The 72,089-nt window shown below is 34.7% G+C and overlaps 1 protein-coding gene across 1 annotated transcript; it reads left to right on the forward strand.

Annotated features, from left to right (window-relative positions):
* Positions 1–11,080: 11,080 nt before the first annotated feature.
* Positions 11,081–39,292, forward strand: RYBP (ring and YY1 binding protein). The gene is made up of 3 exons (XM_089646559.1): positions 11,081–11,375; positions 32,195–32,578; positions 33,253–39,292. Exons 1-2 carry the CDS (start codon positions 11,240–11,242, stop codon positions 32,560–32,562), a joined length of 504 nt encoding a protein of 167 aa, XP_089502685.1. The 5' UTR covers positions 11,081–11,239; the 3' UTR covers positions 32,563–32,578; positions 33,253–39,292.
* The last annotated feature ends 32,797 nt before the right edge of the window (positions 39,293–72,089 follow it).

Here is a 72,089-nt window from a genome sequence, read left to right on the forward strand (position 1 = left end):
AAACATGATAACAAGTACCACAGGAGAACCATTACTAAAGAACATATTGTTTTGCTCTCCGAGCCAGATTCTCAGTACATTGGCCACGTCGCGCCTCCTTCTGGAACCGCTAATTCTATTAAGTATTCAATTGTAGAATTTTTAAATTTGCACTTCGGAAATTTATCAACCATTGTAGCCATTGGATGCGATGGAACGGCTGTAAACACGGGCTTCAAGAATGGAGCAATCGCATTGATTGGAAGACATTTAAATAGACCATTACACTGGTTTATATGTTTGTTGCATGCGAACGAATTACCACTGCATCATCTTTTTAATACTTTGAATGGCAGTACTTCAGGTCCCAATACGTTCGCAGGAGTCATTGGCAAGATGTTACAGCACTGTGAAGACCTCCCTGTGGTGAAATTTGATAAAATTACGACAGTCTTACCCGATATCGACGTGAAAATTCTAAGCAATGATCAAAAATATCTGTATGAAATTTTTCAAGCTGTAACACAAGGCAGCGTAAAAACTGATTTGGCTAATAAGCAACCAGGAAAGCTGGCACACTCTCGTTGGCTAACCTGTGCAAATAGAATTTTGAGACTATATGTAGCAACAAAGTTTCCAACTCATAGTCTGGTTGAGATTGCTACGTTTGTGATAAAAGTGTATGCGCCAATATGGTTCACCATAAAAACAAAAACTTCATGTAAAGATGGTCCGAAACATGTCCTTAGTATGATGAAAAGATGCTCCTATTTAAAATATGAGCTGAAAACAATTGTTTTTCGAATAATCGAGCGGAACTCTTTCTTCGCTCATTCTGAAAATATTTTACTAGCGATGCTACAAGACGAAAGACAGCATATAAAAGAATTAGCAGTTAGAAGAATTCGTAAAGCCCGACAAAATGCAAAGGAGAAAAAAGTAAGGACATTCTTGACTCCAAAACTAAACTTCGAAGCCAACGATTATTATGATTTGATAAACTGGAAGACAGAAAAAATATTCGAGCCACAATTCACAAAAAAATACGGTGACAGTGAATTATGGGACAAAATTATGAGCGAAGATAAAAATATCCGGATTGAAAATTTTCCCTGTCACACACAGGTTGTGGAGAGAGGTGTGAAGCTGGTCACTGAAGCTAGCTTGGCTGTTTGCGGAAGTACAGCACGCGATGGATATATTTGAGCAAGAATAAAATCGAGAAAAGAAATGCCGAAATTCGAAACAAAATTACACATTTCCTCTAGAATTCAGGGAGCTACCCCATACGCATATGACACGACTGAAGGCTGAAATGATTAAAAAATATATATATTCTTAATGTTCCTTATATTTTAATGCAAATAATAAAGTTAAATATGATAATAATTTTGTTTTAAATTTTTAAAAAATTTCTAGAATCGATCATTTTTTCAAAATTTCAGGTCCTCTGCGCCACCTGAAGATCATATGTCAAAAAAAAATAAAAAATATTTTTCAATAGCTATTTACCTACAGCAACATTAAATGATATAGGGTTTTTGAAATTCGAAGAAAATTTTTTTTCGACCTCTTTCACTCCGGGCTTATGCAATCCTGAATGTCATCTATCAGAATAAGGAATAACATGGGACCGAGATTCGATCCTTGAGGAATTCCTGACAGAGCTGCGAACTTATGGGAGTCGTATCCATTTATATTTACATACTGACTTTTATCTTTTAAATATGACGCAAAAAATGTCAGTAAGGGTTGATTAAAACCTATTTTATGCCTATTTTTATTTCTTTTTTATTAGAATATCGTGATCTACTCGGTCAAATGCCTTTGCAAAGTCCGTGTAGATTACGCCCGTCTGATGCCAGCTTAACAATTCAACCGCCAATATGTATGAATATAACAATAAACCAACTACGAGTAATTTGACACTGACTTTCGAATCGTCATTATATCCACGTTGTCCAAAAATAAATCATTAAAAATAAGCCATTATAGTGATTTGTTTTTGGTGTATTATGACGTGTTGCGCTACCTACTTCTTTAGCCAACGTTTCGGACAGCATTGCAGTTTCCATCATCAGGGCAGATGTGTAATTTCAAATCCAAAAATAAGCCAGTCGTTTCTGATTGGTAGCGAGAATTATGCAGCTGTATCCGCAATGATAAAGTCACCCCGATTCAAAAGTTGGTCCATATTACGATACCTAGGAAGCTAGTTGAGTTCAGACTCGCACCACGGCCAGCTTTCCCGTGCAATGAGCACTGAGCACCATCTTCAGGCCTCCAATAGGTTCCTACTCCCAGCTCCTCTGGCACCCTCTGTACCCTCACGATGCATGACAGCTGAAGAGGCTAGAGTGCCATTTCTCACTGGAGAGTAGAGAGTCCTTAACGGAGAGGGGCGGAAAGGAGATTGGGCTGAAGCCTATGCGCAGAGGCGTGCCGTCTATATGGGCACATAAGCAATGCCTCTACGCCTACCCTACTCGCATAAAAATATAAATAATATTAAAATGTTTGAAATTATTGCACTTTCAAAAATACACGAGAAGTTTGTCGCCCCACGCGCGTTACCCCGACCGCACCACTATAACACGTCAAAGGCAGAAACAAGTATGCTATTTTTAATTTCTTAGTTTCTGATTTTTGGGAAATCAACAGTTTATAATGTGGTTGGTTTATAGATGCCTAATTTACTTAACTGAAAAAAAACAATTATTTTAGTTTTCCTCATTATACTTCATAAACAACCTTTTATATTTGTTTAGAGATAAATTGAAGATGTCCACTGACTTGGTATAATTGTTTCCCTCCATTAGTATTCTGGACAAATAGGAATACATATGGTAGTTAGTCCCAGAATTCCTGCACTAAAATAAATCCTGACTTCTATTATTACGTTGTAGAATCCGGAAGCTTATCAATTGTAGCAATACCTGACTATCTATCAACTAAGTCATTTAGAATTTTAAATAGAAATACCAAGTCAGTGAAAATTCTTCTGTCTGACAATTTGAACATATTCATGTAATTTAACAGAGTGTTGTAGTTCAACATAATTGCTGGAAAAACCATTTTAAAATTTATAAAATATAAGAATATAATGTTTGTCATTAAAAACAATTGCACAAGTGCGTTTACCGCATTATGATCAATTTAAAGTTATGCACTGGCTCTAAATTACTTGTCGCTTGACGTAGACGTTATATTCAAATGATGACTCTATCCATGTGTTAGTGTCCATAAAGGCAATGCCTTTCGGAAATACCAGCAAACGTATCAATCAGTGCCATCTATCGGTACATCTATTCATTAGCTCAACTTTACTTATGAAATAATAATAATAATAAAAGATACTTATATTTATTTTGGCTTTCTTTCCAAATATTGTCTGCGTTTATTTGGCTGAAAAATATGGAAAACTGTTTTCATAAATTCAATTACATACCTATATCATTATTAAATATATTATAAAAGTGCGCTAACTTCGGAAGGTAATTCTACATGATGGTAGAAGTAAAAAAGATTAGGTACCTATAACTTTTTTGAAATTCCAATTTTTTGTTTCCTATACAAACAATTCAACCTTTTTAACAAAAATTCTACGTTAAAACATTAGAATTTCAATAAAGTTATTTTCCTTTTTTACTTCTAAAATCATTTAGAATCACCTTCCGATGTAAGGGCATTTTTCCCCAGATGTCTTGTTTATATAGGTACCTACTTAAATATGGTGATTTGATATATCCAGTAATTGGCTGGTAATATGCATTAATAAAGTGGTTATTTGAATATTTGATTTGCTTTAGGTAATTCAAATTCGATACAGATTCGATACTTGTATGTTAAAGGTTGAAGTGTTGTTGGTTTGTGGGCCGTGGTAAGTTTTGAAAATCTCAATTTATTCGATGTTTTTCCTAGTACCTACCCTGATTACAAACTGTGTGTACGCCACTGCCAATATCTATAGATGTACAGACACAGGGGCTGTGTTAAGTACCCACCTACTATTACCTACAGTGGGAGGGAGGGGTAGCAACAAGTGTAAAGAATAGAAAATATGAAAACGATATGAAAAAAGATTCTCTGTCTGCTACGAATGGGAACTACAAATTATAATAATAGTGGGAAGTGAGTTCCCGTTGGTTTCAGATGGACGTGGAATGTGGGGATGATGAAAGGGTTGGGGCTGTTTTGTTTATTGGGTTGTGCTCTGTTTGAAGTCACGTGGTGCTGCGGTTTTATCAATCCCGTGGTTTTATTTCTCGATTGTAAAAGATAACGACAAATAAACGTAGCCTAAAATTATGTGGATATTATTGAACACCCTTGAATACCTATGAACTTTATTCGAGAGGCGGGTATGGGTACCGCCGCTCCAGGAAATATTTATTGAATAACCAACACCTTGACGGCAGGGTTGCCCGGGTTCATGGGGTGAGATTTGTCCTGGTCATCGGAAGATACTGGTTGAGGGAAACCTTTTGACCTCCAAATCAGGACTCTTTCGAAACATCGAAGGATATATTCATACTCAGTCACTCTTGCCTTTTTCCTTCCCAGAAAATCCTTTCTTTCTTAACCTTTTAAAAATCTTCCACATAGCATCAGCACAAAGGTGACAAAGGCCCTGAGGGGAATTATATTAATTATGTAATAATAAATGGCCATGTCAAGAGTCAGAATAATAGAAGAGTATGTATGAACGATATATGAATGTGAATGAGGCAAGGAGTGTTTGAACCTACTAAATAAGTAGATACACAAGCATTACATTATGAAACTACGTTGCATTGTAGGCGATATATAAGTACGGACACAGGTTGATATTGCATTAATTTTCCAGTTGCAGTTTCAAAACTATTGTTTCCTATTGAAGGGCGTCCGATGCGAAATTAATTCAGACAGGTTGAATGTTTTAATATCAACTTCGTTTTAATCAGCATTAAATTAATACTATAAACTACAAATCAATTGTCCAGAAATGACTACTGAATATAGTGCATTGTATAACTTAAACCACCCAGTCCTGCTGAAATAAAAACTAAAATGGAAATTTCTACACAGCCGCTGAGAGCTCCATTGTAAGCTGTGAAGAGGAAAAATTCACGAAGAGGCGGCACGCCTCTAAACGTATACAAGTATTTCTAAGGGTGCAATTTTTTACGAATATTCACGAATTAAAGCTTAAAATGAAAAATACCTAAAAGTGCCTTGTCCATATTTGTTATTATTTAAAAAAATCTTCTAAATCTTCTAAATCGATATCTATATTATTTATTTTCTTATTATTATTTACAATATTTTATTATTTAAGCTCTTTCCTCGCCAAACACCAAGAGACTTGTCTCGTTATGATGAGGAAAGATTTTAAATAGTTTTTTCACTATCACAGTGTAAAATATAATAATTTGTGCATTTATTGTAAAAAAAAAAATAGACGAGGAAAGAGATCCCTCAGGCGTATGTGTGGTAAAACCATGTATGATAGCGAGAGAAATGTGGAGATCCGTAAAGAATGCAAAGCTGATGTAAGCGTAGTGAGTAACATTAAGAAAGGGACGCTTAGATGGTTTGAGCATGCGGAGCGTATGAACGAAGAAAGAAGTGTAATGAGAATATATTAGGCTAATGTAAATGGTAGAAGAATTCGATGACGCCCTCGGAAGACATGGGACGGACAAACCTAGGTAGGTGATTACTGTGGTCAATAATATTCGGATGATTTGTATTTTTATGTAGCGCCCCTGGTGCAGAGTTTACACATACAAAATCTACTTTTCGATAGCCTGAGAACAGATAAATCTATAAACGTATTTTAGGAAAAAAAAAGTTAAGTCAAGATAAGTTAGCAAAATAAAAATGTCAAAATAAAATTCATGTAGGTGACCTAGTAAAACAGCTCGGGATAAAATATTATATTTAGGGTTTCTACTGCGTACAAATACTAGTGGTTAAAATAATTAATTTATTCAGTGTTGAAAAACTTCTATTGCGAATGAGGCTCAATGAACAGATGAAGTGAAGAAATGCGCTAGAAATCAAAAGTAAACAACAATGGAGAACTAGCAACGAAGATTAAAGATAATTGTATGCAGTTCAAGATGTTGCCGTAGTGGGCGCTTCTGGCGTGCTACCAGGGGCGTCCCACCCTCAAGAGCAATGAGTGCAACGCACACGGGCGGCCAAATCAAGTGGCAAATTTTTATCTTTTTTTTCTCTCCGCACCAGACGAGAGAATATTTTTTTTACGAATTCATTCGTTATCAATTTTGTCATTAATTTCTGATAGATTCTATGGTAATATTGTGCATACCAAAGTGATTAATTTGTTTAATCCTTCAAGCTAATTTGTTCACTTTTGGGAACAACTCTCATGGTCTCACAGTAATCGTTGTAACTTCCTTATTGTTATGGTGAGAAATGTGACCTAAAAAGTATTAGAAAGAAATAAAACAACTCAATATTCAAATCTAGACGTTAACCACAGAAGAATTAAAGTATGAGCGTTTATGAAACCAAAGGTACCGACCGCAATTTGAAAAAAAAAACTTATTTTTATAAGAAATGACAAAAAAGTGATGTGACCATAACGTTGCTTACAAATTTGTCCCATAAAAGAAGTGTGTGTTTTTTTAAAATATTTTTTTCGATATCGGTAATTTCAGTTACAAAAACGTAAAGTGAGCCAATTGAATTTTTTTTACGTTTGCATTCAAAATTTGAATGATAAAAATATATTCATATATTTCTTTCAAACAATACATATGAGAGTGTATTTCATAACCTTTCAAAAACAGTTTTTAGTTTTTCGATATGTTCAGAAATATTCCTTCTATTTGGATTTTATTGCAAAGCGGAAATACTCCGACCTTCCAACAGAAAATTGCTAGATGGAGGCCGAAGGAGTTATGACAACTCTTGACCAGGCCCTACTCAAGTATTTGATTCACTTGATCGTGCCATGTCTTTCTCAGGCGTCGCCAACTTCTGCTACCATTCGCATTTGCGTCATATATTCTCCTTACACTCCTTTCTTCGCTCATTTGCTCTAAATGCACAATCCATCTACGCGTTCCTTTCTTAATCTTACTCATTAGGCTAACATCAGCCTCGCACTCTTTGCGAATCTCCAAAGTCTTTGCAGTACTTTCCAAATATTTTTTTTTATTTTTTTATAGTGAATACCTCACAAGAGTCCCAACTGCTCCCGTCTGGAGCCAGTGAGACTATGGCATCCCCAATTGGGGGATGTTGTGAGGCTGAAGGTAAGTGGGGAAGGGAAAGAGGAAGGTGGGGAAGTACCTGGCTATTCAGATCTAGTCACTAAACACGGCTAAAGCCATTTGGAGCAACGTTTCAATTCTGAATGGTGGTCTTACACCAGGGCGATACTGGTAGTATCTTCCACTCTGGAACGTGCCGCAAATATACTATATATTATTTTAATTAATTAATTGTGAAATAACACAAATTAATCAAATAAAATTTATTTGCGCACGCCGGGTTCGAACCCGCGACCTTCGAAATGGCAGTCCAATGCGTTACCACTGGACTATTCCGGCCGTCAATATATATAAAGCGCCGTTGAGATAATTTTGTCAAGAAAACAGTGGCGCTATACAAATCATTTTATTTATTATTGTGTATTTGATACAGAAAAATTATAAATTACATATTAGGCCAAATAATCTATTCAAAAATTTTGGATATGTGCACAATGATATGTAATAATATGACAACTAGAATGTACGTCGAGGATTACCTGCAATACAGGCGTGAATACATTTATGGCCTAGTCACCGTTAGTTTTATTAACTAGGCTGTGTCTGTTCCAATAAACTAACCATGCATTTTTATTAAAAATTACAATTTATAAAATAAAAATAAATATATATTTATATATAAATAAAAAAATATAAAAATATATGTTATTTTAAATTTTCCATAGGGCCCAAACTCGCAAACGCATATTTTCATACCACAATTCATAGTAATAATAGCGGTATTTTGATTTTTTTTTAAATTTTAAACTCCTTTATTGTTTTCATGGCTTTCAAAATATGCTTCCGATCTCAATCTGGGAGGAGTCTTATTTGAATATTTTGGTCTCAAATCGAAAATTAAGTTGTGAGTTAAGTGCGAAATCAACACTAATGCATTTGGGCTAACTGGATAACTTTGATTTAGCACACAATCTTTTTTATTTTTTAGTTAGACTGTCAGTAACTTAGTGCGGCCCTGTGTGTGTAGGTACTGTGAGTAGGTAGGTACAGTGCAATAGACAATCACTGCTATAATAGACAATGTTGCACTCACCGTTGACCTTGTGTAATATTTAACAGCATAACCTGTTCCCAGTCCCGTGCAGCTGACCTGTGACCTATACACATTATTCCTGGAGAAAACTGAATATAGCTAATTTATTAAGAATCTCTTCAAATTATTGGTAATTCGGTTAAAAATGGGATTGAAGGCCGTTTTATGATAATCTTTTAGTAAATTCCTATTATATCAGAACACGTGTTCATGCAACTGCAATTGCCTTGATAATGACGAAATGCTAAAATATTCAGATTTTTATGAAGGTGTGTTCCGACCTATTACCTTTTACTTTCATTCGTTAAGGGCCTGAAATCCCGTTTTTATTTCAGTCACAAAATAAAACAAAAAATTCCTACTTCTTATTAGGTAGACACTTATTATTTTTGGAAAATTGATTGGGTCTTAAACATCTATAGGTATTGAATGCGAAAATGAATCTTAAATTATTTTCTTCAATTTGAGATACCTACTTTTTAAATGGAGGGAATAAAATTATTGTGTTCTTTTTCAGAGATTGATGAAATTTTGCACACTTTATCTTCAAAACAAGAGTAGGGTACTAGTAGTACTCCACCAAAATTAATATTTTCTCCCTCTCTTTTATTTCTTGACATTTTAAAATTAATTTTAATTTGATAATATATATATTTTTTAATTAAATTCATATATCTATAATAACGTCTAACCAGGGTGAGTGCTGCCTTTGAAATTTAACTATCCCCTAAAGCCTCTGACATCTTGCAAGGCTCTTATGTCATTGACCTTGCACTTTGACGAAATTAACGAGACAAAATTGATACAGATTGTACTTTCCTTATTTATATTGACATAAATGTTTATGCTAATACCAATATTCAAAGTAATCATAACAACACAGACTTTATTTGCAGTCTGTAGTTCTCAATCTAAACTAAATAATATAAGTCATTATCTGTTATTAAAAATACAACTTTTAACTTATTATTCAACACGTCTATAGAGAGTGTTACACATCAAGTAATACAGAACATCTTCTGAAAAACAGTATCAAGTCTAATTCAGTTCGGTTCAGTCGTAATAACAGTTATTATAAATATATTAAAATTAATTACGATCAAATGTAAAATTAAGTGATTATAAATTTTAACCTATCAATAAAGCAACTTAACAGTAAACGTGTTTTTACTTCGAACAGGCCATAAACACTTATGAGAACTGTCAAAATGCAGATTAAGCGGAAAATATTTTCAGGTTACATTCGATTTCAGATAAATTCGCTGTTCCTCAGATTTTAATATATTATATAATAAATACATAAATTATAGTATAATCATTTTTATTCCAGGATGTGGAGAGGTTAGTGCAATCACACACATCCTATATTCATAGATATCTACATTGATTGTACAATACAAATGTGAATATAACGCTGTCAAATATCGGTAATCGGTAAGTTATCAAAATGAAAATTCAACACACCCACAAAAATTGGTATAAAGTCATGAAAAGTGATGAACAAAAACTAGGTTAAATAGGTTATACATATAGGTAACTATGAAACCTAGTTTTTGTTTCATCATTTTTAATGACTCTATATCACTTTTTAAAGGTGTGTTGAATTTTCATTTTGATGAAATATAATGGAACCATTTTTTTTCAAATACTATGTTGTTTCGTAGAATTATTTTTAATTTTTCAGGGGCGTTAATGGTATTTTTTTTTGTGCAAACTGAAAGCGCGGTATTCTCTCTTTCTAACATTAATTAATGTTTTTCACCGTAATAAAAAAATGAGATAGTATAACTTTTTTGAGACCGTCTCAGACTGGGAGGGTTACATAATAACTCCTCAAAGTCATTAAAAGATATGAAAAGATTTGTTTCATAACTTTTCATAAATTTATAACACTTTTTATAGGTGTGTTGAATTGTCATTTTGATGAGTTATCCGGTCACCGGCTGGGAGATATATCTCTACGGTTGTTTGTTGTCTTTGAAGAATATCTCCCAAAATTGCACAGGTCTACCAACGAAAACTTCACACGAAGTAAGAATTCAACCTCAGAATACCGGTTTAGGTATTCTACACCTTGTTCTTCTTAAGTGTCAGCTACACTACTCGCTTCGACGCTTCGACGAAGTCCTCGACGAAGTTAGCCGATGTTCGAAGTGCGTGCCCACACACTCGTGCAACTTCGCGAGTAAAGTGTCAGCTACACTACTCGCTTCGACGCTTCGACGAAGTCCTCGACGAAGTTAGCCGAAGTTCGAAGTGCGTGCCCACACACTCGTGCTACTTCGCGAGTAACTCAGTCCAACTCAGTCTCTCGGACTCGAGTCCTTTGACTCGGGCGCATTTACCGACAACAATCGGAAGTCGGGCGAAGCGAAGCGAAGTTGCCCGAAGCGAAGTGAAGTTCGTGCCCACACTATCGTATTCGGTCAACTTCGCGAGTAGTGTAGCTGGGCTTTTAGCCCTCTCGTATCGGAGGTTCACTATCGTCATTGTCATCGTTAGAAGGGATGTAGCGCGGAATTCTGCAACAATATTAATGTAAAATATTCTCAAATACTTATTGTTAAAATTCTTTCGAATTTTTTTTAGGGATGATATTCTACATAAGAATAAAGATAAAATAATTTGAAACTCTTTTCGATTCGAATTACACAGTATTGGATAGGTACCTAGGTACCTATCAGACCTACTGAAGAATAAAATTTGTATGCAGCGCTTGGGTCGGTAACGTCGGTAAGGCAGATTCCTACTATTCCCTCTGACATATCAACTGTCATGGCGCTGTCGTTTCTCTCAGTTCTGTGCCGGAGTTGATTTTACATTTCTACGTAATGTAAAGTGAAAATCTACATATCACGATGACATAAACTCGACGGTTAAATGTGCGCTTTCGAGTTATCACTGTGCGTTCAGTAAGTGGCCAAACGGCGATATCGACAAAATGGACAAGAAAAATGCCATCCGTCGTGCGAAACGACAATCCAAAGTTTTAGAGGATAATTTTTGGGATTGCAGTGTTTGTACTTATAGGAATACAGCAGAAGCTTTTAAATGTCTCATGTGTGATGTCAGAAAAGGTAAATTATCATTCATTTTAGTCCCATAATCCAAAACGTTCCCCAATAATTTTAGGTTAGGTTTGTTGTCAAAACACATAGCCTGAATGTTTTCACAAGAACCTCTGAATTTATGACTTAAAACTATTGTTATTAATCAACGACCTCTAAAATGTATTACAATCCTTCGCGTATATATGTAATAAAGGTGTAAAGTCTTATAATCGCATGCATTATGTATGATAGCGACCATTTATTAGGTTAGTGACCTTTTGGGAGAAATTTATATTGTGCAAATTTTCAAGCAGTGCATATTGTATGTAAAACCGATATTTTGTTTGTATTTGTGATATTGTATTATTGGAATATTGCTTCTCCCAACGCCACATATTATTAGGTCTTATCGGATTTCGAGAAAGTGAAAATTCCACAAATATTTTAATCGATTTAGGTTATAGATAGGTAGTATTCATTTTGTATTTCTGATGTAAATGACTCCCTTACAAACACCATCTATCGTTATGTGAAGTTGACAATGAAATGTGTAAATATTAATGACAATAATATATACTAATATGATTTAGGTAATAATAATATCAATACGAATTCAAATAAGATTCTTTAATAAAACCCACTACTTCGTACAAAATATTTTACGACTGTTCATTCAAACAACATTGTATGCAATTGTATAACTGTGTGTTATTGCACGTACACCGTTTGTTGACGGAGGTTTATATCAAAACCTCGGTTAGCGGTTACGATAATAAACTCTGACGGGAGGTTAGAGGTTACCAGACGTTGAACTTAAGGGTGATCTTTCCTCGTATATTCACCCTGACGTCTGTATATAACTTATCACACAGTAGATAATTATTTGTTTACGTGTTTTATTATATATTTCATTCGATGCATGCATGAAAGATAAAGTGATATTGATTTTGTTACTTAGTTCGTTGAGGTCGCTGTAGGAATTGAATTGATGACCTCCGTTGCGGAGTGATAAACTCCTTGGCTCTCCACAGCCCTCGAATTGACAACATAATTGTAGTGTATCGTTCCAGATACTCCCAGTTTCATCCAGAGATCAGTATTTAATTTTGATATGCATTATTTTAGATGTTTATTGGCTAGGTCTGAATAACCTCACAAGAGTCCCAACTGCTCCCGTCTGGAGCCAGTGAGACTATGGCATCCCCAATTGGGGGATGTTGTGAGGCTGAAGGTAAGTGGGGAAGGGAAAGAGGAAGGTGGGGAAGTACCTGGCTATTCAGATCTAGTCACTAAACACGGCTAAAGCCATTTGGAGCAACGTTTCAATTCTGAATGGTGGTCTTACACCAGGGCGATACTGGTAGTATCTTCCACTCTGAAACTTCCACTCTAGGTCTGAATAACCTCACAGTATTCTTCCATTGGTGTCATGGTTCCGGTAACCGGATAACTCAACACAATGACCATTCATAAAGTCATCAAAAGTGATCAAAAACTAGGTTAAATTGGTTAGTTTTTTTTCATCGCTTTCAATGACTTTATATCACTTTGGTATGTTGAATTGTCATTGGTTATCATGGAACCAATCAATAATCATGATTCGAATAGATTAGTTATCCTGTCACGGTTACTTGGAACCGGTTCCTTTGCTGTCACTTGAATCGTCTGTATTGTTTCTATCTCTCTCTTAATAGCTTATAATCTATCATAACGACCGCATTAGATTTGTTTAATTTAATATTTCATATTTATAATCAATAATCAATTTTCAAATACAGATGATCGATTGTCAAGGTTACTTGAAACCGGTCCCTTTGCTGTCACTGGAACAGTCGGTATTAGTTCTCTGGGAAATCTGTAATATTTTACCCCCTGACCTCCTCACGATGGGAATTTTCTTTTGTTTTCAGAAATTCTATAGAAAGCCCCACCCCAAGGTGGTTTTTATTTTATTTTAAGGAGCCGTTCCAAAATATTTGGATAAAGAACCGATTCAAATCGGTCTCCGGTAATCGGAATCCGAGTGACAATACACAACTATCAAACATCTCTATTTACAACTGCATTGACCTACATTTTGCTAGATTCCTCAACATTAAAACATTCAATCTGGATTTGCAATTTTTTTAAATTTATTTATTCGCGTTATAGTATTTATGCATTATTATTTTTATTTATTTATTTGGTACATTATTTTTTACAATTTATGTTTTCCAGTAATGTAGGCCTCACTGGGTGGCTTGCCCGTGCTGAGGCTTTCATTTTATAATATGAAAATGTAATCTACATATTATTTAAAGAGAAAATAATACATTTAAAAAGAAAATAATACATTTAAAAAGAAAATAATACATTTAAAATTAAAAATACGAAATACATAATAATATCTTCATTTAAAATTAAAAAATAATACAATGAAAATAATCTTGTGTGTTTGTGAGTGATGTGTGTTTATATTGGTTTTGTGTGTTACGTGTAGGTTTTATTTTTATTTTATGCTATGAAATTTTGGTAATATTGTCTTTTTTGTTCTTTAATCCATTTTGTAATTTTGTGTGTGAACTTATTTTTATTTTTCTCAATTTTAATTTCAAGTTTTACACTGTTGAAAGCTTTTATAGCATGGTATTGGTAGTGTCTTTGTCCAAAGCTTGAATTTACTGTCGGAGTTTTTATGTTTTCTTTGTACGCTTGTCTAACTGGTCTGTTAGTGTTATTTTGTGTATGTTGAATATGCGTAATATTCATATGCGATATGGACGATATGCGAAAACATTATTATTTAAAAAAATATATATATTTGACAGTGTTGGGAATATTTGTATCCATTGATTGACCAATAAAATAACGACATTCAAAATTTAAGACCAAAAAAAAATACACGACAATATGAAAGTACATCTACCTACTTGCTACAAAAACTGTTTAGTAGGTTTACATTTCAACATGAAATCAATAATAAAAATAAAAGGATGTGATGCTATTCAATTCAAACTGCTGAAAGCAAATCAGGTAATGTGAAAAAAATCAGTAAAATAATGTCATCTGTTATGTCTAAATAACGTATTGTGAATTTAGAGAGGTTCGTGTTACGAATTGCTGTTTCACGGGTTGTTAGTTGAGTGGTCGAAGATGGGTCTAAGGCTTAGGGTTCCCCACCCAGGCGTCTCGGGTTCAATTCACATATTATTTCACAACAACAACATTTACCACTTATAATGACTGCAGTGGGGGGATAAAATAATGCCGGGTTATTCGTAACCTGGGAATGTGTCTTCATAAAAAAAATATTGCACCATAATAATTATCTTCTTGAACCTGTTTTCCGTTGCTGCAAGTTGCACATCTTTTGATGCTTCCATTTCCACCTGCAAGTTGCATCTTTCTCGGTACTATTTCTTCACGCATTCATTCTACTTATCCAAACAGCGTTAAAGTAAAACATCCCACCATCCTACCTGTAGAATCTTATCAACCTACTTTGTTTCGTAACGTTTGGTTTATTGCAATCGACTAGCGCTGTGCCTCTTGCTTTACAATAGTTGCTAATGAGAAAAAAGGTGTGAGTTTTGACGATTTCCTCATTGCTCAGGATTGTGACCTTATTCGTGAATTTCACTGTAAACTACAAGACTTGCGTTCCTGATCAGAATGATTGACTGATCTATTGATGTTTAGCGCTCCCGTAACTTTCTTCTGGTTTACTAGCGTATCTTGTACCACTGGCTATAAGTATAATAAATGACCTTATTCTTGGTTCCCTCTCCTATCGGATATTGGCTATCATCAGGGCAATCTTCAGCCTGCAGGTTGCAGTCCGAAACTAATAACTATAAATCTGTGGGGTAACTGGGTAACTCAACACAACAAGAAATCAACCCAACTTTGAAAAGTAAAAAATATTACAAAAAAAAAAAAAAAACAGTTCTTTGATTAAATAATTATTTCAAAATATTTCTCCTTTGTGAGTAAAATTGAAATATATTTTATTAGAAAATACAACATGTAAATCTTAAATAATTTTAAACACAACATAAAACGATCTTTTTTTTGCAATAACATGCCAGGTCAGTGTGTTATATTTTTTTACGGTATGAAACAAAATTAGATGTTTTTTCTTTTAATTTATGATTATGGCAAAAATGTTTTGTTTTCCAAACGTAAAGCGCATCTACTTTATTTTTTGACTGTGATCAATAGCAGCATTATTCAGGATTGCGTGACAGAAATTAGAAGTGTAAAATATTAAAAAATGTAGTTGTGGCATTAAAAAAACTGACTAGTGTAGATTTTCACTAAATTCGTAAAAGTCCGAATATCTCGAAAACTAGCGACTTTTTACTGAGGTCATATTTAGATATTCTAATAAGTCGTGAGCTTGCCTATTACCCCTTGAAAGGTTGGCGGCGAATTTCAGGACACGTTGTAATACCACTATTTAAGTTTCTCCAATTCTCTCTGCGAATTCCAAGAAACTATGACGCCATCGGAGTTAGTTAATTCTAGAACCTTCTTTCGACTTACATGTAATACCTACCTACGTAATATTATTAGCTATGAATCAAATGTTGATATCATCAAATAATCTAGTTCCCTAGAGACCGGAAAGCTGATAACGATTTTGACAGAGGGGTGAACACAGGAAATTGAATTATTGGAGGGCTTAATGCAGTAGTCGCTAGCAAAATATTTTCAATTCGGTTGAAGCTAGTAGTCCATGGTGGAGTTCTGATGTAAACCTGGTGGGTTATGTCTGGCAGAAGAAGGACTAAAGTAGACTGCATGCGATAAATATGATATCCTTGTGGCGTATGTGTGGTAAAACGAATGAAGAATAGGTACCTATCCGAAAATAATGCAAGGGCGAAGAGTAGAATGTAGAATGATCAAATGAACTGATTTGATGATTTTAACTTTTAGAGCGGATTGAATTACGTGCAAGTGTGAATTGAACTAGTCGGGGATGCCCTAAGTAGACATGACACCAAGCGGAGTTCGAAAATATCAAAATATATTTTATGCGATACACGAGAGGGTACGCAAAAGAAACCGAATTGACGTTGCGGTAGTTTAGTTTTCGTAGTACCGGCTTCTGCAGGCAGGACCGTGTACAGCTACCTTTCCTCAGTCAGTATGTCAGGCTGTATGGCTGTATGTCAGTATGTCTATGCTGCAGAAGTCGTCATTTCGGCTGGTGTCAATTTTTTGCTGATAGTTGTTTTGCGCGCGCGTCGTTTTTCCGATGGATGATTTTCGAAGGTTGATTTCTCATCGAAATTCGATGAGAAATTTTTATTGTTATTATTTGAAGCTTATACAGAAGATAAACTGCCCCCTTTGACTGAATAAGCAATGTAGATATACATCTAATGTATCTTTTTATTAACTATTTCATGTCAGTTTCTATTTTACGTCTCAATTAGTAAGGTTATCGCACACATGGTCGATTATCAATTGAATAAAATTTTCACCACGTTTTTTAGTAACACCTTTAGTGAATTGTTATTTTAATATTATTATCGGTGAAATTTATTCAGTAGGTAGGTAATGTTTGTTTTGGTATGCTTGACGGTACAATTTCCAATAACAACAATATTGACCATGTAACCACATGCCTCGCGGTCTATAAGTAACTAAACAACATAGTTTCAGCTGTGTTGGTTATGCCTGAACAGTTAAACCGACAGACTTGTGTCAGACTCTACCCGAAGTAAGATCAATTTTACCTTACTTCGGGCGAAATTGATAAAACATTTTCGAAAAAATTCACTCTAACCTTGAATAAATAAATAAATTCAAAACGCGAGAAATAGTAAATAACGCGTGTATTAAAAAAAAATCGTAAACTATGCTACTAAACTCTACAAAAAAAAACCACTCTCATTCAAAACTTACATAATATTGTATAACATTTTAACCTCAAATAAAAAGCTGGATACAGAACATAGGGTGCTCAGAAATACAAAATAATATTTTATAGTATATTATATTGACATAAATACAGACTGAAACCGACACCACTCAACAACACTAAAAAACACCAAGTATGTTTACAATTAGTTTTTATAGTATCCAAAATACTAAATTTGAATAATATGTAAATGAAATCCTCAGCATGGTAGATCCCAGTGAGGGTATCATTTCTCTATTTGGTACAGTAAAGGAAGATTATAAAACATTTATCGATATTATTATTATTAGAACAGATAATCAATTTCATTGACCTGTCTGAGGCCTAAGTGTCGAATGGTTTAATGTAAATAGGCTAACCTAACCTTACCATCATGCAAATTTAAGGCTTTGGGTACCGCCGCTCCAGGAACTATTCATTGGATAACTAACACTCCATTACCTCTGCCATAGGACACCCCAAGTGGTTTGTTGACTACGTTTGGTCACTCAGCCCGTTTGGTGCCCTGGTTCATGGGTTAAGGTTTGTCCATGTTCTTGATGACGGATGCCATTGTGATACGTCTTCCCACCAGTTGCGTGGCGGGTCGGATCGGGAGAGGCCGGATGTGATCCTTCCCTTAAAAAAACCCACCGCACAACATCCCCAAAGATGACCTTGAGGGAAATTGTTTTCCTTTGGGTCTCCTGTGTGGGGTTAATGTACAAAATACGCCATTTACCCGCAGGGGTAGGTAGAGAGGACGGACCGCCTAACAACTGTATTCTGTTATTCCGGATCTTGACATAACATCGTATAGATACTCTTCTGTTTTTCCGGCTGTTGACATAACATCGTCTACATACTCTTATGTTATTCCGACTCTTGATGAGACGTCGTTAAGATACTCTTCTGTTATTCCGACTATTGACAAGACATTTATTTATTTATTTATTCTTGGATAATTTATATAGCGCCGCTTTTGTCAGAGATCACCTCCTTGGTCAAGATACTCTTCTGTTACTCCGACTCTTGACATGACACTGTCTACATACTCTTCTGTTATTACGGCTGTTGACATAACATCGTCTACATACTTTTATGTTATTCCGACTCTTGACATAACATCGTCTACATACTCTTCTGTTATTCCGACTCTTGACATGACATCGTCAAGATACTCTTCTGTTATTCCGACTCTTGACATAACATCGTCTGCATACTCTTCTGTTATTCCGACTCTTGACATGACATCGTCAAGATACTCTTCTGTTATTCCGACTCTTGACATGACATCGTCAAGATACTCTTCTGTTATTCCGACTCTTGACATAACATCGTCTGCATACTCTTCTGTTATTCCGACTCTTGACATGACATCGTCAAGATACTCTTCTGTTATTCCGACTCTTGACATAACATCGTCTGCATACTCTTCTGTTATTCCGACTCTTGACATGACATCGTCAAGATACTCTTCTGCTATTCCGACTCATGACATGACCGGACTCAAGTAAATTTGACTAATTATATCTTACCATGTTACCCTCGGGCGTCTCTGATTTCTTCTACGATTCACTTAGATACTCCGGTGCCATCTAGAATGCCGAGCGGCCGGTAATGCGCCGGCTGACACTATTTTCGTAATAACTTACGTGTTTTTTTATACCAAAATCGTATATATCTACCCTCTATATTTTACCCAGAATAGCTACTTATATTCAAAGAAATGTTTTTTTTTTCGTATAGCGTTCTTCACAGTAAAAAAAAATCATATGAGACTTTCCTGTAAATAACTAATATAGTACTATAATTTTTGATCACGAAAAATATGATTATTTGATGTTTGCAACGCGCTTTTTCACACATAAAAAATCAACGCAACGACAAGCTAGAATAATAAAGATACATTTTATTTCCTTGCCAAGCGAATAAAATCTGTTTTAGTATGCCATGAGCATTTTTTAAGGTCCAAAATACAATAAAATCGAGGCAAGTATGGTGAGCTACTAGCAAATTCCATGGGTCAAACCACCTAAGTATCCACGGAAACTGGTGAAATCACTTTTCTTTAAAATCGGTATGGATCCCACTTGAGAATATCTCGACAGTGGTGGGGTCTATGCGTAGTGCATTATGTAACTTAAATTATGGTAATTAAATTCAGACAGAATTTCTTATCGTATTGAAACAGCAATTATCTCACACTGCATACAGTGCAGTATAGTATGCAGTGTGTAGTTTACTTGCAGTATTATTATTTGCCATTGTCCGCTGTGTGAGCGGTGTGCAACAGAAACGCAATTGAATGCACTGTTTGTTATTTGTTTGTTGTTGGCAGAAACCAGTTTATGGCTCTCTTTATTGGCTCTATTAATTTTATTCTACATTCGTGATCGTTGATATGGAACTCACGAGATCAGTCCTTCGGTAGTAAATAGTTGCTTGCATTTTTACAACAATAAATTCAATTATGCCATTGAATGAAATTTTATGATAATAATTTATATGATTTCCCAATATTCATGTATAGACATCATATTCATGTGAGTTGACTGTGTCGGTTGATTTGCTTATCTTCATGTTTGTTGGTTTTCTTTGTCTTTATGATTGTTGACTGTGTTTGTTGATTTCCTTATTTTCGTGTTACCCGACTGTATTTTTGATTTCCTCGTCTTCATGTTTGTTGCTGTATTTGCTGATTTCCTCATCTTCACGTTTGTTGGCTGTATTTTTGATTGACTCGTCTTCATGTTTGATTACTATTAGTGGGTTTCCTCATCTTCATGTTTGATTACTATAAGTGGGTTTCCTCATCTTCATGTTTGTTGATTTCCTAATCTTCATGTTAGTTGATTTCCTCATCTTTATGCTTGTGGACTGTATTTAAAAAATCACCCAGATGTCTAGAGTGGTTTACTCTAATGTCATTTTCAGTTTTGGAATAGCCATTACCTTTTTAATATTTGTCGCGATTCCGTAGACACTATGGAGGTGCCTGTAGTAGGTGTAGTGGTGGCGAAGTGGAACGGTGACTGGCGACTAGGAACAGCAGACTAGGGACCAGTGACTAGTTAGCAGTGACGATGACAATATCTGTCCATTAGATTCTTGTCTGTCGCTCCACTTGACCGCTTATTTAGCTTCATTAATGTTACCCATTTCGCTAGATACTTCCACAGCCGCGATTGCTAGCAGCTGCCCTGCGCGACTAATTTGCAAACTGTGAATCATTATAGTTAGTCACAACTCACAACAGATACCAAATGAACTAGGCTGGGGTCAATAGATAGGCAACCCCATTTGATACGAATAGGCAGTTTGCAATATGCACTTATTTTTAGTTTTATTTATTATAAACTAGCTGACGTGTAATAATAATAATTATAATAATAACATGGCATTTATATAGCGCAGTTTAGTGCCATTTCACTTCAAGTGCGCTTAACTACCCGTATAACAAACTTAAAAAAATGGTAATTCAGTATTAGTGGTTCTTAAAATTATTCCTACAGTATGCCTTACCCAATACAGATCTAATATTATAACACTAAATACACTGTTTATACAAAGTGATGACAACACTTAGAATAACAATAACAGCAGGACAGGACAAAATAAGAATATTAAAACTAAAACATAATATAAAACAGGAGGCAGTTTGTGCTCAGAAATGAGAATTTTCTGAGCAGACACTTTAAAAAGGTACAATAAGGAGACCGTAACCAAACAATTACCGGAAGTTTTAGAATATGGCTTATTATAAAATATACCCCGGCGTTGCTAGGGGTTTTCCTTAGGAGTTAGCCACAGACCATCGCGGACTTTGCTGTAACATAAGCCGCGGATAGCGACTTTATTTTATACTATTTAGTGATTATTTAAATTCATAAAGCACACAAATATTTTTGCATTGTTCTGTTTGTCTATTAGGCTAAGCCAACAGTCATCAATTAGACTGAAAGCAACGTTTTCATCTCGCAACGTCTTTTCCACTTAAGCTATTTTTAAATTATTTTTGATGTGTAAATTACCATTTATATAATTTTAATAAGATGATGATAGATTATGAGGATAATTGATTTGTTGCTCTTCCTCCAAATATCAGACAGCCTTGTAGTGTCCGCCGTCAAGAAGCACCTTTTTAATAGTTTTCATATTTCACGTTGTCATTGTAAGACATAAATATAAAAATAGAATATTTTCTTAGTCCTCATTAATAGGAGATCTCGTGCCAACTAGGTTTTGGATAGAAGGTTTTCAACGACTTCTTTGGTTCAACTTTAAGGTACGGGCTTAAGGCCCCGTAGTAAGCGTCCAAAGATGGTTTAAAAGAGAGATATGTGAATACGAGTGTTAGAGGGAGCGCATTAATATTTAAAAAACGATAATAATTAAGCGAAAATGGTGAAAATATTTAATAAAACACGACTCGTTTGAAATAGAGCAAAAATCTCTCAATGTTTTAGTTGCGTTAAAACCAGAGATGTGCTTTATTTCAAATAAATCCATTTCAAATGGAAATGCAAAATTCAAAATGGGTATTTTCCATTTTGCATTTTAAATGCTTTTATTTTATTTTTATTTTTTATTTTTATTTGTTCATTTTTGGGAAATCAACAGTTTACATTTTTACAGATTGTACATAAGTAAAATAGCCAAAATAAAACCAATTACGGATTTCCTCCTTGTGACTTTACGTAAGACAGCATTAGAAGAAATAATTAAATTTATGAGAAATGTGAAGTTATAATTATATAAAATAAAAGAATTGTATAAAATAATAGAACAAAATACTACAACAAAAATAACAAAAATAAAGGGGAAAAAAAAACTAAAATTTATATAAAATAAAAGATTATCGATACATTGGTAACCATAAGAATACAAACAATATTGTGCATATAAATCATATCATAACCATAACCATAAGAAGACAATGTTGTGCATATAAATCATACCATAACAGGATTATAAATATATAAATATAAATACTAGAAATATAAACATCAGAAACATCAATTCAAGAAACATCAGTGAAATACTCTTGTAAGGTCATTTTATATTTAGTAAATTCGCAATTGAAGATGTCGATATTGAATAATATGTTATTGTAATTATTACATATTCTGTTCAGGCAAGAATTTTGTCTACAGTTCGTTTTGCTTTGATCGATTTTAAACAGGATAGAAGACCGTGTTAAACGTGCAGGCACATTAAATTTAATATTATTTAGCAACTCTGGGCATTGAATATTATTATTAATTAATTTATATAGGAATAGAGCATCTGCATGATGCCTTCGTACACTTAATGAATCAATTTTAAAGTACGAAGCTGCCTCTGCATAATTATTAAATCTTACAAATGACCTGTAACAGAGATATTTTAGGAATTTGTTTTGAATTGCTTCGATTTTGTTTATGTGGATTTTATAGAATGGAGACCAAACAATTGATGCAAACTCCAGATGACTTCGTACGTAGGCAAAGTAGAGTTGCTTAATGATATTGATGTTATTAAAATTTTTTTTCTAAAAACCATTTTGCATTTTAAATGCTTTTCTCAATGCATTTTCCATTTTAAATGCTTTTTGAAACATTCTTCCTACTATCTCCACTCATCTTTTTTTCATAAGCCCCAAATATCAGTTGGTCCTCAACCTCGCTATGAGAGATAATTTACATTTGTCAAGTTGCTCCCTGGTAGGAGCCCTGGCAATTGAGTGATACCATTACAAAAAATACTGATTCAAATACTGAACATGGGCCCATGACGCTGTAATATTAAATGTTAGATAGCAGTTTCCATGTTTTTACGTTGGCAACATTAGTCCCGCGCAAATTTTTTGTGGTTTCATAATCCGTAGTCATGGTGTTTTTGGATTTACCATCATGTAATATGTTTGTTCTACAATGATGTCCATTATTAAATGACAAAATTGTTTAAAAATTCTATATGTAATTATTTTGATTGTTTGACCTGAGAAACCGTTTTGCATTTTCAATGCATTTTGAAAATAGGTATTTTGCATTTTGCATTTGAAATGCTTTTCTAAAAACCATTTTGCATTTTACATTTTCAAATGGAAAAGTTTTGACCCATTTCCATTTTGCATTTCAAATGGTTTTGGGTACCTACCCATTTTGCACATCTCTGGTTAAAACATACAATGAATTTTGTTCATGCCTATAACATATTAAATAAAAGAACAAAACGTGTTTTAAATAATTTTCGGAGCTTACTTTGCGATTTTTTCTATCGAGGGAATTTCATATAATTAACGTTTCAGCATAACAAATGTACAGATATTATCTTTAAAAATTACTTTTTAAAAACTTAGAAAACGAGAAACTTGTTATAAATCCGTAGAAATTGGGTTTGCGGGGGCTTAAGGTTGTTTTTTTTTAAATACTAGTCAGTTATTTTTCTGATAATTCCTTAAGCCAAGATTTGGTGAAATTAATGTAGTTTTTAATTGATTTGATTTGTTTGATGCCGGGTGGGAATTTGTTTCATAACTTTTCAGCAAAAAAAAAACTTGTCTCTATACCTTTCTACGTTTAAGGCAATGCACTACGTCGTGTAATATTTTTAATTGAGCCGCTATCAATAACAACCCTTACGCAGATGGCGATAAAGTTTAAATTCCCGCCTAACACCATCCGCCTGTTTTGATTTATGCAAGAAAAAAACACGGCCAAAAAGTGCCTTTTATTTTATTTTGTTAATGTTCAAGCATAAATATTTAAATTTTTTCCGATCATTTTATAAATAACTTAATTTGCCACATTATACGATAAAATCATAACCGAAAATGGGTTCGTAAGTAGGAGATTTTGAACTTTAAAGCAGTTTTCATATGCCTTATACATAATTTTTTTCTGGGCTTATAAAAAGACTTATCTAAAAAACACTCGATTATTTCAAAGGCCAAGATGTATTCTACTCGCAGTATTTAATTAAAGCATCTGAAACATTTCTAGGCGACCAAATTTTCAAACCAAAAACATATGATTTTGCATTACTACGTATGGCATCGCCTTAACTCACATGCTTTATTTGTTATTTTTTTTAGATGCATATTAATGACTGTATGCATATACGGTCATACTTGATTTACTTTACCATTACCAAGTACTATTATTTAAATTCGATATTAATTACGGCGTTGGTATTTTGCCATTACTAGTTTTTTTCTATAGATGCAACAGACATTATGTTCATCTTTTTTTAAACATTTGTTTTATAATACATATCAGTATACGTATTATACAATATATATATTTATTTTTTATTTACGTTACGAGTAAATTATATTCCTGTTTTCAGTCTTACTGGTTTGCAACAAACATGAATCATTATATGCATACACGAATGTACGAGAACAATGTACATGCTTACTTTATATTTTGCTTTATTTACAACATTAGGTGTCATTATTTGGATTTGATCTTAGTATTAGCATTTGATTTTTATTTTTTTTGTATATAGTTATGCTATTACCTATACATGCATTATGTTACACATACATACATAAATTGTCAATTTCCTCTGTAAAAGCCTGATAGGGCGTTATTGAATAATAAATAAATAAACATTCAGAGCTTCTTTGTTCAATAAGAAAAAACATGTCCGAAAAAACAGATTTTTCCTTCTCAACAACAGCATTGAAATCTACTGAGTATTTTAAAGTGTGATAAAATCATAATGCAGGTTTGTATTTTTAAATACGTCTGTTTGAAACTTTTGTTTTCGGGTATGAATGAATGGAAATCTTTGAAGTGAAAATCACACACACACACACGCGGACATATTATACGCATTTCTCTGAAATCGGATGACATTACAGCAGTTAATGAACAAAATAAATGTCGGACCTATCCTATCTGTATTCAGCGAGGCTGGTAGAGTTGTCGACTCCTGTCCCTGGGTAGGAAGGTTCAATACAATCAAACCAATTTTCAATATATTTTTTTAGGTTCCATGATAACTCACACAGTAACAATTTAACACACCTTTAAAAAGTGATATAAAGTCATTAGAAACGATGAAATTTTTTTTTAAACCTAAGCTAACCTACTTAACCCAGTTAATAAAGTTTTTGTTTCATCACTTTCCATGACTTTATATAACTTTTTAAAGATGTGATGAATTATCATTTTGATGATTTATCCGGTCGCCATTTTTTTTAAGTTTTAAGACATTTTTATATCTTTTTTAATGGGATTTCACTGTACAAACGCACTTGAAAACCGCCAATGATTGGTGGTGATGGTCTTGAGTGAAGAATAATAATCGTTATCGCTGCTGGGTGTTTTTGACCCTTGGAATCCGTTAAACCCACCGAGTGATAAGAATAAGAACTCGTTGACAATCAACTCCCTTCAGCTGGGTGACCGATTAAGCCTGGCTACAGAACAAAGAAAGGGCATAGACTAAAGGATATCTTGATACCAACCAGTGGAGGTTTTCTTTAAAGTGGGTTTTAAGGCGATACACTACGTCGTGTAATATTTTAAATTGAGCCGCTATCAATAACAACCCTTACGTAGATGGCGATAAGGTTTAAATTCCCGCTTAACACCATCCGCCAGTTATGATTTCTGCAAGAAAAAAACATCGCCAAAAATTTGCTTTTATTTTATTTTGCAAACGTTCAGGCACAAATATTTAAATTTTTTGCGATCAAAAATAATATTTATAAAAATAAAGAACTTAATTTTCCACATTATACAATAAAACCATAACAAAAAACTTCGTAAGTAGGAGATTTTGAAATTTAAAACAGTTTTTATAGGCCTGATACATATTTTTTTCTGGGCTTATAAAAAGTCTTATATAAAAAATACTCGATTATTTCAAAGGTCAAGATGTATTCTACTCACAGTATTTAATTAAAGCATCTGAAACATTTCTAGGCGACCAAATTTTCAAACCAAAAACACATGATTTTGCATTACTACGTATGGCATCGCCTTAAACAGTGCGCTATTCAAATGAACTTTGAATACCGCACTGTTTAAAGTGCTAAAAAAATCCACCTGTCCGTATTGATACTGCCCGAGAGCTAATTCGAAATGAATGTCATACGTGCGTTAATAATTCAGCGAGTATGGAACATTCTGTTCTAAGAAATAGTTCATACAAAACATGCTCGTGGTGCTTCAGCGGTAAACCGTGCGAGCATGCACACCTTAGGAATCCGTTAGCTGCTCGGGTGCGCAGCTACTATGAGATTTGTTGACACAAAATTTGTATGGAATACCTAGTATTTTGCAAGAATCAAGAGATATTTTCTGTCATTACCACAGACATAGGAATTAATAGACGAGAAGATAAAGGCGAGGGGTAAAATCAACTGTTGAAGAACGAAGGGAGTGAAGATGACTGTGATTCGTCAATAAATCAATCTGACAGTAAATAGGCATCTCGCATTATAATATCACCATTTACTTCTTAAAAGTAAAATCTGCTTTGAATGAATAGACATTTTTACATGGGAGCGCAAATTACTCGCCACGTTATGAACAAATTTGCGAAGTCCAAATTCGGCAAAGTAAGGCAGCTTCTATATTCAGAGTCATAGTTAGTTCAGAGTATTTAGTTAAGACACTTTTATAAATGTTCATAATTTACTTCCCAGCAACCAACCAGCTTTGTGTTTCGCGTCCAGACGTTTCTCGATGTGATAGTAACAACTGATTCATATTATGCGATGTGAATATGCTTAAAATAAAATAATGCTTATATATGGAATGTAATACGACAATTGGGTTTATTCTCTTTTTTCGCATCTATTTTTACCAGTTTTCATAGTACAAGTAAACATTTTGCCGTGTTATTTCGTAAAATGAACCGATGATGCCTCGACCATAGTTCGCACAAGAATGATGACGTCACGTTTTCAAATATCACTTGAGGCCGTACGCGAGCCCAGCCGGCTCAATGGAACCGGTATGGGGAGTGGGGATAATACGCTTTTAATCACTTAGGGCAGGTCTACTAATATTCATATGTCTATGGTCATTACCGTGTTTTAAGTTTTTGTTGAAATATGTTAATTACAGGAGATTTTACTTTTAATTAATAAAAAACCATAATTTTCTTTCGTAAATTGTGATTTTTTTTTGTATATAAACAACGTTTTATAACCTACGGCATTATATTCGCTAGCCACAGACTCCGATGAATAGCAAAATTATATTGCAGTGGTATGAAGAAATTCCACTAGATCTATCTAAAATACAAAGGTTTCCAATAAGAGGTGTTATTTTGATATACAATCGTAAAAGATCAATGGTTTCGTTGCTTGTGTGGCACGTAGCGCCGTCTTGTTGAAAGTAAACGCTGTCCAGATCAATACCATCCAATTCCAGCCATAAAAAAATCATTAATCATCTCTCGATAGCGCAATCCATTCACCGTAACTGTTGCTCCAGCTTCATTTCCGAAAAAGTAAGGTCCAATGACTCCGCCGGACCATAAACCGTACCAAACAGTCACACGTTGAGGATAGAGAGGCTTTTCAACAATAACTCTTGGGTTTTCCGAGCCCCAGATGCGACAATTTTGCTTGTTGACGAAGCCACCGAGGTGGAAATGGGCCTCATCACTCAAGATGATTTGCATTTGATTCACTCAAGTGAATTTTAATAATTTCAATGCGTTGTTGAAGCGTGTACCGTTCCATTTTTATTAATGGCGTAGTTTCTACTTGTCAAATGTCAAAAAATGACAGCTTCAAAAGTAACATCTACAGAAATAGCGGGCTATTCAAAATAACACCTCTTATTGGAAAACCCTGTACATATAATGATTATGGAAAACACCAACATAGAATTTATACACAGATGAGTAAATATTTTCTCCCTTTTTTAATCACCGATTGAATTTCCAATGAAACTGCCACCAGTACTAACCTATTTGTTTTCAACCTTCCTCTCCCCTTCTCCATTGCTTCCCATCTCCCTTCGCCCTTACAACATGCTCCGATTAAACGCCTATTCAAATATAAGCGATATTCACTGCCGCTGTGGATAGCGAAAAACATCCTTTTCTTGTATCTTTTCGCTTTTTTTGCGAAACAGGCGTTATCGCTATCTATTTCAATAATAAGATGCTTTTTTTTACTGATCACGCACGACTCCAATGCATGTATTTATATGAAAACTTACTGATATAAAATATTGATAATTTATTAAAGAAATCTTCAAATTATTCGTATTCCGATTAAAAACGAGACTGCAGGACTTTAACGAATGAATCGATGTCCGAACACGTGTTCATAAAAATTCTGATATTTCCGCATTTTGTCATTATATGATAAGATAAACCCAGCTGCATGAACACGTGTTCCGATTTATTATAAGTACTAATAGTTTATCAGGAAATGGCCAGCTGTTACGTTTTTAACAGGATTTTATTAAATCAGCTATCTCGTTTTTCTCCGTGCTGGCTCCGAGCGGGCAGTTGGATTTTTTGTGCAGTACCTAATCTCGTAAACAATGAAGGCATTGCTAATGTCATGTAATAAGTGATAAAAAATAATAGTCGCCCTAACCTTATCTGGTAGTATTATAATTTAATGACTGTACAGTTTAGGATTGTTGTAAACGGAGGTGGCGCCATCTGTTATTTGCAAAAAGAACCGTTGAAGTTTTCAAACTGCGGCAGCGGTTTTTTATCTGCTAGTCCTATGCCTCTCCCCTTTACCTACTTTATCAATAAAGTATAATTCAAGCACCGAGTGCCTCCGCGGTTGAGGAGTAAGGTTCTCGACTACGAATCCGGAGTTCGCGGGTTCGAAACGTGGAGTGTGCCATTTCAATTCATGCAAAATAATAATATTATAGTTTACCGTTATAATGGCTCCGGTTGGCAGGGAGCAGTTGGGATTCTTCCTCAGTCTTCAAAATCTCCTCGTTACAAGTTTGACGAGTAGTAGCACTGATTCTCGCAAATAATGTAGTATGCAAAATTCACATTTTTATGTTCTTATGGGCCCTACACGCCATTCAATTTGGTTGAGCGGTTGTAACAATCTGATGTGTGGATATGTGTTGTATGCGATATGGGGGCGTGATTATTAAGTTGAATGGTTGTACCACCAAAGATTATAACCGCCATTCACCCACCCAACCGTCCAACTATGTTGAATCGTCTGTAGCGTGGTTGAATAGTTTAACCAACTTTACTCAGTCTGCCTAGGGAGCCGTTGTGCGTAGTTGTCGTGAGTGCACATTTAACTAATAAAAATAAATAAAATGCCTTGCATGACTACATTTTTCGACGTTATGTAACTATTTATCTGGCTTCTGGGATACTACGAGCAAGATGTTCTCCGATATAGATGATGCTCGTGCGATCCTTTTGGAGTAATTCAAATGTATTCAAAAGGATACAAGAATCAAACCGTCAAAATATTATTTAAGTATCATCATATGACTGAATTTTATTCGTTCTATGAGTTACTTTTTGCCCACTTTGTCTTTTTGTTTTCGTGTTAATGGTTAACCAAAGTTAGGAGAGAAGAGATGAGGCTCTCTTCCCTTTTGGGGTCTTCATGGAACCAATGGGGATTGGAGAAGAGAAATGAGTCCTGAATGAGGTAAAATGGGAGATAGCACAATTAGCCTATGGCCTAAGTACTCACGGAAACTATATGTAAACCACAGACATATGAATATATAGACTAGAAATTAAAGATGAGGGGTAAATCAACTGTTGAAGAACGAAGGGGGTAAAGCTGACTGTGATTCGTCAATAAATCAATCTGACAGTATATAGGCATCTCGCATTATAATATCACCATTTAGTTCTTAAAAGTAAAATCTGCTTTTGAATGAATAGACATTTTTACATGGGAGCGCAAATTACTCGCCACGTTATGAACAAATTTGCGAAGTCTAAATTCGGCAAAATAAATTTCTTCTATTTTCAGAGTCGAATATTTCGTTTACGTATTTAGTTAAGACACTTTTATAAATGTTCATAATTTACTTGCCAGCAACCAACCAGCTTTGTGTTTCGCGTCCAGACGTATCTCAATGTGATAGTAACAACTGATTCATATTATACGATGTGAATATGCTTAAAATAAAGTAAAATAATGCTTATATATGGAATGTAATACGACAATTGTGTTTATTCTCTTTTTCACATCTATTTTTACAAGTTTTCATACCACAAGCCACCATTTTGCCGTGTTATTTCGTAAAATGAACCGATGATGCCTCGACCATAGTTCGCACAAGAATGATGAAGTCACGTTTTCTAAATTCACTTGAGGCCATACGCGAGCCCAGCCGGCTCCAATGGAACCGGTATGGGGAGTGGGAAATAATACGCTTTTAATCACTTAGGGCAGGTCTACTAATATTCATATGTCTATGATGTAAACCGTCTCAGCTTTATAAAAATAATAATAATAACCAAAGTTAGTCCAAAGAAGCGAAGCTAGCAGTCCACAATGTAGATTGTCACATTGATCGAGATTGTTACATACCCTGATGTACGGCAGTGAGACATGGAACTAGCAAAGGGAAGGGAAAAGCAAGTACCTATCTGTGGTAAACCCATGTGTTAGAAATATGGAGATCCGTATAGAATGCAAGGCTGATGTAAGCGTAATGAGTAAGATTAAGAGAGGAACGCTTAGATGCTTTGGGCATGTTCAGCAAATAAACGAATAAAGGAGTGTGAGGAGAATATATGACGCAAATGTGAATGGTAGCAGAAATCGGGGACGCCCGAGGAAGACATGGCACGATCAAATACTTGAGTCGGGCCATGTTAAGAGTCAGAATAATAAAAGAGTATGTATGAGACGATGTATGAATGTAGCAAGGAGTGTGTGCTAAGAACGAGTTATTTAACGGTTCGTACGGCGGAGAAACGGCGCGATGGTTAGTTGGTTAAAGATGCTACTAAAGTGGTGGCATTTTTTGATAAAGTATGAAGCATGCTGCGTGTGTTTCCCGGAGTAGCAACTGACGAATTTGAACCAACCATCGCGTCATCTTATGCAACGGTTGACTCAACGATTAAACCAATCAAATTGAGTGGTCTGTAGGGGGGTTTATTTCCACCTCTGTAATTATTCCTTTTAATCTTTCAATAGTAAAAGTGAAGGCTGCTGTTATTCTGCATTATGTGCCATATTGTATTATAACTGTCCGGTTTTATAGGTTGTTTTATCATGTGATGGACATTTGAATAATCTGAGCAAGTTGGGATAGGTTATCTGACGGTGACCTTTTTGCTGTGTTTCCCTGGCCCCAGATAGTCGCCACACTTTGATAAATAATTATTATGTTCGTATTTTTATCCGCCGACTTGTTTACTCCATCTTGTGCATCTCATTAATTTAAAGAGAAGGTCATATTAAAAAAAATCGGAAATTAATAATATGCTGAATATTGAACGATAGTCCGAGGCGATTGGCGTCATTGTTAGATTTATTTCAAATTTTCGTTTGAGATTCGATAAAACTGTCTTCACTATTTTTATTTCATCCCATTTAACTTAATATAATTTTATATCCATTTAACTTCATTTAATTTCATTCCATTTAACTTTATTTCACTTAACTTCATTTAATTCCATTCCTTTTAACTTAATTTAATTTCATTCCATTTAACGTTATTTCATTTCATTCCATTTAACTTCATTTAATTTCATTACAGTTCATTAGTCATTCATTTAATTTCAATACGGTCCCCGGTGTTTCTTAATTATTAGTGAATATAAAAGAGAAAAGCCTAACGACAGCCTAGGGAGATGGTGGGAGGGAGGGTAAGGTATGGTTCTAGTATGTGTAGACTAATAAGTATTGTGTGAATGTTATATATTGATTTTAGGTTTAAAGTTGTGAGGTGTCGAGTTAAATAAGTCGAATTTATTGTTATGATTTTTTTGGAATGAATATTGTTCAGTTTGTTTGTTTGTCTATCAGGAACCTCGACGCGGAAGCCGCGGCTGAACCAAGCCCTCGCGGCGCAGCAAGCTGGCGCGGCAGGCGCGGCAGGCGGGGCGGCAGGAGCGGCAGGCAGCGGCGCGGCAGCGGGTGGAGCGGCGGGCGGCGCAGCGGGCGGGGCGGCGGGTGGCGCGACGGCGGGAGCGGCCAAGCGGCGCGCCGGCGGCGGGCGGGGAGCGGGGAGACGCCGCCGCTGGCCGCCGCGGTTGCGCGACGTGGACCGCAGCTCCGCCCAGCAACGCGAGGTGACAGTCAACAGCGTGACGGTGGTCATCACGGAATACAAGCGCAGGACACCGGCGCCGCATACCAGCGATAATGAGGACTCTAGCGACACGAGACCATGATCTCAGCCGGCCCTCGGTAAGAAACTCATCGTCATCTTCCTCCCCTAGTCCTATTCGGGTCGTGGACCTATCGCTTCGACAAGCATCCCTGTCCTAGGCTACTTTTTTTACATTTGTTCCACGTAGGAACCTCTGACGAAAATAATTTCCCTCAGGGCCTATGTCATCTTTGGGGATGGTGCGTGGAGGGTTTTTTTTAAGGAAAGGAAGTTATGAGGGGTGAGTAGGAGTCTGAGTGTCAGTGAGTCCAGGAATGACTGCCTTTTAATTCGGTCACTCCTATCAAAAATCTCATTTCGGCAGCTTGAATTCTGGAACGTACTGTCTCGTTCATCATCCAGATTTGGCCATCGTGTGTAAGGGAATGGCCTTACACTGATGACTTCATCTCGATCCTCGATAGCCACTCCTTATAACTGCCCTTCACCATCACCCAGGTAGCAACTTTCCTGATGTGATAGAGCCCAATCTACCACTTCACTCTCGTGTACGTCAGGATGCGTAGTGGATAATTTAAAGATTCTTATGCTGATTGATTTTTGAGGAAATAAACCTTGCAACGCTTCCATTAGGGTAATAATTATTAACACAAGTAATAAAATCGGACCAAGAAGGCTTCCTTGTGGGACTCCGAATTGGATTTGCAGAGGACAAAATGCTAAAAATATAATTAACTTTCCTTCATTGCAGGTTTAGTGTGTGTTGTGAACCTCAATAGACTCGATGTGGCCAGCAGCGACCTCCAGAGCAACAAGGCTGAGTCTCCCGAATAGTGAGCCCATTTCCCTAACCACACTCCGATGACTGATGTACTCTGGCTGCTACAGCCAGCCCAAAGCATCCCCAATACACTGTGTTCAATTTATTTATTAAACCAACGCTTGTATCCATTACGCCACTAACTTATTCTGTTCATAGTGAAATAGACAATAAACAAGTGTTGTTGTACCTTTTCATTGACATTTACATTATCATGTGCTTCACCACTTTAGTTTTAATTTATTTATAAATGCAGTGCAGATATATCGGACATCGCCAATGATAATGATGTCTATAGTTCTATTAAGTAGGCTAGATCGACATGTTATATTATCTTCTTAATAATTGTGTACATCGGTAATTAACATACATTTCTGATGTATGTATGTTGTTCCATAAGTCTGAGTTTTAACTTCATTGATATCATCCAAAGTTCCGTGAAATAAAATTACATATTTCCATCAGAATTTAAAAAATCAAACTCCAAATAATCACCAAGTTTGCCGCTGATTTAAGGAATAGTTTATTCTCTATATTAATTAGGTGCTTAGGGCCGTGTACTGATATCATTGTTTTAACGTGCGTAACCGATACTATTGACCACATATTTTTTGACTGTTAACGGCCCTTCACTATCGACCAGTCACTTTCAAGAATTCAAGAGATAAATTACATTAAATCGAAAATGTCGCTCTGCAACACTAACATAAATACATTATTCTATCAATTTCCACTTTCTAATTTTTGATTTATAGTCCCTGAATACCTGATAATTAACATCTCAGCCGACAAATTAGGTAAATATTAATAACTAACTTAACTAGTAAGTCGTTAATTTGTTGGAACTATCAAAATAAGCTGTTTTAAAGCTCATTAAGAATCTTGTTTTACACCTGCATTTTTTCTCCATCTATTACCATGTTATGTATTTTTATTTTGTGTCTTTTACGTGCGTATTATATTTTATATTTGTACTGACATAATTTGCGTGTTTTGTTTATCTATTATTAACAATATTACAAAGATAAGGTTAATCCATCGGTGGGTTCATTTGAAAGACATTTTAGGTCGTGTGAAGTCATCCATAAACTCAAATAAATATTAAGGTCATCCATACGCTCACCATAGGTTAAGGTCATCCATAAATTTTAAAATGGGTCACACGGAGAAAAGTCAGTAATGCTAATTTATTAAAAATCTCTTCAAATTATTGGTAATCTTCTTAAAAACCTGACTGCATGCCGTTTCCTGATAAAGTAAATTCGTAATAATATCGGAACGCGTGTTCTTCCACCTTCGTTTGTCTTAATGAACACGTATGCGGCCATCATGACGACCTAGCAATTCATGCGTTAATGGCCTACAATCCCGTTTTTAACAGCAATACGAATAATTGGAAAAGGTTCTAAATAAATTAGCAATATTTTTTGACAGGAAGTTTTCTCCGTGAATTAATTTTTAGCCAGGTTCATTTTTAAAACAAATGTCTTGGTGATATCTTCGCCTGATGATGTGTCGTCGGCGTATTCGAAATGAAATAATTCAAAATTGATTATCAACTGCAAAATTTGTAATGTTTGTTCTAACCATAGTGTAGGTTGGGTAAATGTTTTCACGATTTTGAGGTTCTAATTTTGGATTATATTTCTACTATTACACGGTTTGTAAATTTGAAACTGAGTGCACTGGCCGGCGATTGTGTAATTATATTAAATTGTGATTCTGTGGCCCAGTATTGATTTTGAAAATTGAATAAAGTCTGCTATCAGAAAATGGACTGTCAGTATAATATCTAGTTAAGCATATTTTTATATTTAATTAATTAATTGAAGATGGTTGAAGTTACCTCTCGATATTGGAATAACTGTGCAGGATACATTATTTCTTAATATAATATGAAAGGATTATGGAAAATTAGTCCATTTAAAAAATGATTAAAAATTTAGTAGATAAGTTGGGTATTGTCCTGCTGCTGAGAGCTCCGTTGTAACTTCTCTGTGTAACGTGCATCGTTTAGGTAAAAGAGAGAGATCGAGATTTAAAAGTCACTATCAGCGGTATGTCACTATAGGGAGAATGGATCAATCTGTTTCTTTTCTTCGTTTTAAAATGATTAATGATTACATAGAATTTTTGTTGATAATTTTCTCTTGGTAATAATTGTATTGTTATAATAAAATTGGTTTTGCAATGTTTGTTATTTTTTTTACTTAGTTACATGCCTGACAATTATTGTTTAAGGTGAAATTCTCGTAAACGTCACAAAATTTTTATGATTATAAAATATTGTAGATTTTTAATTATGTATTTAAATTTCTTCAGAGTCCATGATAATTTATATTTTTATGTGTTTGTTCGGATTCGTTTAATGTTTTAACTAAGGTTCTTGATTTAAAAGTAGTATTTTTTTTGTGTAAATGTTAGTTAGGTTCGTATGGGTACGACATTGTCATAGTTTCTCTACCTAACCTAACCTAACTATGGATTGTCAACCGGGTGAGTTGTAAATAGAGTTGATTGAATCCCCTGCACTTGCCGATCTGTTGAAATTGTATTAATTTGCTACTGGTATCTTTGTTTTCTTCGTTTAGGTATTTTGGACGAGGTGTTCTGGGGTTTGTTGTGGTATTTTTTAAAAATATATTATATAAAGTACACTAGCTTCGGAAGGTGATTCTACTGATAGTAAACTTTTTTCTAAATTCGAACGTTTTAACTCCTCAGGTCTCTAGCACAATTTTTGTGCATTTCATCACCTTTCTAAAACAGTTATTAGTTTTCGGATGCGTTCAGAAATATCTAGTTTGCTTGGATTTTATTGCAAAGCGGAAAAATCAATGTCGTTGCAATATTGTATCGGCATTTGTATTTCCGCTTTGCAAGAAAATCTAAATAAACTAAATATTTCCGAACGTATCTGAAATCTGAAAATTGTTTTTGAAAGTCCATCGCCTTTCAAATTTGTTATACAAACAACATTTTGAATGCAAACATAAAAAAAATCAACCAATAATAAACAATATTTATTGGTTTGACTGAGGATTGAACCTTCCTCCCCAGGGACTAGAGTCAACCGCGCTAACAACCGAGCCAAACCCCGATTGGGTAGGACCGACATTTATTTAGTATATTAACTGCTGTAATGTCATCCGATTTCAGAGAAATGTCAGCATGTGTCTACGTGATGCCATGTTGATAGAATGCATTGACAACGAGTCTTATCTGCCGAGTTTCTGCTCGATCGGATGTCGGGAAGTAGGCTAATTTACGCTTCCAAGATTTCTATTCATTCCTTCCCGAAAACAAACAAATTAAACTGAAGAGGAAAGTTAGTTTTCAGGTAATATAATAAGTATGACAAAAAATTCTATTAATTATTTTTACTAATTATTTTACAAGCAATAATTATTCGCCTGAAACACTCATCCACATTGAAAAATCTCCTGATAAAAGTTACATGACGCCAACGGGACTCGAACCCGTGTCCCTTCGATTTCCGGTCGACAGCTCTGACCACTGAGCTATGGCGGCTTATCTCTTACCCGTGGATGAGTGGATGTGGATGAGTGTTTCAGGCGAATAATTATTGCTTGTAAAATAATTGTTACCCTTTGTGCTATGCATAAAAAATCTTGTCTTAAAAACATTAGTTAACCAAAAAATAATAATTAATTATTTTTACTTCTACCATCATTTAGAATCACCTTCCGGACTTTCTGCACAGCACTTTCCGGACACACTGTATATTTTTATTTTCGAGTCAACAATGTTTGTATAGGTATAGGTTTAGATTTGACAGCTTATACGATATTTTTAGGTTTTATATAAAAAGGTTAATTTCATAATTAATTTTATTTCATAAAAAACATCTCCCTACATTTGGGTAGCCATCACTCGTGTATAGTTTGGTGATCATTGGCACCAGATTTCACTATACACTTTATGTTTTCAAAAAAACGGCAGCACGCAAATTTTTTTCTTCTTTTTTAAACTCTTTCCAAATTATAAAAAAATAAAATGTTTTGGCTCAATTCTACTATCAGCGTTGAAAACCAGCGTTGAAAAATCAGTTTAATGAAAGTATATACAAGGTTTTCCAATAAGAGGTGTTATTTTGAAAAGCCTGCTATTTCGGTAGATGTTACTTTTGAAGCTGTCATTTTTTGACATTTGACAAGTAGAAACTACGCCATTAATAAAAATAGCGATATACGCTTCAACAACGCATTGAAATTATTAAAATTCATTTGAGTGAATCAAATGCAAATCATCTTGAGTGATGAGGCCCATTTCCACCTCGGTGGCTTCGTCAACAAGCAAAATTGTCGCATCTGGGGCTCGGAAAACCAAAGAGTTATTGTTGAAAAGCCTCTCTATCCTCAACGTGTAACTGTTTAGTGCGGTTTATGGTCCGACGGAGTCATTGGACCTTACTTTTTCGAAAATGAGGCTGGAGCAACAGTTACGGTGAATGAATTGCGCTATCGAGAGATGATTAATGATTTTTTATGGCCGGAATTGGATGGTATTGATCTGGACAACGTTTACTTTCAACAAGACGGCGCTACGTGCCACACAAGCAACGAAACCATTGTTCTTTTACGATTGAATATCAAAATAACACCTCTTATTGGAAAACCCTGTACATCTGAGCACAATCGGTCATCGCTAATTTGTAAAAAAAATGAGATAATTTGTAGAGGCTTTAGTGAAATTATTGATACTTAAAGGTTTTAATCGGACCACCCAGGGACATACATAAAAAGCTTTTCCTCTCTCGTATAATGGATTATATTCGGACGTTTTCTCACTCTTTCTGTCCTTGCTGCTTGTTCCCTTTACGATCTTGTTACGCGTTTCCTTCTCGGCTACTCTCAAAGCTGCTTTTCGATCTGTCGCAATTCTTATAAATTCTGTTTTACTGAAAATTTTAGGAATATTCGGTTTTGGACAGGCGTTTTTAGGAAAATCTACGATCTAATAAAACCAACAGAATTCATAAACACTTTTTCAAATTCCAACACAACAATTCCGCCTCAAGTAATTGAAATACGTACATTAGTTTATCATCACGTACCCAACGGACTTAAACTAGTGATTCCTAAGCATATTTAGAATAAAAAAATAGACGTGATCGGTGATAATGTTTTTCAATTAAAAAAACAAAAAAAAATAATAATTCCATCACACTTCGCCACTGGGCAATCGCCACCGTCGCCGTAACCTAATGCATCACGTGATATGCACTCCGTCTCGTTCCCGCAGTACCGTACAGGCGAGAAGAAGTGCGTATCACGTGATCCGTTGCGACAGTGGCAGTGTGATCAGTGGCGACGTGTGGTAGATTTTTTTTTTTTTTATTTAAAAAAAAATCTTATCGAACGACAAAATGATATCTACATTTTTACTTTACTGACCCATTTTATGTAATAAATTGAAGATACCTGGCAATCATAATGTGTTTCTTAATGAATTGTTTTATAATCTTCCTCGTGTATTTATTATTTTAACCTACCCTAATTGTTACGTATTTTTAACCATATGTTTTACGTAGATTTTATAATTCATGGATTTTATAGTTTTTTAATAGTGAATTTAATTATCTGACAATGATCTATGATATCTTAGCATAGGTACCTACTTTATTCGCCATCTTGCTATTATAGTTGATGATTGTGTAGTACCTACCTAATAATTGCCAACGGATTTTAATTAAACGTTTATCTTCTAATTTTTGAATAATTTTATGAGTAAGAAGCCAGTTAATTCACCTAACTATGTGACTATTTATTTGTATGCGTCTCCTTAATTTGAATGACATACTATTGTAATAATATATACAGTTTCCTGAGTGTATAACTCCATGTAACTCTAATGTCCTATTTGTGAATTCGAATAATTGAAATGTTGAAATGTATTTATTGTGTATCGAAATGTTGTAAGGGAACAAAACATGTACTTCTTAGTTTAAGGAAAGAATTATTAAATTATTTTTTATGTTGAATAAAACCAAATGCGGAAAATATTTTGTCTTAATCTCCTTTCCACCCCATGAGAAGAAATTATTATCATTATCACAATATTGAAACAGAAAATATTATATTAATAACTAGCGCCGCAGACTCGTGAAAAATCACGGGATGAAAAATCACGGGATAAATTATCCTGCGCACAAAATAATGTTCCATAGTAAGGTAACGTCTGCAGCGCAATCATGGACCCATAAAGCCCTGGACGGAGCGATTCGAAAGTAATTTGAAGCCGTGGGGTGAGAAAAACGTACTTAAATTTGTTAATGTCTTATTCCTGATCATTCCTTGTCTCATCAAATAAATTTGTTAAGGCGATGCACTACGTCGTGTAATATTTTGAATTGAGCCGCTATCAATAACAACCCTTACGTAGATGGCGATAAGGTTTAAATTCCCACTTAACACCATCCGCCTGTTTTGATTCATGCAAGAAAAAAACATGGCCAAAAAGTGCCTTTTATTTTATTTTGTTAATGTTCAAGCATAAATATTTAAATTTTTTCCGATCATTTTATAAATAACTTAATTAGCCACATTATACAATAAAATCATAACCGAAAATGGGTTCGTAAGTAGAAGATTTTGAACTTTAAAGCAGTTTTCATAGGCCTTTACATTATTTTTTCTGGGCTTATAAAAAGACTTATCTAAAAAAAATACTCGATTATATCAAAGGCCAAGATGTATTCTACTCGCAGTATTTAATTAAAGCATCTGAAACATTTCTAGGCGACCAAATCTTCAAACCAAAAACACATGATTTTGCATTACTACGTATGTCATCGCCTTAATGTCTTATTCTTGACCATTCCTTGTCTAATCAAATACCCCTAAAAATCACGAGTCATTATAACTGCGTTAACAACACAAAAATAAAATAATAATAGTTCATTATGCACCACTTTCCATAGAAATCAGCTCAAAAGTTAGTCATACAAGATGGCTGTCATGCGATTTCCCATCACCCTAGATTTGGCTTCAATGGCATTCTTACAAAATCGCACTAATACTCTGTTTAGGGCTTCTTAGGTCCATGAACGCAGTTCGGTGTGGAACTTTTCTGCGCAGGTTTCGACAGCAGCACAGGCAGCTTTTGGTTTATGTTGATTGCTTGTCGACCCGTGGGACGACGGGCTTAGATATAATTGTAGGATTTATGAAGCTGATAGTATTAAAAACAAATATTGTCAATGTTAGAGACGACCAGAAATTTACGTTTCGAATGAACGCAGTTAGTACCTAAACTTGAAAATCACGAAATCTATCAAAAAATTTAAACGATTAATTCCCATTTTAATATCAAATTATGTGTGAAAATAAAATACATATCTGATTAAAGGTAAGGTACCCACCCACTAAATTGCTTGTCTGAGCAATCAGTTACGATTTTGAAAATGGCACTTAAATTTAAAGTATGTTTGAGTTTTCACGCTAGATTAACTAGCGCACATCATCACAGACAACCGACATTAGTACCTATTTTTGATGATGATAATAATAATAATAATTGGATAATTTGTAGAGCGCCGTTTTTGTGAAAAATCACCTCAAGATAAAATGAGTAATTTTATGATTATAGGTAGATACCTACTTTATCGCTTGCCTGCACAATCAGTTCCAATTTATAAAATGACACTTAAATTCAAAGCCAACTTGGGTTCTTCCAACGTGAAAAATTCACATCGGAATAACGCACATCACCTCAGACGACCGAAATTAGTAAGATTGATGATGGTGAATTGATTTTACGATTGTAGGTAGTTGCCTACTTTATTGCTTGTCTGAACAATCAGTTTCAATTTTCAAAATGATAATTCAAAGCAAGTTTGTGTTGAATGCGATTGAAACGAGGAGCTTGTCAGAGAATGGGAGTATGTATCTTATAATCAAATTATTTGATTATAATGTCTCCTTGGGACGACCTCGATGTCTTCCATCATCTTCAGCGCAATATTTTTGGTCTCTATTTATACTGTTAAAGTGTTCTAATTTTCTTAAAATAGAAAGCAACGAAAAAATCCAGAGAAAAGCCAGAATTTAATAAAATTATTCAATATATTTTTAGAAACGGATCAATAAATCCTTTGGAGTTGTCCGATACGCAGATAACCCGATCATTTCACCAAACTACATCCGTTTCCCATATCGAGTGACAGATTTATCGACAAGTGGGGAATTCTTATTACGTTTCATTAATTAAGATTTCGCTCCGAGATACGGAGGAAATGGCCGGTACTAATAGTTATACTAGCAGCTCTGCTACTATAGAGATACTAGGCTAGGCTTAGGCCCGGTATATCAGTCAGTCTGTATTCCGTATCCCCGCTATGTATGCCATTCCTAGCTCAAATTTAAGCGGGATAATCCGCAGTTCAATCCTTGATAAGCCACCGAAAAGTTACTTTTTTTAGACATGGAACCGTTAAAATTTGACAATTGCGTAAATAATTGCATACTTCCATCTCACCGTAATTTACGTAAATTGTCTAATTTTATCGGCATTTATCGAGCGATTCAGAATATTGGTGTTATTAATTGGTAATTCATCATAAGATCCAATGATAAGATATTTTAAGACGGAAATTAAAGTTTCAACATGAGAATGGTTTGTTATCAGCGGTTAGTTCGTCATAATTACATGATGGATGCACTCACTCCTGCAAATATACATAGCACTATGTTGATTGAAGTGGGGAACTTTATCAAAAATTAACTCTAAATTAAATCCACCTAAAAATAGACTGCTGTCGTTGATATTTCGAAAAACATTTGACAGTAGTTTTGTTTAACAAAGAAAAAAAATAAGCTCGTGAAAAAGTTTTTTTCAGTCATAATACATTTATTTTCAATTTTCGACCTAGTAACCTTCCTCCCACGGGACTGGCTTTTTCACTTAAAATGTCTTTTAAAACTTAAAAAAATGTAAATATATGTTTTTTTAGTTTGAGAGAGATTGAACGTTTCTCCCCAGGGACTGCAGTCAACACCACCAACACCTAAGTCAAATCCTAATAGGATAGTACCGACATTTATTTCGTATATTGATTGCTGTAAATATACGTTGTGCCAGAAAAATCGTGTAGGTGCACGAGTGCCAACAAAAGTAGATATAATGCATTGTCATCGAAAACTAGCTATCTGCCCAGCTTCGGCCCGATCGGATGTGGGAAAATGGGTTAATTCCCACTTCCAAGATTCCATTAAATTAATTCATTTATTCATGCTATCAAGAAATCTAAATATATCAGGATTATTCTAAGCCGCGCTAAGCTCAAAATTCCAACCAATGCGAGCTTAAAATCAACTCATATACCGGGCCTTACTAGAAGGTTCACTTTGATCCGCCCACAACCTGCTACCGACGCACAGTGGACGGAATGAAGAAAAAACACGAATTAATTGTGTGCTGGCTAAATATTAGTGCAATATTTTTTTTTAATATTATTAATGAATTATAACTATTTTTAAGTAAAAATATTAATATACTCTTATGTAGAAATTTCTTCATTAATTGTAGTGAAAAATTCTTAATGTTTTTGTAAAATGTAGGGTTCAAAATGTTAGAACCTGCCGGTATGTGGTATTTTTGTGATACGTAATTAATTAAAAACTCTGTTGATTTCACAGAAGTGGCATTTAATATACCCCGTTCTTTTAATGCCTCGAATAATTCTCTCTGGGGAATGCATATAGGCCTTCCTGAAAATAACAAAATTGTTCAAGGAAGGACAAAAGATGATCAAAATTTATATATGACATTAAAGGTGAGACTTTAATCTAAAATACTTTCATATTCATAAATGGGAACAAACGATGTTTTGTTTCTAAATGCTAATTGAAATATGCATTTTAACAGCAAAAAAATTCAAAAATAGTGTAAAATTAGATGTTAGTTCAAATCTCACACACATGATATATGGATATATAGTTTAGTAAATTAAATTAAGAATACCTTGAGGAATGTCAGCCATAACAAACTTTTGTAAATATATCCAAACGTCACTTATTAGACAACCGACTCTGCTCACGCGTAGGAGTGAACTGAAAAACGCGATGTCGAATATCCAACTTACGACACACTTTCAAACTTCCATCAAGCCCTTTTGACATATTTAAATTAACACATAAAATGCAGAAACTATTGTACTACACTAAAAAAAATATAAATATTTAAAAAATTAACATTTGCAAAAACCACTTAATTCGCGTTTTTTTTCCATTCCGTCCAAAGTGCGACGGTGAGAAAATAGGATTTCAACAGTTCAAACATTAACCTTTTCAACGCCAAATTTAGAATTGAGCAAGACACTTTTTAAACTGAATAACTTATTATGTTGGAGAATGTCATATAATAACAGTCAGTAAATTTGTAACTGTTTATTGATGATATACGCACGAGTTTACGCAGACCCGCAGCTAGCCACCTGAACGTCCGTGTGCATAACTATGCCGTTCACTTATTTTACTTAAAGGTAAACATGCGATTACAAGACAGGGTATTATGCAAAGCACAAAGGATAACAAATTATTAAAAGCAATAATTAATAATTATTAGCCAAATATACACAAATTTAAATTGAAAAATCTTCCGAGTACCTACAAATAAATGCCGCCAGCGGGAATTAAACCCGCACCTTCTGATTGCTGGTCAAGTGCACGGAACCACTGTGCTACTTCGGCTTATTTATATCCGCCAAATAATTCAATCAATACTAGTATTTCATTAAAAAATTATTGCTTTTTTGATTATTGCTTATAACCGGTCGGTGGCTGAGTTGACATCGCGTTTGGGTCCCACCCAGGCGTAGTGTGTTCAATTCCTCGGCTGGCTAAGTCCTCCATCACAACACAAGCAACATTTATCGGTTAGTGTGATGAGGATTTAGTATTGTAGACTTAATTATTTTAAATACCATACCCAACCGAACTCACCTATCTTATTGGTGAGAAAGAGGAATGTTTGGAAGTACCTGGCTAATCAGATAGTGGCCAAACACGACATAAGCCATTTCAAGTAACTTTTCGATTCTAAATAGTGGTCTTTCGCCAGGGCTTGCTTAATAATGTCTACCTTTCTCAGTATCGCCCTGTATGTTTGAGTTATTCAGATTATTCATTAAAAATAATATTGAATATCTTGATATAAACCCGCTCCTCAAATAAGTAGCTATCATATCACAGAACTTATTATATTTATAATCTGTAGATGTCAATAGGACTGACAAATAATACGAATAACTGTTAAGGCTCCTTAGTAAGCATCCAAAAAAGAATACTAAGATGATTTGAAAGGGAGATAATGTAAATATGAATGTTAAAGAGAGCGCCCTAATATTATAAAAAAACGAAAATATTTATTAAATTAAATAGAGCAAAAATCTCTCTACAGATGCCTTAGTTGCATTTAACGATACACTGTGATTTTTTTTCATGCCTATAACATGTAAATAACAAAACAAAATGTGTTTTTAGTCATTTTTGGAGCATAATTTACGATTTTTTTCTATCGAGGGAATTTCATATAATTACTGTTTCGGCTCTACAAATGTACAGATATTATCTTAAAAACAATTTAAATTTAGGAACTCAAAGGGTTCAAGAGAAATGTGTAATAAATCGGAAAAAATTCGGAATGTGGGAGCTTAACTTAACCAACCATGAAACCTAGTGGATCGTATTTGCGACAGCCGATTGTTGCGTATGTGCAACATCATCACATTCTCATATATGATACGGACGCGTCTATTGGGTTAAATATCATCAGAATGGCCAGCCACGATAATTATTTTATAATAGGCTATTAATCGGTTTAATAAGGTCCTCGGAATGTGAAATAGCTATTGCGTAGAATTTGAAATCGAGTTGTAAATATATTTTCAAAGAAACGTCATTGCTGGTATGTTGCAGTGAAATATTTTTCCATCTTAACAATTCATAAACAATTTTTTTTTAATTTCAGATTTTTTGTAGTAATAAATTAGATAGAATCATAATTCTGTGGAATTTTGGTACACAAGTAAAACTGTTGTTATATAAATGGGAGGGACTAATGTTCACCAAATAAGTGATGGCCTCTGTAAGAGATTTTGAAATAATAAACAAAATATACTTTTTTATGCTTTTAAGATTTAAAATGGGTATTCCACATAGACATATGAATATTAGTAGACCTGCCCTAAGTGATTAAAAGCGTATTATCCCCACTCCCCATACCGGTTCCATTGGAGCCGGCTGTGCTCGCGTATGGCCTCAAGTGAAATTTGAAAACGTGACGTCATCATTCTTGTGCAAACTATGGTCGAGGCATCATCGGTTCATTTTACGAAATAACACGGCAAAATGTTGACTTGTGATATGAAAACTTGTAAAAATAGATGTGAAAAAGAGAATAAACCCAATTGTCGTATTACATTCCATATATTATATAAGCATTATTTTACTTTATTTTAAGCATATTCACATCGTATAATATGGATCAGTTGTAGAAACATATACTATCACATCGAGATACGTCTGGACGCGAAACACAAAGCTGGTTGGTTGCTGGGAAGTAAATTATGAACATTTATAAAAGTGTCTTAACTAAATACGTAAACGAAATATTCGACTCTGAAAATAGAAGAAATTTATTTTGCCGAATTTGGACTTCGCAAATTTGTTCATAACGTGGCGAGTAATTTGCGCTCCCATGTAAAAATGTCTATTCATTCAAAAGCAGATTTTACTTTTAAGAAGTAAATGGTGATATTATAATGCGAGATGCCTATTTACTGTCAGATTGATTTATTGACGAATCACAGTCAGCTTCACTCCCTTCGTTCTTCAACAGTTGATTTTACCCCTCGCCATTATCTTCTCGTCTATTAATTCCTATGTCTGTGATTATCATCGAATTGTCATCTCTAAATCAATGGATTTTAGAGAATTTATTCCGGAAGGTTTATATATTTATAAATATATCTAATATATCTTAATAAATGCGTATTGTATTTGTAGGAAGTAGAGAAAAGTGTTTATCAACAATTCACTACGTACGAGTACACATCAGCTAGTAAAATATAAAAATTAGCCGGGTATGTTTGTGCTCGCAAAACTTGAAAAGTAGTCTACCGATATCGCTGAATATTTCACAGTTTGTTCTTATTAGTGCCTGGAGTGTTTAGAGAGTGTTTTTAATGGTAAAAGAATTCGGGGACGCCCGAGGAAAATACTTAACGCATTATCTCTGCACCGAAATGAGATACTGAGTCGGATAAAAGTCGATGTAATGTAGTTTTGTTAACAGTAACATTGTGGTATACAGTAGTGAATGGTGGAAGAAGTTGGTGACGCTTGAAAAAAACATTAGAAATAGCGTTGCATTGCGGGGTCCATTAGTTTCTATATAAAATCATAAATGATGCATTGATAGTCCAGTATTGCTTGCATTGATAAGCTTTCGGATTCCACTACGTTATATTAGAAAGATTTATTTCCTCGCAGAAATGCTGTGACTAGGGAATGCAATCCCGGTATACCGGGATCCCGAAATACCGAGATCCCGCAGACATTTTGCGGCACTAATCTCGGTCGAATATTTTGCGGGATCCCGCTGGACTGGCGGGATTACAGAGAAGCGCAGCTCATACGTGTTACTCTGACACTTCTCTCGCTAATCTAGAGACAAACGCAGCAGCAGCATAAGCACCAATGTCACTTCAAGACGAACTCGAACTTACTTTGATTAGTATGAAGAGTTCGAGATCAACAACCTAGATCTGGCAATATGAGCAACCTTGAGGTTTTGATAAAGAAGGAAATGAATTACTTCGAGTCCGGTGGATTAAAAGGCATACCTTCAATTCACTTACAATGCGCTAATGACTATTGTGCCAACCAGCGTGGAAGCTGAACGAGCTTTTTTAGCCGCTGGCTACCTTGTGTCCAATATCAGAAGCCGTTTATCAGATGACACAAATAATACTTTAACTTTTTTACGAAGCTATTTCCAAAATAATGTTTAATTAAACTTATGATGCTCATTGTACAAGAATATTGTTTATCGTGTGAACGTTATTATTTAAGTTTCAGTTCAGTTTCAGTTTCAGTACCGGCAATCCGGGCGTATATTTTATTTTCATTTGTGTACATAGATTTCTTTTACCCACCTCACTAGACAAAGTCTGTTCCGAGGCGGGTATGTTATGTAAATTTATGTCTTATCTTATTTTTTGCCAATTAATGACTTAAATTTTACCCATGTCTAACTAAAGGTATACCTATTAATAAATCATTTAAAATGTCCCAAAGAACTTGTTTTAATATACCTATGTATAAATTTAAAATTCTAAAAACATGGTTGGTAGATCGAGGTATTAGGTCTTTATTATACGATTGATAAGATATCTAAGTCCACTCTGCTGGATCCCGCAAATACCTGGATCCAGCGGGACTAAGATTGTTCAGTCCCGCAAATACCTGGATTGACATTTTCTTGCGGGATTGCATTCCCTAGCTGTGACCAACTGCCATAATATTATGTATTCCTCGTTGCCTAGCATTCTAATGTAGGGAAATAATAATGCCGAGTTAGTGTAGATACATCTTCAATTTATCCATTATTAAATACAAAAGATTGTTACTAAGGCCTTTAAGTTATGTATAACACTGTACGATTTTTACTTTACTGAATTCCCAAGCAAAAGCCCTTAAAAAGGCGTTACAAATTAAATAAACAAATGATATAGAACTTATCATCGAATATTCCAGATAAGCACCCACCCATTTTCTGTTTTGGAAAGCAAAATACGTTAAGGAAATGATTACATATTTCAAATTTTCACGAAAAAACTCTAGGGATTGAAGTCGGCAACGAATGGATATAAGGAAAGATATGTAATTATTACGCATAGGGTTTTAATAAAAAGGGCTATAAGCCTGTTAAGCGGCGATTTTCTCTAAAGTTTTTGCAGTGAAATTCCATAAAAAATAAGAAAATAATACAAACTAATAGTAGGTCTTATCATCAAAAATAAATATTAAAAATTTTCTCTATAATTTTATCATATTTTTTGCTAACAAATAATTAGAGAGAAAACCAGAATTTCCTTTGGAATACACACCGTTATTAAAATTTTAAAATTTGTTTCATATTTGGATTTGTCAAATATTGACAGATAACAAAAAAAACACTCAAAAAGTATGAGTAAAAAAAATTTGATAATCTTGTCGAATTCCGCTGCATGCTCTTTAAAAAACAACACTTGATTTCAGACTTAAATATGAAAAATATTTCAAATTAAAAATGGAGACAACATACACTAACTAACTAACTAACTATCACGCCGCTTCCCAGTAGGGGTAGGCAGAGAGGACGGACCGTTAAACAACTCGGTCTTGGCACACATTCCTTGCCTCATTCACATTCATACATCGTCTCATACATACTCTTCCAATATTCTGACTCTTGACATGGCCCGACTCAAGTGTCTGATTCACTTGGTCGTGCCATGTCTTCCTCGGGCGTCCCCGACTTCTGCTACCATTCACATTTGCATCGTATATTCTCCTTACTCATTACGCTTACGTCAGCCTTGCACTCTTTGCCGATCTCAACATTTCACACACGATCACACATGGTTTTACCACACACAGGCCTCAGGGATCTCATTTCTACAGCATTCAATCTACTTTCATCCTTTCTATGCCAGTTCCATACCTCACTTCCATACATTAGGGTAGGTACCAGCACTCCATTGTGGACTGCTAGCTTCGCTTCTTTGGACATTTTTTTGTTAGCGCCAACTGCGTTCAGTCCTCCATCCACGGAGTTACCTGCATTTACCCTTCTTTCAATATCTCTGTCATCCTTCACCAGCAGCTCCTCAAGTATTCCTCATTCACAACTACATTGCACAATGTTTTCGTACTCTCTCTTTTAAACATACACAAAATAGGTTTTTAGTGGTTTTAGTTAGTTTGGATTATTTTAATAGTTTATGCGTATTTCCTAACCTTCAAACATAACTTTGATTGAGAAAAAATGAAACTTTAATGCATCTTTTGCCATCTCCAATCTACATGAATAGTTATTTCTTAGAGTAATTAAGTTGAAACCAAGTACCTACCTACCTATTAAGCGTGCAACGGAAGTTGACAAGTTTGTCATATAATGTTTTTGTACCTACTTTATCACTCGTCTATCTGATTTATACCTACTTATCAGTTCCAATGTTGAAAATTAAAAGTTCACTGAACTTGAATAATTGTACGCACTATACAGGAATATAATTTTAAATCACGCATGCATCCTTGAACTGACAATGGAAATTAGTAGATATGTTCCCCGCATTCCGAATTTCTTCAGATTCATAACATATCTTAAAATATGTTCTGAAAATTTTTTAAAACACATTTTGTTCTGTTATTTAATATGTAAATTGAACACATTTTGTAACATGTAACATGTAAATTGAACACATTTTGTTCTGTTATTTAACATGTAAATTGAAGAAAAAATCAAAGCGTATCTTTAAATGCAACTTTGGCATTTGTCCAGAGATTTTCGCTCCATTTTAAAGTCGCGTTTTACTAAATATTTTCACAATATTTGCTTAATAATTATCATTTTTTAATGTGAGCGCGGTTCTGTCTAACATTCGTATTCACATATCTCCCTTTCAAAGTTTCTTCTCCTTTTTGAACGCTTAATACGAAGCCTTAATAACGATCAAATTAATGTATGTTACTAAGGTATTTTGGTGTAGGTGTAATCCTTTATCAGGCTTCCAGTAGCCACCACCTCCCTGCATCCCCTGTAGCCACTGTAGCCCCATAGTCCCTATAGCTAGTAGCTAGAGTAGTCCTCATACTATGGCTTATAGAATTATACTAGTGTAACCAGTGGCAGTGGCGCGCCGGTCCAGTTTCAACCCACTCCGCCATGGGGCCGTGCATTGTTCGTGGGCATCTGAGAACTTGCGAAGAATTCGAGGGGGCAGACCGTACGATAACAATATGAAATTCCTGGAATCCTCAACCCTCTTCCCATCCTCACCCTCCACCCCTCTGCTCTCCTTGTAAAACGTGTAACGAGGTTCTTGTTTCAATTTGTTAGAAAACAATTTTGAATGTGGGCGTTACTAGACTTTTGGCTGAAAATTCGTTTTTTTATGGCCGTTTATTCGCATTTTAAGGAAATAATGCTAGATATATATAAAGAAAAGCAAGAAAATTACGTATTTTTATAGCCGTTTATTCACATTTTGAAGAAATAATGCTAGATATTTTAGGAAAAGCAAGAAAATGACGTACTTATTTTTATGGCCGTTTATTGACATTTTGAGGTAATTATGCTAGATATATTAGGAAAAGCAAGAAAATGACGTATTTTTATGGTCGTTTATTCACATTTTGAGGAAATAATGCTGGATATATTAGGAAAAGCAAGAAAATGACGTATTTTTATGGCCGTTTATTTTTATTTTGAAAAAATAATGCTGGATATATTAGGAAAAGCAAGAAAATGATGTATTTTTATGGCCGTTTATTCACATTTTGAGGAAATAATGCCAGAAATATTAGGAAAAGCAAGAAAATGACGTGTTTTTAAAAGATTTTTGTTATGTTTCAGAATAATAATACAAATAGGTACTTTTGTTAATAACGTTTTCAGTGGGAAAATATAAGGTAAAACCGACTCTTACGTAGCAAGCGTGGCAAGACGGAACGACGCTCTTGGAAGGAAATGAACGACGCCCTTTCACGGAGCGGCGTTTCATTCGGCCAACTTCTTGCTTCGTTGGTCCTTTCCGCCCGGCCGCCAAAACTCTGTGCGGTATATTTGCTTCTATTCTCACTAAAATTGGGAATGGATCTATTCAAAACGACTGTGAATTTTTAAGTTTTATTATCAAAAATATAAAGACTTATTTATTTTTATTTTCACTTCCTCCAAAAAAATCAATTGCGATGTTTCACTTCTGCTAGGCGTCCCGTGATGGATATTTTTTTTCTGATCTGTACCTACAACTAAATACATTTCGTAGGTAGTAAAAATTTGAGACGAGAATTTTCTAAGGACCATTAAACATGAACCGATATATGTAACGTAGGGACAAAGGTATAATGGAATACGATCTTCAAACGATGTGACTTTGTTTTAAAAAAATTCAAATTAAAATGGATGAATAGTTTACGATTTTGAATATATTTTTAAATACATTTATGTTAATTTAATTTAATAAATTAATGCAAATCTTGGGAACAGAAATTAACCCACTTCCTGCCATTTCATCGAGTACTATCAGCTGGTAGCAATCGAATGACATTACAGCAGTAAATATACGAAATAATTGTCGGCCCTACCCGATCGGCATTTGGCGAGGTTGGTAGAGTTGCCGACACCAGTTCCTGTGTAGAAAGGTTCAATTCTCAGTTATTTTTTTATTTATAAGTTTTAAGTCATTTTGGAATAGATGTACCTACTACTACTTCTTTCGACCAGTGTTCTAATTTTGAAATATCATCACCACTTTCTCGCGATACGTTGCTCGAAGGGGGAGGTTTTTAAAATTTGTATTTGCAGTTGAAATTGTCTGGACGAATGAAAACTAATTTCTAACAAGGCCGCTATCACACGGGTCGGTAAGCAACCGACATAAACCGAGTGCTGCAAGACCCTGCGCAGAAAATTAAGTTGGTCATAGTAACGTAACGATCTGCAGCGCAGTTCAAAGTGGAACTTTTCTGCAAAGTGTCTTACAGCATTAGTCCCAAATTTTAGAATTTTATAAAAGCCAAAAGGAACCGATACCAAAAATAGCCGGTTCCTTGGACAAATAATATCGTACAATCCAGAGGCAGCAAACTCACAGGGACAAAAAAACCATTAATATCGTCATCCATGAAGTTGGATTCATAAGTTATATTTTTTCTTTTCAATATTTATTTTTGACATTTTTAACATTTATCTTTTTGATTTTGTTATTCAATATTTGTAAGTTTTTCGGCGAAAATTTTTCGGAAATAAATTGTTCAGGGAAAATTGGTTAGCAAATATGTCGTGAATAAAGACACCTTTTTATATTATGTGACGTTTAAAATTTAAAATTTTTTAGGAAAATTTGAAAAATGAAACCTAAAATTCTGTAAATGGGTCGGATATTTTTAATAAAACCATTTATCTTTTAATATCACATGAAGTTTGGGAATTTTTCATGTTTTAATTTTAAATAAAAACATTTATCTTTTACCTATTATGTGAATAGGATTTATCAAAATTATTATTTTTCTGAAGAAATTTCTGAAAATTGGTCGGAATATTGGGTCGGTAAATTTTTCAAAAACTTTTATCTCACTCAATAACTAATTAGAGGATGGACCGCCAAACAACTCGGTCTTGGCACACACTTGCCTGATTTACATTCATACATCGTCTCATACAACATATTCTTCTATTATTCTGACTCCTGATATGGCCCGACTCGAGTATCTATTTTTTTGAAATATAGGTTTGAAAATTATATTGTGGGGAAATTTTTATTTTTCTGATAATTTAAGAAAAATTGGAAATCTGGTCGGAATATCGGTCGGAAAACGGATCGAGAAATGGGTATTGAAATTTTTACAAAAAATATTTTTTATGTGAAGTTTGGAAATTATCAATCTTGGAAAATTTTATTTTTCTGAAAAAAAATGCTTCAAGTTTTTTCTGAAAAAAAAACGGGAAAATTTTTTGTCCGAAAATGGGTCGGAAAGTAGGTCGGGAAATGGGTCCTGAAATTTTTATTTAAACATATATTTTTGATACTACGTGAAGTATGTAAATTATCACAACTTCTTCCATGAAAATTTGAAAAAAATCGGAATTTTTTGGTTGGATAACGGGTCGGGACAATTTTATAACATATCTTTTTGATAGTTTGGATAATATCTATTTTGGCCAAAAATATGCTGTATGGTGTGCTCTTTGAAAACTTCAACGGTTCTTTTTGAAAATAACAGAGGGCATCACTTCCGTCTACAACAATCAAAAAATGTTTAGGCTTTGAGATACTAATAATCACATATTTGTTCGTAATTTTAACCCTACAACAGCTGACGTAGATCTGAAGGTATTAGCCCCAACTCACGATCCAACTTGCAGGACAGCATGCTGGGGATTTGACCAGCCGAATTGCTATTATTCTGTCTGGCCGTCGGAATAATAATAATTCGGTTGGCAATCAACAATGTTGTCTTACAAGCAGTCCTGCAAATCGGATGTTGAGTAGGAAGTTAATTATTTACTCCTGATCGTAGGAAAAATTATTGCGTTTGCTAGATTCGTGCTTATCTGTTAATAAAGCAGTTTAATAGATGTTAGAACTAAAAAAATATAACACCCAAATTTTGATAGATTCTCGTTAGAAATAAAAAGTAGTTCAATCTCAAAAAGGTTGAGAACCCTTCCTCTCTATTTCTTTACCAAACAACTCATCAATTAAATTGCTTAAAACACTAACTTTAATTAGCCCTGGACAAAGTTTACTCCAAAAAAAAACCCATGATGCTTCAAAATATAAAGAAATAGTTTTATAAAACAAAGTAAGTCTATATTAACATTCTTTATTTAATTTCTAGTGTATCACTAGTTTTGGCTTCCTACGAAAAATTCCTACATTTTTCTAAGCTACATGTAGGCTTCCAAGTAGAAAACAAGATACATTTGCAGATTTTATGACATTTTACGTAGATAACAAGGGTTCACATTGCCAACAATTTTACACATGTGTAAAAATGTCTATCCGTCCCTAACAGGATAGGAAATTCTTGAATAATTGATAATCCATTCATGTAGGTATTCAGAAATTGTGTTTGCTAAAATTATTTCCTCGTTATATCAGTGAATCGACCTCGTTATAACAGTCAACAATTATATCAAGATATGGGTGAACTAAAATATGGTTTTGTAATTGCTCATTATAGCCGTGAACTCGCTATAGCCGTGATCGTTATAACCAAGTTCGACTGTGGTTCGATAAAAGGGAAGTAAAATATCACCCCGGTAGGAAATATTGCCGAAAAAATAATAATTATTATAATCAATAATTGTTAGTTTGAAACACCCATAGGTAGGTACATACAGAGAAAAATCTTTCGAAAAAAAATAAATGCTGCCGACGGGAATTGAACCCGCAATATGAAAATAATTTCGCCATTATACAGGGTGTCCATGGCGAAAGTGCGCTAATTCCGGGAGGTGATTCTACACGATAGTATAAGTAAAAAAATATTTAACTTTTTTCGAAATTTCAACTTTTTTTCCCAAGAATATTTATTTTCCCATAAAAATAATTCAACTTTTTAAATAGTACCTTAAAACGGTTTAATTGAGAATTTTGTTTTTAAATCTTTTTTACTTATATTATCGTGTAGAATCACCCCCCGAAGTTAGCGCACTTTACCCCCAGACACCCTGCATAATAATTTTATTTTATTTTTTATAGTGAATACCTCACAAGAGTCCCAACTGCTCCCGTCTGGAGCCAGTGAGACTATGGCATCCCCAATTGGGGGATGTTCTGAGGCTGAAGGTAAGTGGGGAAGGGAAAGAGGAAGGTGAGGAAGTACCTGGCTATTCAGATCTAGTCACTAAACACGGCTAAAGCCATTTGGAGCAACGTTTCAATTCTGAATGGTGGTCTTACACCAGGGCGATACTGGTAGTATCTTCCACTCTGGAACGTGCCGCAAATATACTATATATTATTTTAATTAATTAATTGTGTAATAACACAAATTAATCAAATAAAATTTATTTGCGCACGCCGGGTTCGAACCCGCGACCTTCGGAATGGCAGTCCAATGCGTTACCACTGGACTATGCCGGCCGTCAAAATAAATGGAAATGATTTCAAATACAGTTGGCAAATAAACGTGATGCAGCTTTAAAATATGCTTATTATTTTAGTATGATGAATTTATTAAGAAAAAATATTTTTCTCGTCTCATGGAAGAAGGCTACTGATAGATATTATTAAGTTTGATTCCCTGCAAGGAATCAAGGTTCCAACTAGGAGTGTTACAAAAAGCCTACTGATCTGGTATATCTGCTGTGTAGGTACCTAGTACCTAGCTGTGCCTGTACCTACACGAGGAGTGTTCTGGGTATTGGTGATTTCATTAAGCAACTCTGTAATTTCAACTTAAGCTGGAAGCAATCAATTCTGTAAGGGATGGTGGTGCCACTAGCCACCTACCCCCGTACACCCACCACCTACTGGAGAGGGAGGAAGGTATAGGCAGTCGCAAGCAAGCAGCCACCCCCCTCCTACACTCCTACTCCTGGTCTGGTACCTAGAGGCTATCTACTATCTAGTATCTAGTACCTACGCAATTCTCGACATTCTGCAAACTCCACACAGTTGGGGGTGGTTAGGTACTTCTACCCAACCATCCGCCCATCTCCCACTCTACTATTGTACATAATGGCAACTTTAGATTGGACACAGCTCAAATCTATAATACAGGTTCCTTGTGTATGAACGTTGTGTAGCTTTCTACCACCTACCCTTAAGGAAAATTCTGTGGTTCTAAATATAGTTTGACATTTTGCGAACTTGAAGTAAATATACAAGTATCCTTTCAGTTGGTACGTATTATAGACCTATCTACAAGAAAATTTTGTTCTACTTTTATACTAATAGGTATTTCATTTGATTCATGAAATGTTATTTAAAAATAATTATTTGAATAATAAATAAAAAATAATCGTCATGTCAATGATATAATACGTTCAATGCACGTACATATAATTTTTTCTCACACTTACAAACACACTCACATATTGACACACACTTTACAACATTACACACGATTGTCTCTTAGTAATTACGCAATGAACCTGCCTACCACAAATAAGTAATATTATTGGTATAACATTATAACCTGTGTACTGTTTTGTTTCCGTAATATTAATAAAAATAAAATTGTCTCACTTTCATTGTAACCTGTGTAATGTTTTGTTTCCATAATATGAATAAAATTAAAATTAGCACCATTGAAGGTTTGACCAAAGAAACATGCACAGTCGTATATCATTAAATTAGATTTTTTTTTCAAAGCCACATCAAACATATTTTTTAATGAAATGAGTATGTTTTTTTACATACTTTAAATATGTCTTTATTTTCAACTCGACAGTTTTTTTTTCAATATTTCAACAAGAAAAAAATATTATTTGCAAAGGAAGCCTGTGAAGTTAGTGTTGTTGCAAACAAAGATTTTCATATTATTATCTATTATAACAATATAGGACAGTTCAATGTAGTAAATAAATACAAAAAAAAATTCATATTAAAAAAAATATTTTTTAACTTTTTATACAGGTATATATCAAGAGTTATATTTGTGTATGTGTATAAATATATATATGGGTAAAAAATAAATAAAAATTATCATGGAAGCAAAGTCAGATTTAGAAAATGTATATATTTATGGAAGGGTACAGTGGAAAAATAATTTTTGGCCTCTTTCCAAAATTTCCCTGGGACTGGAACATCTTTGTATTTATCCTTAGTTGTTTTGAATGATTCTGGAAGAGAAAAGGTAAGGTATAATTTTGAATTTTATTGAGTACTAACTGACGAGTACCCGGTGTTTCTGGGAGTCCTTATGAGATAGACATATACCTAAATGGACTTTTCTGTAGACCTGTTCAAGATGTACAATTCCACAGAACATTATTTTGTTCTATCTCATAAGGTTTAGCCAGCGTTAGCAATGTAAGCGTCCAAAAATATTTTTTTACGACTTGATTACAAAACATCGATTTTTCTCTACTGTCTATAAATATAAATTAAATGTATTATGTATATTAACCTTTCGGAAGAAATTCTATAAATAATAGTGAAAACCCTATCAAAATCAGTTGCGTAGTTTAGAAGAACTAAGCGCACAAACAGACAGACACGGATAGCGACTATTTTTTATACTATTTAGATTAGATTAGCTAAGAAAGATATCATTGAAATAATTGTATTATTTTTACTCACTTTTTGAAAATTAGAGATGGTAGTTTGTATTCCCTGTCAAGTATTGACGTAGCTTAGTGATTCAGAGCAACTGACCGGGCATCAGAAGGTGCGGGTTCAATTCCTGTCGTATTTATTTTTACTCGGAGATATTTTCAATTTATGTGGATATTTCAGTCGAGTAATTATTGCTTTTAATAATTTGTTAAAAAAATATATGTAATAAAATATATTACAAATATCATTTAAAATTATAATATCAAAATATTCAACACACAATTGGGGTACCTATTTTCAAAAACTTGGAATACCTGCTGTTAAGTTTCTGATTCTATGTAGGTACTAAAAATGTATAATTTTAATATTTTCATTAATTATTATTGATTTCAAATCTAAAATCTAAGAATAATTTCCCCTCACGGCCTATGTGTTCTTTGGGGATGCTGTGTGGAGGGTCGTTTTAAGGAAGGGAAGGATAGGAAGTTCTGGGAAAGAAAAAGTATGAGGGATGGATAGGAATCTGGAGACGTCCTGGTGTTACGTATGAATCCACCCCCCTCACTGCAATGCAATGCGATAGGTCGAGAGAGTCCAACTGAAGACTTCAAAAAGGTGAGGCAAGATCTTGATAAACTTTACCGCATGAACCCGGTCACCCCTGCTAAGTCATCAAACGTAGCGAACCACTTGGAGCGACCTATGGCATTTTGGAATTTGTTATTCAATTAAATGTTACCGGGCGGCGATAACCATACCCACTTCTTAAATTGAATTTCAATTGTTGAACAGAAAATACACAATAACTAAAAATAGGCGGGTTTTCCAATAAGAGGTGTTAAATAATAATAAAATGGTAATAATTGGATGACTTATATAGTGCCGTTTTTGTGCAAAATCACCTCAAGGGCGCTGTACAAACTTATAATACATCTCTACAGTGATCTATGTTATTACTTAACTATTTATGGAGATAACATATTATACAGTACAATACTTACCTGGTAGGTCACTTGAGATTAACACTTAATTAACATTATATAATTGTTTATTAGCGAAATTTAGATACAGGATTTAGGACATAATTTGAAAATTGAATATTACTGGACTTTCTCTTAGGAGTAGTATATTTAATTTAAGGATACGACAGCTTAAAAAAGTAAGTTTTTAGTTTAGACCTGAATTCGGTTGGACTTGTTATGGATCTTAGTTCTGGAGGGAGTTTATTCCAAGCCTTCGGCCCAGATACTCCGAAAGCGCGATCACCAAACTTAGTATTTGGCTTTCGCTTAGGTTCTATCAGTCTGCCTACAGCTGATGATGTTGCTGATCTAAGAGTTGACTGCCTCAGACCAGTGTTTTCCGGGACGCATAGTTCAGAGATGTAGGGTGGGGCCATTTCATTGATGGATTTAAACACCATCCAGCACAGTTTGTACTGGATTCTTTCAGGGCACTTGAGCCAGTGAAGGTTACGAAGGTGTTCTGAAATGTGCGAATATTTTGAAACCCCGGTTATGAGCCTTGCTGCTGCATTAAACACTGATTGAAGCTAGTCAATTTGATATTTTGGAAGGCTGGCATAAATGCCGTTGCAGTAATCAAGACGTGAGACTACGTGAGAGTTGATAAGTAGTTTTGTTGCTTCTGTAGGAAGGTTTCTTCGGACAGACTTGAGTTGTCTTAGGTGAAAAAAACCGGTGCTTACAGTCCTATTTATTTGACTTTTAAACGAAAAGTCTGAATCTAAATTGACACCGAGATGTTTTAATGATGTTTTTGGGATGATAACGCTGCCAGAAATAGTAATAGGTGAATTGTCTATGAAATGTTGACGTTTGTTTGTGGCTGCCCAGAGAAACTCAGTCTTAGATGGATTGAGCTTCAGCTTGTTTGAAGACATCCAACGAGTTATTGCTTCTAGACATTCAGTTATACGGATCTTGAGACTATTGATTTCATTGTCAGCGTAGCAGTGAGACAAGAGATCAAATGACTCGATTATTTTGGCGACATCATTTATAAAAAGGATGAAGAGAAGTGGACCCAAAACGGATCCCTGGGGTACCCCTGAAGACAGTGTTGCGAAGTTGGACAATTTATTTCCAACACTCACGGCTTGTAAGCGATTGGATAAATAGGATACCAGCCAATTTTTTATGTCGGAATTCAAACCAAATGTTTCCTCTAATCTCCTAATGAGGAATTCATTATTTCATTATTAATTCATTATGTTATTTTGAATAGCCCGCTATTTCGGTAGATGTTACTTTTAAAGCTGTTATTTTTTGACATTTGACAAGTAGAAACTACGTCATTAATAAAAATGGAACAATACACGCTTCAACAACGCATTAAAATTATTGAAATTCACTTGAGTGAATCAAATGCAAATCATCTTGAGTGATGAGGCCCATTTCCACCTCGGCGGTTTCGTCAACAAGCAAAATTGTCGCATCTGGGGCTCGGAAAATCCAAGAGTTATTGTTGAAAAGCCTCTCTTTCCTCATCGTGTGACTATTTGGTGCGGTTTATGGTCCGGCGGAGTCATTGGACCTTACTTTTTCGAAAATGAGGCTGGAGCAACAGTTACGGTGAATGGATTACGCTATCGAGAGATGATTAATGATTTTTCATGTCCGGAATTGGATGGTATTGATCTGGACAACGTTTACTTTCAACAAGACGGCGCTACGTGCCACACAAGCAACGAAACCATTGATCTTTTACGATTGAATATCAAAATAACACCTCTTATTGGAAAATCTTGTATAATGCTATCTTTTCAGTGAGATGCAATCGCTTGGAGCATCAGGAAAGCTAGGCAGGTTCCTGCCCACTATGTAGAAATCTGCATATACTAACTTTACTTCCTACGTATTTCTATTGACGTCATTGCTTTTGCGCATCGGTTGCAATGGAAATGAGGACCAGCATGAATACTAAATAATGATGACTAAATGTTATTCAAAGCCTTCGAGAAGTGGGTACCTTACGCCCACTAGATTAAGCAGGTATCTGTCTCTGCACACGGTGTCCGGAAATCTGGTGAATCTATATCACATGTGATGTCATCACATGACTTGACTGCTTCCGTGGTTGCGGGGTAAGGCTTAATTCGCCATCTTCCTGTTACCCATCTCCTTCCCCTCACCACTAACTTAAGCCTCACAATGTCCGCCAATTGGAGATGCCATAGTCTCACAGGTTCCAGATGGTTGGGAGCAGTTGGAATTCTTGTGCGGTATTCACATATAATAAAATAAAATATGTAACATTCTTGATTTGAGCTTTCGTATTCGAGCAAAACAAATCCGAAGTTAGAATTTTCTCGAACTCAAATTTGAATATAATCGGCCGATATGATTTATATCGTCAATTTAATGTGTATTAAAAGGCTACAAAGGTTTTTTTTAACCTTTTACTTGCTCGAAATCGATGTTTTTTTTGGGCTTTCTATGTTCATCAGTTTCATGCTTGTACTATAAGTTTCCGGACACCGTGTAGGTATAATCTGTACACGTGTACAGTACCTACCGGGAAACTGGCAAACCATACTTGCGAGCGAGCACTTACGGGAATTGGTCCAGTCCTCAGATTGCAATCTGTATTGCGTTCATCTCCAAGGACCCTTACGCTGCGTATACATTTGCGAGCCGAAACACGAGCTGAGCCTCGAATTATGGGAAAGGAACGAAGTAATAGCAAATGGCGCGAAACTTCGGTTCGCAAATGAATTCGCCCTATAAAACTACCTACCTAGTTCTTCATTTGTTATGAGTTCATGCGTCAAATGCAGCGATCACACGAGGACAGCACAACACTGTTTTGTCCTAGCTCCGGACCCACTGTCCTAGTGTGAACAGTAGTTTGGAAGGCAGAACAATGAACCAAGACACTGTCCCAGAGATAAACGGGCAAGCATTGACTATAATAGATACATCAATGCGGACAAGCTATCTCAAAACCCGGCGTGCGCAAATAAATTTTATGTGATTAATTTGGGTTATTCACAAATTACTAATGAAAAATATTATGTAGTAGGTATATTTGCGGCACGTTACAGAGTGGAAGTTACTATCAGTATCGCCCCAGTGACCGCCATTCAATAATGAAACGAGGCTTGAAATGGCTTTACCGTCTTTGGTGACCAGATCTGAATAACTAGGTACTTCCCTACCTTCCTCTTACCCATCTGCTTTCCCTCTCAACTACCTCCAGCCTCTCAACATACCCCAATTGGGGATGCCATAGTCTTACTGGCTCCAGACGGTTGGGAGCAGTTGGGACTCTTATAAAAGGAAAATATAAAACTATATATACCTAATATATAAATTTTAAGAAAATTTGATAATGTTTGCAATATCTGTTATTAATTGTTAGAAAAGAAATATTTGCATAAATCATTGCATATAATAATAGATTTACGAATTGTGATATAGAAAAAAAGTTAGGTCTAAGCCCGTCGTCCCATTGGGTTAGTTGGAATGAGGAAAAGATAAGGAATCGACATAAATCGAAGACCTTGCGCAGAAAAGTCCCACAATGGCTGCCCTACAAACCGTTGCAAACTTTTACAGCACTCTTACCACAATCTCAATGGATTTTTTGCTTTGCTTTTGATTTGCAACCAATAAACAATTATAATAAAATAATTTAAATAATAGGCGCTGCTTCGAAATTTCACGTCGATGATCCGGCTCGAAGGACCAAATATTTAAATACAATGAACCGCTTCAAAATTTCGGTCTGTAAAGTTAATCACACTACATAAAAATTGCATTTTACTGATGTTTCAACAAAGTGAGTTATACTTCATCCCAATAATTCGAGAAGTGGCTCTTGAAAAAAGACGAGGGTTTGAAACAAAACGGCAAACAGGAGAAGAATTTTTGGTGTTTCTTCTGAACATGGCTTGGAATCGCTATCGTGGAAGGCTGTATTCTGTGCTATCAGGCTCTACACTGAACACGAGAACACTCGCCACCCCTCGGACTGGCTGGGTGGGACAAGTGGGTGGCGGTGGCGGGGTGGCGCCAGTTCCTCCACGCTCCACACGAGCACTGGGCCCCTGCGAAATTGAAAACAGGAGTGAAATTAGATGGGGAACTGTAAATAATTACACCTGCATGCCAAGACTAATAAACTAAGCGGGAGGGGGTCGCCTGTACAATACTGTACATACTCTATACCAACCTAATAATATTCTTTCTACCAATTCGTTACCTTACTCTATATACTTACTATGTTCTAAGTTGGTACCCTGGTCTGCACATTCATTGCCTGCATACCGCTTTAGTTGCCTACTTGTCTTGGTTGACCTTTTACATTCTACGAGTGTTTATTTATAGGCGGGGTTCTCGCCAGTAGCAAAGAAACTGAGTTCCTTTATAGTTTGATAAGTAGGTTGGTACCTATATTATCTAGGTGTGTACTTATGTATCAACCGCGGACCATCTACTATATAATTATGTCGATTACCACCTAGGTACGGTGTCGGTGTCGCGGGATCTCCTGGTCCGAAGAGCTAAACCTGTAAACACGGCGTTACGCGTGACGTGACTATTTTCCTTCGTGTTGATGTGTTTCTGGTAGCTATGAGCGTAACCAGTCCATATACGCCAAGCTATACGGGTAGGTGTACAAGTAGGAAATTTGGGAATCCACATCACATAGAGAACACGAATTTTTTTTATTTTTTTATATATTCAATAATATTATTATTAGATTTATAAAAAACAGTTTATTTACAAGTTCTGCTGTGTAATTATTATTACGCGTGCCAGCTGTTTCGCCCTCTGAAGGCATTATCAAACTGTCGAATGAATCAAATTTTTTTTTTTTTTTAAATTTACTTATAGATATTTATGTTTTTTTTTTACATTGACAGCTAAAGTGTTGTTAAGCTGGGTCTAAGCTTTTATGCGTTTTAAAGGCCAATACGAACAAAATAATATTTTTTTTATGAAAAATATTACCAATAAAATGCTTACCTACATAGAATCTTGGAAATAGGTCTGTCTCAATTTGGTCAAGTTCTCTTCAAATCTTCAAATCATCTGTGGAAAACCTCCGTTTTTCTTTCCAATCATGTACGCCATCCGACGATAACAACGTGTGATTTCAACAAACATCTGTTTATAATGGGCGATTTAGGTACATGTGATATTTTTTATACCAATCCCCAAAATGGAAACTAGGTATGTCAAAACGCATGTGACAAACCTTTGTTTCACTTATGATTTCAAATAGGTGGTTGCATTACGGAAGAAATAATAATTTAGGACTGATGTAAACTGAACGAAAAATAGCAAAATGTAAAACACCCACGAGTTATGTCACGTGATCCGCATAGTCCAATTTTTTTTGTTAGAGATTGTGAAGTTATTTTTATTAATATTCATAAGTACCTATCCACTTTGAAAAAACTCTTAATTTATTTTTTCATAATATGTTTTTATAATAGAATAAATGGAATTATTTTACACAAAATTAGCTTGTGATTTTAAGAAATCATCGAAAATATCTATCTACTATTCACCCAGGTTAACGGCAACCATAATAATTTACATGTTAAAATATTTTATTATTTATTTAAGGTGAAAACACATAACTATTTCTGACAGCTTAACATTAGCAGCAGTAAATAAATCTTTTCAAATATTTTTTTTTACATGGGTACCTAAATTTAAAGGATAAAAAAAACTTTTTTTTTTATTTTCATAAAAAAGAGGAAATTTGCTCAATCAATAAATGCATACCTACAAGTCAAAAATATTGTTAAAAAGAGGAATTTGCTCAATAAATAAATGCCAACAAGTCAAAAATAGTGTTCAACATGTGCTCAATAAATAAATGCATACAAGTCAAAAATAGTGTTAAACAGAGGAATTTGCTTAATAAATAAATGCCAACAAGTCAAAAATAGTGTTAAACATGTGCTCAATAAATAAATGCATACAAGTCAAAAATAGTGTTAAATAGCAAAATGGGAATAGAAAACAATGTGTAGTTAAAGTACCTACCTACTTATATCAAAGTTTTTTTAATACATAGAAAAACTGATTTCGACTTTCTACTAAAAGAAGGCATGTTTCAAAAAATAAACAAATTTCTTCTTGCATGCTGTAGTCCCGAACAACTCAGTGGAACTACATTCGTACCAGTCACATATTATTTAGGTTTCTAAAGCACGTCTTCCACAAGTAGGTCTGCTCAATCATAAGACTTTTACATACAAACCTAGCCTAAGCCTATCGGTAGGTAACAAGATAACTGTGTCCTACCCATTACTGAATGAATACGAGGTCATGATATATGACACTTGTGCCTGTTACATTTCGCACGTCATAAAAGACAAATGTTCAGGAGATGCAGTGTCTGTGGTGGTGTCCCACAAACACATACATAACATTTGTCTCGCTGTAGTATGTACACTGTAACCTAGTATGTTTGTATCTATCATACCTGCTACAAGACACAAGACGGATAAGAGATAACCCTTTGAGTATCGCAAAGCAGTAAAGCTATCGGTCACGAGGAATGTAACGGCCTGTGAATGTGCACCGAATATTATGCACGTACAGAGAATAAAAATAAATAAATAATAAAAATATAAATCCAGTCTTTTTGTTTCCCCGCCTACCCCCACTTCCCCGCTCCTCCCGCCCCTTCCCTGAAAGGAAAAACTGCTCCTAGACATGTCAAGTGCGGGAGGGAAAAGGGAACAACGATTTGTTTCATTTTTTGAGATATTTTAAATTTGTTCTCATCATGCTGAAAATTAATTGTAAATTGACTACCTTGTTATTATTGTACTTAGTATTTTCTATTCCCCATGCGGAGGTTGGCTATCATTGGAGCGATATTCACCCTGGAAGCTGCGGCAAGGAACAACTAGAAAACGTAGTTTTTCAATGTCATGAGGTTCGACCTAATCTTCTGCTATGTCTTCTATAGAGTGTCTTCCAAAGAGTGTCTTCCATAGAGTGTCTTCCATAGAGTGTCTTCCATAGAGTGTCTTCCATTACTGAGATTGAGAAGATGTTTTAGTTTATAGAGGAATTGAGAAAACATATTTCCTCAAATATTGATATTTTTTTCTTTTTTTTTTTGACATAATATACCTATACCCACATTTAAATATTTAAAGATCCATTGTTTGGAATTACTGTGTTTTTTTTAATATGTTTCTAAAACTATTAGCACACACGATGATGTGAGCTAACTTAAGATTAATTAATAAATAAATAAATGTTGACCTGTGTTATTAGTTATTTATCTACCTAATCCTGCATTTTTACCTGTGTTATAAGTTAGTTGCTTACCTAATCTTGTATTTTACCTATATTATTAGTTAATTACCCTCGAGATCTTCTATTTTACCTATATTTTCAGTTAGTTACCTAACTTATCTTGTAATTTTCCCTGTATATCGGATGGTTACCTTAATCTTGTACTTTTACCCGTATTATCGTCAACCTACGTCACCTTAAATTGTTACTTGTATTATCACTTAGTTACCTACTAAGTCATATATTTTTACCTGTATTATCAGTTAATTACCTACAAACTCTTATATTTATCAGTTAGTTAACCAGCTAATTTGTATTTATACCTGTATTATCAGTTAGTTAGTTACCTATAAACTCTTATATTTTTACCAGTATTATCAGTTAGTTACCTAGCTAATCTTGTATTTATGCCTGTATTATCAGTTAGTTAGTTACCTGTAATATGTGTACACTCCTTCAATCTCTTTAATTCTACACCTTCAATAGACCCATTTATATATAATATCTATGTTTAAAGTAGGTTACAGTTAATCTGATTTAGGTAAGATTTTCACGGCCAAAAGTATTTTTGTTATTTGTTTTTGGGGTGTTATCACATCATCAAGGCAGATGTGTCCACATCTGCCTTGATGATGGACACTGTAACGTTGGCTAAAGAAGGAGTTAGTGACGGCATAACACCCCAAAAACAAATAACTTAAATAAATAATCTTATAAAAAATAAAAGATTATACTGTAAAAGGTTAGTGTAGCAAAACTTCGACTCAGTGGCAGCTCGTGACTTTAGGTTGTACTAGAGTGTTAATATTACAAAAAAATGACATAATTGATGTTGTTGTAAACGTAAAAGATTTTTTTTTTTAATTTGTTTTTTTGTATGAAGATTTTCAGGAAATCCGTGCGGCGCAGTCAAACTGAAATTTGCTGAAAATCTTCATACAAAAAATCGAATTTTCGAGATGAATTTATCATTAATTTACTAAAAAAGGAAATGATTTCTTTTAGTTTTTCTTGCAGCGTTTTATTAAACCAACGATAACTGTCTGGGGAGTAAAAAACAAGCAAGGGGGCTGCTGTGCGAGTGCGAGCGAGAGAGGCGTATGACGGCTGTTATGAGGAGGGTCGTGGGAGGGAAAGAGACGGCGATAATACTGGAAGCTACAATTCTAAAACAGTGGGGCGGAACATAATAAAGAAGTTCCCCTTTTAAAAATACCAAAAACAAGACACAAAAAATTATTCAATTTGTAGAAAATAACATATTTATGTAGTCTTCTGTGCTTTCTGGAAATCGCTCGCAAACGCTAATATCTTCTGTTAAATGAAACAGGGGAATCGCGCTGTTATGTATATCCTTAACACCACCACTTTTACAATAAACTCGACTGGGAGCTTTTTGAAATGAAAGCTTTACTTTACCGCATTGAATTATGTGTATAATGACGTCACCAAGAATTCATTTTACAGGACAATTGCCGGTATCGAATCGAGGTTTGCAGCACCGCACCGCATTCACACATCGCTGACTCTTTAAAGCCGCACCTGTGCATCATGTAGGAACAGCGGCTGTAGGAGGACGTTATCCTATTGATACTGGATCAAGCCAAAAAAAAACGCCAGTTGAGGAAATATTCTTCAATAGTCTTTACGTCAGAATCAAGGATCTCTTTAAGGGTTTTGGCTTGGACGTTTTCCTCAGTGTGAGGAAGGTCTCGGATAGTGGTAAATAACATAATATTATCTTATGGGGCATAAGTAACATAATATTATCTACAAAATATTATGTTATTTGCACCCGAGATAATATTATGTTTAAATAAGAAACTATTTGTAACAGCTACCAGTTATATCAAAGAAACAAAAACTTTTTATAATAATAATACAATATCAGTAGAAGTGTATTAGTAATACGTAATCAGTAAATTTGGGAGGCGGGTATGATTACCGCCGCACCGGGAAATATTTATTGGATAATCAACACCTCGGCCATAGACCTAAAGTAGACTTGGATATTATTTGTTTATAGTGTTCCTAATGAGTTTACTGACATTAGTATAATTGCGAATTTGTAATTTTCTATTGAAACTTTACGTGGAATAGAATGGTGGTGTGAAATGAAACTTAAAATCATACTGCGACTTAGGACTCTTAGGCTTATAATGTTCCTTTAGGCTTTTCATGTTTTGTAATTTCATTCTCGTTGTATTGATCGAGAGCGTTAATGGTCGGATTTTCATGTTCGGCTAGGTCAGCGTAAAATTTTTCCGAGTATGAAACAATTAAATCCTTTATCAGAGGAATGTTTGTGTCTTTATGGAGAGTGTTAACCCTGATTCACAATAAACTCATTCGGCGCATTCAACGCTAATCGAATGACTTTATTTTGCAGGTTTTGTAATTTGTTTTATTGTGTGGGAGGGTAGGTTCAACGGATGTACAGTCCAACCGTCTTGTGTAAAAATAATTTATTGTCTACTGATAGTCGACTATTTCTACCTACCATAAATAAAGCATTATATCAGCACTTTACCTGGGGAGTACTAACTAATGAATTATATTCACTGTGAACTGAAATGTTTACTTTGGCAAGTTCTTGTTTTTACTTCTGTATTCAGTCCTCTATTAGTTAACGGTAGATACCATTATAATATCACTTGCGTAGACCCGTTATAAATCACGGTGATGTTAAAATTGTAGGATTTGTGTAGCCGAAATTATTTACAGTCAAAATATTTGCCTGAGGATCGTTGCATTTCAAAGAAGTCATTTACCTTTCGAAAGTTAGTAAACTTGAAAAATTACGACACCCATCAAACAACCGTCAGAATCAAAAAAAAAATTTACAAAAGAAATATACACTTTAGAATTATTCACTAATAATACAAAACAATTGATACCTAGTTTATCTATTATCTTATATGATTTACAATTATCAGTTAAATTTTTAAAAGTTAGTAAAATTCAGAAATACAGTTTCAAATCACGAACCCATACACCGATAACTGAAATTGTTGTGTTTAATTTTGCAGTTTGTAGTTTTGTAGTTATTGATCTCTTCTCTAAAAAGCGTTTACGAAGGTATGTACACTAGAAACTTCTACTCGTAACATTCAAATGTTTGTTCAAATCCTTCTATCATTTGATTTTTTTCTGCAATCTTTTCATTGACAGCGACGGACTCGATTGATTGAATTGAGACGTGAAACTGATGAGCAAGGATTTGATTTCAATGCCATTAAAGCTATAAAAAAAATGTTGAAATAAAATAAGAAGGGGCCCAAGTGCAAATAGTTTGAGATCCAGCGGTACAAGATATATGAGATAGCGCTCTGAGGGAGCGGGACGGAACACAAGACGAAGGGTTGCTCGGGGACCAGCAAGTATCGCATTCCTCGCGCTCCATCTCATCGCACACAACTTGATACTTCGTGGAGCGTCGCTCCAAAATGTAGCGCAAATAAAATGGCCGCCAGAGACGCAACATTCCTTGTTTTTACAGAAGAAAATCTCCACAAAAACACGGAGTTATTACACGCTGCTTATATTGAAAAATAGCTGATTTTTTACTCAGTATTCTGTGTAAATTTGATGTAAATCCTTGAAGTAATCTAATAGTATTTAGTGTTTCAATTTTAAGCCAGAGGTGGAAATTTGATGTTGGAGTAAATCTCACTTTTTGGTTCGTACGTAACAATAGAATGGAGGGGGGCCGGCGCGCCAAGGAAGTGCGGGGTTTGTTGTGCAGTGGAGGGGGTGCGGAGGACTCTGTACTTGCTGGGGCGGGTTCCTGAAGAGGATATACCGAGATAACAGTAACTTTGAAGCAGTATTTTTTCCTTTTGCAGAGCCTTCAGGACTCGGGACGGTGCGCGCGCCCTTGCGACTTGCGACCGGTGCGCCTACCTACACTATATCCTACCTTATAACCTACCTAAAATAGCAGAGAGCTGACTTTTGCTAAATAGTGAATAATTTAAAATTGCCGTTTGTGCATAAAATAGATGGATTATCTACTTCAGTTGTCTTAACCAGTCAGCAATAGTACAGAATATAGTTAAGACTTGTCTGTCACTAGGACATTGATTATAATTGTAGAATTAAATGGGTATGTACTTATCTAAGTACAACATGTAGATACATCTTATAACTAGTAGTTTTACGTCTAAATAAATATTTTTCTAATTATCTTTTATTTTATAATTCAAAACCAAAATTTCGCCTGCAATCATAAGATTCAGAAGCAGGTACCTACTTTAGGCGATGCACTACGTCGTGTAATATTTTAAATCGAGCCGCTATCAATAACACCCCTTACGTAGATGGCGATAAGGTTTAAATTCCCGCTTAAAACCATCCGCCTGTTTTGATTTATGCAAGAAAAAAACATGGCCAAAAAGTGCCTTTTTTATTTTATGGATGTTCAGGCATAAATATTTAAATTTTTTCCGAACATTTTATAAATAATTTAATTTTCCACATTATACAATAAAATCATAACCGAAAATGGTTTAGTAAGTAGGAGATTTTGAACATTAAAGCAGTTTTCATAGGCATATACATTATTTTTTTCTGGCCTTATAAAAAGACTTATCTAAAAAAATACCCGATAATTTCAAAGGCCATGATATATTCTACTCGCAGTATTTATTTAAAGCATCTGAAACATTTCTAGGCGACCAAATTTTCAAACCAAAAACACATGATTTTGCATTACTATGTAGTGCATCGCCTTAAAAATGTACCTACCAGTGAAAAGCCATATATTTTCTGTCACCTTTTTTATTTCAAATTAGGAAGTATACAATTTGTCCAAAGAAACATCGCTATCTCAATGACAATCATAGTATTGAAAAAAACGCGAACAATTAAGTCCAAATAAAGACGACGATTTCACATTTTGGGTAAAACTACAAACATATTTACAGGCAGACGAATTTCATAATTGTCGAGTTTAAACATGACTTTGCCACGTTCAGTCAATATTTTCATAAATAGGTATATAAAAATTAGGTATGAAGATTTTCAGAAAATCGTTAAAACTCACTATCAAACTGAAAATTCTTGAAAATATTCAAACAAAAATTGGAATTTCCTAAAAAAAAAAAATTCCCTAAAACGACATAAATAATATCGTACGAAAATTGGTTGGCATATATAGGTATATATTTTTTAAAAATTGATATAATGGGTAACTTTACACCTTTACAAACATAATTTGAAATGTGGGTCGTACCTACTGGGCAGTTTACCAGTGATGAGTGATCTAGGAGGTTTTGGCAGAGAACCCCATTTTACAATTTAATAATATTAAATACCAAAAAACTGAGATAAATGAAATTAAATAAAGGCGCTAATGAAAAACCGGTATACAGGTATTATGATATCGAGTTGTAAATTTACCAAAATGGAGCAACCGTGAAGCGATTTTTCCAAAAATTAGGCCGAAAGTAGGTAGGTACCTACTTGACTAAATTAGATATAGGCTGGGTACCTAGGTACCTGCAAGCAGTGGCGGCTCGTTACTTTTGGGTTACTAGAGTGCAATATTAAAAATGGCATTATTGATGTTGTAACTGAAAATTTTATTTTTTTTTTCCAAAAAATTTAATTATTGTATGAAGATTTTCGGGAAATCCGTGCGGTTTAACTGAAATTTCCTGAAAATTTTCACAAATTAAAATCGATTTTTAGAAAAAAAAAATCGTTTTCAGCTACAACAACATCAGAAATGCCATTTTTAATAATATTAGCACTGTAGTACACCCAAAAGTCACGAGCCGCCACTGCCTATAGGTAGGTATATACCTTGTCCTGCCTTTGGATGTAAATTGAAGACCTTTGAAGGTGAGTTGCAATTATTGAGTCAAAAACGTGATTTATCTAAATTCAGCCAATTACCCACTCGTAAATTCGCAAAATATTGAAATACTATGTGAATATTTTCAATTTTTAAGCTCTTAAAAAATGATTTTTTTTTAAGAAAATCTCTACGCATTTGCACAATTCTCTCCATAGAAAACAATCGCAAAATACGCTTAAAAAATCATATAAAATCAATTTCTATTATTTAACATTTAACAGCGAGGAATCAAAAAAAAAAAAAGTGGGTGTGTCAAGCCTACGCAAGACAGAAGTGAAACTTCTAGTATTCCTCTCTCTCTATTTTCATTTCATCATCTCTATTTTCTCTCTTAGGTTAGTTTGAAAATTAGAGGTTAAATAATTCAACGACGAAGCATGGATTTGCTTTTTCTAATATTTTCTTATAGATGAATGACGTTCGATTAATGTATAGTTCCAAAAATTTTCAATTTATTCACAAGTATACAATATTACATAAATAACAATATTACAATTAAAAATTACAAAGAAATTACAATGACAATTTACCAATCATGTGCCATTTTCATTGTCAATTTCATGAATATCATTTCCTAATGTCGTGATAATTG

This window comes from Hesperophylax consimilis, chromosome 24 (genome assembly GCF_061612785.1).
Source record: "Hesperophylax consimilis isolate HC1 chromosome 24, BYU_Hcon_1.0, whole genome shotgun sequence".
Lineage (NCBI taxonomy): Eukaryota > Metazoa > Arthropoda > Insecta > Trichoptera > Limnephilidae > Hesperophylax > Hesperophylax consimilis.

What these genes read in the sequence shown, in the direction of transcription:
- RYBP (XM_089646559.1), top strand. Translation starts at nt 11,240, where the DNA reads ATGGACAAGAAAAATGCCATCCGTCGTGCGAAACGACAATCCAAAGTT. An exon ending in CATGTGTGATGTCAGAAAAG is followed by an intron (nt 11,376 to 32,194) that starts GTAAATTATCAT and finishes TTTGTCTATCAG; the next exon opens with GAACCTCGACGCGGAAGCCG.